General features: G+C 47.5%; 3 protein-coding genes across 6 annotated transcripts; 2 read left to right on the forward strand and 1 right to left on the reverse strand.

The window, feature by feature from the left end:
* Positions 1–3572: 3572 nt before the first annotated feature.
* OPRL1 (opioid related nociceptin receptor 1) lies at positions 3573–13906 on the forward strand. Its single transcript, XM_009093095.4, has 3 exons — positions 3573–3799; positions 12439–12794; positions 13125–13906. The coding sequence occupies exons 1-3, from the start codon at positions 3573–3575 to the stop codon at positions 13646–13648; spliced, it is 1107 nt and encodes a 368-aa protein (XP_009091343.1). The 3' UTR covers positions 13649–13906.
* An 11573-nt stretch (positions 13907–25479) lies between these two features.
* Positions 25480–27349, reverse strand: NPBWR2 (neuropeptides B and W receptor 2). Its single transcript, XM_018917343.3, has one exon. It carries the CDS (start codon positions 27190–27192, stop codon positions 26194–26196), a length of 999 nt encoding a protein of 332 aa, XP_018772888.1. The 5' UTR covers positions 27193–27349; the 3' UTR covers positions 25480–26193.
* A 29570-nt stretch (positions 27350–56919) lies between these two features.
* LOC108962472 (uncharacterized) lies at positions 56920–63695 on the forward strand. 4 transcript variants are annotated; one of them, XM_050982268.1, is made up of 8 exons: positions 56920–56981; positions 57115–57295; positions 58941–59128; positions 59228–59287; positions 59472–59822; positions 60516–60591; positions 61018–61104; positions 61821–63695. In XM_050982268.1, the coding sequence occupies exons 3-8, from the start codon at positions 58954–58956 to the stop codon at positions 62266–62268; spliced, it is 1197 nt and encodes a 398-aa protein (XP_050838225.1). In that variant the 5' UTR covers positions 56920–56981; positions 57115–57295; positions 58941–58953; the 3' UTR covers positions 62269–63695. The 4 variants fall into 4 exon arrangements, with proteins under 4 accessions (XP_050838225.1, XP_030089577.1, XP_050838226.1 ...); XM_030233717.2 differs by lacking the exon at positions 56920–56981 and having other exon boundaries at positions 56988–57295; XM_050982269.1 differs by lacking the exon at positions 56920–56981 and having other exon boundaries at positions 56988–57295; positions 59475–59822.
* The last annotated feature ends 5882 nt before the right edge of the window (positions 63696–69577 follow it).

Genomic DNA, 69577 nt, shown 5'->3' on the forward strand with positions numbered 1-69577 from the left:
GGTTGTGGTCCAAATTTAGCTAATTAGCCTTTGGCAAGCCATTAATCAGGTGCCCATCATCCCAGGAGTGGCAGTTGCATTTTTGAACCTTTACTTCCCAGAACACTCCACATCCCCCCAGCCTTTCTCCTGCTCATCTCCAGCCCAGGTGCTCATTCCCAGCATGAAAAAATGATTTTACATCTTGAAAAATTAATTCTCTGCTCATGATGGCCTTGATTAAACAGATTGGCAAACTGTGCTAAAGGTGACGAAGCAGCTCTGACATGCAGACATCTTCACCCCCTGAAAGGAAAGGCAAAGAAAAAAAATAATCCCTGTGGGCTGTTGCTATTATGAGATGCAGGTGGCTGAGGGCTGTTTTCTGCAGAATCAGCAAAGGTTCTCCACATTTGGGAACAATGTCTGTAAAGTTAAACTGGTTGAAATGGCAGGAGATGCAATTACTGACACTTGAACTGGATTATCTTGAAAAAATTAAGGATTTTTCATCCACAACTGATGCAGACTGTGCTGGTGCTCCAGGAGTTTGGAGGTAGGAATGGTAAAGGTGTGTGTGGCTGCCCCATTCCTGGAAGGGTTCAGTGCCAGGCTGGATGGGGCTTGGAGCAATCTGCTCTGCTGGAAGGTGTTTTCACTTCCATGGTGATGCCCTGGACTCTCGGCTGTAGAGTCAGCATTTCCTAATGGTGTGTGAGATCTCCCCAAAAACTCCCTGGGCATCCCCTGGAAGAAGGGTGGCTTTTTGTCTTGTTCTTTTCTTGGCTTTTGTTACCTTGCTGTCTGCTGAGAACCTTCAAGCTGAAGAGCTGACCTGTTTTTCAAAGAAATGGGCTGGGATAAATCCTTTCTGGGTAATATTGACAAAATTTAGGTTGTCTTCCTTCCCAGGCTTGGTACCTAGACCCCCAATGCACAGGAGGCTTCTGATGAAGAAGAAATCTGACAATCATGCTCTTGAGATGATTGTCCTCCTCTCACCCCAGGGACCCTGAGCAGGGCACGTGTTAGGATCCCATGAGATATTCTGGAAGGACAGATCTCACCATTATTGAATTATAATTGGAGTGAAATCATGTGAAGCAGCAGGACTGGGACTGAAGGTGCAGCATGACCGTCCTGGGTTTTCTTCCCCATGCAAAGAGGGCAGGGATGAACACAGAGGAACAACTAGAGGGATGGATGAGGGGAATTTTTGGAAGGATACTTGTCCCAGACACATATCTTGGCTGTCAGTAATTCAAAGTGCATTCCTGATCCCTCTTCCAGCAGCCTTTTTGGAACACATCTCTCAGGCCAAAAAGAAAACCACAAGATGAATAGGTGAACCTGCTGTATTTGCTGCTCTGCATGAACATAAAGGGAAGGGCTGAGAGCACTTGTTGGGGTGAGGGCCAGCAGAGAGGAGCAGAGCTGAATTTGCAAACACTCTTCCCATCAGCTCCTGGGCTGTCCAGCTGGGAGCTCTTGCACTGATTTACTGCTGTCCTTGCTTCAGCCTTTGGAAATCAATCCACTGACAATTAAGGTAATGTCTGCTCTAATATTTATTTCACACTCTCATTAATGGACTGACAAAACCCCACTTTTTGAAGCAGTGAGACTGTTCTGTTCTGCAGGAGGTCTGGAACTCTGGGTCATGCTTTTTCCCCTTGTCCCTGTTAAAGCTGAGATCTCTTGTTGAAGCTTTCAAGAAAATTGCCATGCAGCACCACACCTTAGCATTGTGTTCCTGGTGAAGGAGGTGCAGCTTTTGAGCTAAATATCCCCAAATAAGCATTAAAGGAGAGCTGGAGCACCAAGGGGTAGCCCTGGCTGCCTGCTGGTGCCCAGGAGTTCTGTGTTGGACTGGCTGTGGGTAGGGAAGAGAAAAAACATTTGATGCCCAAAAGGTCATGGTTTTTTTCTTCACCTCTTGGGCAAGAGTGCCCTGCATTTGCTCTGATCTGTGTGTGTCACTGCTTGTGTCCCCAACACTGAGAAATTTCCCCAAAATGCTGGGAAATGGCTTCTTTGGGGAAACACTGCAGATGGCCAGTGGCACCAGAGCAGGGGGCTCTGGTACTCAGCAGTCAAAGCACTTTGGGAGTGGGTCCCGAAGTCCTCTGTGCACCCTGGCCTACCTGGGGACTCTGCAGCTCCTGGGAAATGAGTTTATCAGGGTCAGTGTCCCACAGCCAGACTGGGAACTGCAGATACCTGTGGGCTCTGTGTGGATCACCCCACCTGGAGGTAAGGAATTTACCACTGCACCTTCTGAAATCCCTAACTCAGATGAGAAGTGCAGGATGGTTTGGGTTACCAAAATCACCTTTACTTAATGCTGCTAGAAGAATACTAAATAATAACAATTTTCTCCTCGTGGTTCTCGTTCCTCCTTGTATTTTTTTTTGCCAGTTTCTAGGTCAGATTCCCCATTCCGCTGCTCCTGCGCTAGAACAGCGCTCAGGTTGCACAATTGCAGAGGAGGGAGGAATCTGCTTCCCGAATCCCGAGCTCCCCAGCAGCCTTGCCGGATCCTTCCCTTCTCCCCAGCATCTCCTGCTGGGAGCCCATCCCAGGTAGGCTGGGGGTCGGGGGCTGCTCCAGGGTGGCTTTGGGGGGCTTGGGGGATGCTGGGGGATGCTGGTCCCCCCTCGCCGCACGGGGGGTGGGACGGGGAGGCCACCGCAGCTCCCCGGGGCTGGGGGAGGACGCTGCCTGTGTCTCGCAGGTGTGGGCTCGCCTTCCCTTTGCCGCGTTTGGTTATTTATCATTTCTCCCCCCCCTTTCCCTCCTTCCCCCTCCCGCTTTTCTCTTACGCAGTGGGAGCAGCCCGGCAGCCTGGCTCTGCCCAGCCGCCCTCCGTCCTCCCTCCCTCCCTCTGCCTCATCCCTCCCTTTTCCTTAAAAACGTGGGCTCCGGGGTGCAGCCCCCTGCGCTGGCAGCAGCCCTGCCTGGAGAGCAGCCCTTTCCCCTCCTCCACCTGCGGAGCCCCCGGCTTTGCCCGCTGTGCCCCCATCCCCCGGCTCGGGGCGCTGGATGCGGCCGCGGGCAGCGGAGTCAGCTCGGGAGCTGCGCTAGAGGGGACCTGCCGCAGGTGAGCAGCCGCTGGGGCTTTATTGCCAACTTCGGGCTTTTCCTGCAGGTTTTGGGTGGTACGGACCGCTGGGGTCGTGCCGGAGCCCCGCTGGCTCTCGGGCGGCAGTGGAAGGTCTGGGGGCACAAAGGCGCGAGTGGGGGACTCACCGACCCGCAGGGATGGCAGAAGCAGGTGGGGACACGCAGCCCTGGGAGAAGGGATGGATGATGTGTGCAGCCCGCACTCCCCTGCGCCGGCGGTGTGCAGATATGCGTGATCCCTGTGAGCTCGGGATGCGCCAGGCTCGCAGGGTTGCATCCCATTAAAAGGCTCTCGGGGAGGGGGGCTGTGTTCCGTGGCAGTAAATCATCCTTCTCCCTGGTAATAAATCACCCTTTCCCAGCGTTTCTCGTGCACTTGCCTCCCTACAGCCCCTGCCACCCGTTTGATCAGCAGATTTTAAAGCTGCCTCTTGCTGCCCCAGGTCCTTGGCGCAGGTTGCTGCTTCAGGATGGACCCGCTCTTCCCTGCCCATATGTTTGAAGACCCCGACCTGAGGAAGCTGCTGAACGACTCCTCCATGCTCAACCTGAGCTTTCTGCCCAGCAACTGGTTCAACAACAGCACCGGGGACGGTTTCCTGCCGCTCAGCATCAAGATCACCATCGTGGTCGTCTATTCCATCGTGTGCATTGTGGGGCTGGTGGGCAACTGCTCCGTCATGTATGTGATCGTCAGGTAGGACACCGGGGAGGCTCCCGGGACACTGGGAGCAGGGCAGTCCTTCCCTCCCTCGATCCCTGCTGCGGGTAAAGCAGCCAGGTGCTTCCCTGGGCTTAGAGACGTGCTTTAGAGGTAATGATGTGGCATTTGTTTTATTGTTTTGGTTTTATTTGTTTTCTTTTTCCCCTTCCTAGGCTGTGATGAAGGTTTCTGCTAGTTTTCAGCTGCCCTCTGGTGCCTCCTAAAGTTTAACCTAGAGAATGGAACAGAGTGAGCAGATCTGCTCAAAAAATGGGTCTTTTTAAATTTTTTTTTTCTTTTTAGGGATCTGTATGTCCCTGGGGAGGGCAATGTGCTGGGAGCATTCCACTGCCAGGGTGTGCTGGCTCCTTAATGGGACCTCTCCTTCTTGTGCTGTGTCCGGCACCCCAGCTGTGCTTGCAGGTGCTGCTCCATCTGGGAGCTGGCTCTTTCCAAAGCTCAACCTTGTTGCAAAGGAAAGAGCCTGCTGGGAAGCTTCCTTTTACTTTTACAGGAGAAAAAAAATCACAAATGTAAGTCTTCCAACCCTTTGGAGCCTGCAGACTTAAATAAGATGTGAGAGGATGCTGCAGAGTTGAGAGCAACTTGTCTGGCTCCTAGTGCTGAAGTCAGGAGGGTGGGGGGGATCTTTGCAGAGGGACAGCACAGAGCATGCACCACTCCATCTTCCCTGCCCATTGTTGGCATTTAGAGTGTCTCTGTCTGCTTCTGCCATGGTTCAAATGCTTCTGGTTCTGGGAATCCGAAACTTTTTTTGCCCTGTAAATACAGGATAAGTTTGTGCAGCTCTTAGGGCTGTGATTATGTTAAACCCAGCATCCCCCTCTGATCTCTGCACCCTGCATGTTAAGGAGGGAGCTTCCATTTTATCCTCATCTTGGTGCAGATTCCTGGTGCAGGTGGATGCTGCCAGCACAGAAAAGACAGGCTGAATCCTCCAACAGAAGAGGAAAGCATTTAGCAGGTATTCAGACACTGATGAGATTGTCTTGTTCCTGCCAGGAGCCCAACCGCTTCCAGAGCATCCTTCCCCTGAATAACTACAACTTGGCTGGGGGAGATGCTGTAAAATTGGGTGTTTGGTACCAGAGGTTGCTGAAGAGTGGTTGGATCTCTGCTCCAAGGGCAGAGTGATGTGACTGTTCATCAGGCTGCCTGTCTGTGCTCTTTTAGCTGAGGAGTTTATGGCCCAGAGAGGGGATCCCGTTAGCCCCAGGGAGTCTGTAGATGCAGAGAGGAGGTTAGCAGCACTCTGGTGCCATGTCTGGACAGCTCGTGTTCCTGCTCAGTGTAGGAGCAATTGTTGGAGTAGTTTGTGGGTGTGTGTAAGTGTGTGAGTAGTGAGGCTCTGGAGCTGGAAGCCCTTGTCTGATGATGGTGATGTGGCTGCATGGGAATGGCAGCAGAGGAAGGGAGTCCTTACCCCAGGCATGAGCCTTGATGTGTGTAAGGAGAAACATTGGCAGAAATCTTCTCCCTGTCTGCAAAGCTCTGGTGGGATGTGCACAGCAGGATCCTGCTGGCCCTGCCCAAGGCTGGGGCTGGAGCATCACCAGTAATAGGAGTGTCCCAAACTGGGGTCCTGTGCCATGGATAATCATGAAAATACTGGCTTCTGCTCCACTCCTTTTTGACTTTGTTACCTTCCAGTTGGATAAATGGCACTCAGGGATTTAGCACTAGAATTTCCCATGGAAATGTAACTCTTTTTGTGTGTGTCCTCTCATTTTACAGTTTTTAAGCAACTGAAAACTGAAGACAGGTGCCACCCCAGCCTCCACCAGGTTTTTCCATTTTTCTATTTCCCTTTATTCAGAAATGGAAAGTGTTTGCTGGGGAGGTTATAACTGAGCTGGAGCACGTGTAGGAGCTGCTGTTCCCCACCCATGTTCCTTGGGAACTCAGCACTGAGCTGAGACCAACACTGAGTTAGAGCCAAGGCAATGACCCTTGAGTTGATGAGTAACAACTTTGGGTGATCTTTGCTCAGGATTCCTCTCTCCTTGCCCTGTCTGTTCAGGTCAGGAGCAGGGGTGAGGATGAATTGGACTCAATATCAGAGGATGAATTGGACTCAATATCAAACTCTTGACCCTGGCCACACGCACAGATTGGTGAAGAGTTGCCAAATTGTGGCTGTACGAGGAGGATGCTGATGAGCTGCTCAAGCACATGCTTTTCTCCTCAGAACAGAGCTTTGATTCTTCATGCCTTGAGTAGCACCTGGTTTTCAGTAGGTTGGAAGTTGGTTGCTGATAAGTCAACACGGGGGTTAGGGGCTCTTAATGATAAATTAATGGAAAATTTTGTCATAATGATAAATTAATGGAAAAAACCCTCTGTTTATCACTGTAGGTAATGTGCACCCCAATAAGCTTTTTGTCTTATCATTGCTTTGGCAATGATAACCAGGCTTCAACATATTACACAGCCCATAGGAAAATGGTGTACCACCTTCCAGAAAAAGACTGGTAGTGTTAGAGGCAGTAATTGTTTCCCATTTTTGAGGGAGCTGGGAAATAAAAAGACTCTAATACCAGCACTCAAAGAAATTGAAGGCAACAGGAAGCTCATTTTTTGTTCCTCCTGAATGAGTTTTCTGCAGCACCAAGGGAAAAGTTTTAAATCTCCCGGTATTTCACACAGAAGCACAAATTCAAAGCCTCCTCTAGGTTTCCCCCTCTGATGTAGAAGCCAGCCTACATCTCTATTGTATTTGGAATGATTTAACATTTGGAACTATGAATTTATAGAGACAGTCATCATGTGACTGTCAGTCCCTTCCAGTGCTGAGCAGCACTAATTGGGTAAGAGGGAGAAGGGCTCTTGTCAGGAGCAGGATTTCCTGGGCAGTGAAGGGCCTGCAGTGGGAACCTGCCTCCTCTGTGCCTTTGTTCTGCTGCCTCATCCTGGAGCTCCTTGCCAGCAGAGACGAGGCCTCCCCTCCCTCCTCCTTCTGCTGTTTGCTCTCTTCTGCATATATTTCCTGTTCTGCTTCCTAATGAACGTGAAACAAGGAGCTGAACAGAGGGTTTGGGGAAAACCAGGCTGCTGAGATCCCTCCTAGCTATTAGCTGAAGTCTGCTTGCCAAAGATCTTTGTATTTATGAAGGAAAGCAAAGGGAAAAGAGGGAGTATTTTTGTATTTTTGGCCCTGGGGATGGGGCTGACCCAGGTGTTCTTATGGGAGCGTGACAGAGGCCCCAGATCTCTGCCAGCCGTTGGTGACCCAGGGAAGGGACAAGGTGCAGTTCCTTGTCCCTAGCTCCACCATGCTGCTGTGATGCTCAGCAGTGGGGATCTGGAGGACTCCATTCCTCCAGTTCAAACCCCCCTGGGAATGCTGCCTCATTTCTGGGGCACTCCTCATTCCTATGGCAGCTCTCTGTTGGGAGCCTGGCAAAATGCTGGGGGTGCTCAGCCCTCTCTATGGCAGAACACCTTTCATAGCACTTGAAGCAACGTTTTGGGCTGTTTAGGGCTGTCAGGCCCCTGCGTTTTCGTCTGCTGCCTCCAGGTGAAGCTTTAGGAGGAAAAATGTGATGGGGAGGTGCCTGAACCATGAGCCTGCCTGGGGATGCTGTGCCAGCTGTTGCTCTGCTTGAAAACTGCCTCAGTCCCTGAGAACAGGGGTGAGGGCAGCTGGCTGTGATGAGACAGGGGAGATTAAGTTAATTATGACATTTCAGAGATGCTGATTTGTTAATAGAAAGATTTCTCTGGGAAAAGCCTGGACCAGCTGTGTGTCTCAGAGCTGAAATGAAGTGAGTGCTTCATGCAGGGGGGACCCAGCAGACACAAGTGGGGCCATCTGAGACCTTTGTGGTCTCCAGATCTGCCTCTTGGTTTTTCCTTGAAAACCAAAATAAATAGACATCAATTATTGCAGTTTATGGAGAGATGAAACCCAAACCAAGGGCTCTTTGCCCTGGAGAGTGAATGGAGCTGGGTGAGGAGGGTGAGGTGAGCAGCAGGGCATCCTGCTGGGATAATGGCTGCAAAGGACAGGTCTGCAGCTCCCTGATTTCTGGGTCCCCATGAGCCCAGGGGAGCTGGGCTCAGCTCCATGACCCATAGTAGCCACACCTGGCCCCTGCTAACACAGGTCCTGTAGCTCCAGTGTGTGTTGAAGGGCTCCTTGTTTCACCAGGCTGGGCTGGGCTGGGTGAAAGGGTGTTGCCCATGTGCAGCAGTAACTCTCTGATGTTTAACATGGGACTTGGTTCCCAGTGTTTTTCAGAGACTGGGCAATTCCAGAAGCATTCTGGCTGTCAGCAAAGGCAGATCTGGCCCAAGAGCAGGGATAAGAATGTTATCCTCCTGCTGCAGGGTGGGTGCTGGTGAATGCCCTCCTTAGAGCAGAGCACCATTCCTGATGGCCAAGCACCTGCTCAGGGACATGGGATCATCCCTGAGAGCCCCTGGCTGAGCTGCTGAAGCCTTTGCAGCAGCAGCCACAGACCTCCTCCCTTGGCATGGCAGCACATCCACAGTGGTCCCCAGAGAGCACCTGCAGGGCAGGGCAGGGCTGGTTTGTCAGAGCTGTCCCCCAGACACGGAGGTGAGACTCAAGGACAAGAAGATCATCTGTCCCAGGGTGTGTGCTTGTCCTGGCTGGCTGCAGATTCCCTTACTAGCCCCTGCTAGTCAGTTCCTGTCTTGCTGGGTAATTTATGGGCTTTTAGGTGCTGTGCTGGTGGCTGCCTTTGCTGTAGTGTCTGGCCTCAGAGTCCAGACTGATTTAAATTTGTCCTTCTCAAACTCTGTGTGGTTTTTTCAGGGCCTGCTGAAGCATTAAGAATAAATCATCTTGCACTGGTCAGAAGTCCCAGGCTGAGGGGGCTCTGGGAGGGTGAGCAGAGCAGCAGGGATGCAGAGAGCACAGTGTGGGTGGACAGCTGAGGGGACACAAATCATGACAGAACGTGCCAGATCAAATATCAGCAACCTGAGGGCTGGGAGCAGAGATGGGAGAGAACTGGGGCTGATTTCCACCATCACAGGGTGGGAGCAGCTGGGTAAAAATCCTCTTTGAGCCTCTTCTGCTCTGTTTTGCTTCCTGGAGCATGTCCAGGCATGGGGGCAAAGGGTGGCACTGCTGCCAGGGTGTGAGGTGGGGATGGAGGAGCTGCTCAAGGTGAACATCACTGTCTGCATCCTAATTAGCTGGAGCTACACATATCAAAATCAGGAGGCTCCAAGAGGCAGAGAGCTCCTGCAAACAATGCTCAGCCTTTCTCAGGGCTGCAGGCTTTGCTCTGGTCCCTCTTCCCCCCGTGTCTGCAGCTCCCTTTTGGGTTGTGGGTTTGCTGCAGTCCTTAGCCCCAGCCCTTGCCCTGCAGCCTTGCTGTGGCTGGGTGGAAAAGGGGAAGATGAGAAAACAACAGGTCTGCAGCTCACCCCGAGGCTCAGCCAGAGGCAGAATCTGTTCTTGTGAGGAGCAGCTCCTGAAAGCCCCGAGGGTGTGTCTGCCTACCCTTAATGACCCTCCCTTATCTCCTCTCCCAGCCCGTGTATTCCCCTTGCCAGAGGGTCCAGGTAGCACAAAGGAGAGGGGAGATAAGCGCTGAGCTGATATCCAGGTGTTCTTGGCATCCCAGGGAACAGGAGAGCAGAGCAAAGCAATTACTGTCGTGACAAAGGGGGGGCTGGATGCAGAGCTGAGCACCACCCTGTGGGAGATGCTCCATTAGGAAATTACCTCTGTGGCAGAGTGCAAGAAAGTGGCCCAGCAGGGAGCTAATGTCCTCCATGGAATCCACAGGTTTATCTGCAGCAGATTTGTGCTGTGGGGGTGGAGGCTGAGGTGCCTCCTAAAGCCCGAGAGTTTAATTTTTCCTTTTTTTTTTGTGCAGATTAAGAGAAAGAACACTCTCAGCTCTGGAGGAAAAGAAAGAGAGGTTAATCCACAGAGAAGTGATTGATTGATTTTTGTGTGTACTGAACATTCTGGAAATGTTTGGGAACATTGCTTGGTTGGGACAATGGCTGTTGGCTCTCAGCATGTAGAGAAAGTGGTGTTGAAGTAATTAATTAGGTGAAAATTAATTTCACCCCCTTGCAAGAGTGCAAAATCAGCTTTAAATTTTATTGGAAGGTGGGTTGGAGGAAGTGGTGGGACAGCCACCTCGGTGTGTCAGGGGAAGGTGGCTCTGCCATCACCTCCAGGAGGGGATAAGGAAGGAGGCAGAGGACAGGGATCTGTGCCCTGAGGGATTTTGCAGGGCCAGGCAGAGCATGGACTCTGAATTCATGCTGAGAAGTGTCTGGGAGGAGTGGGACCAGTGGGGCTGGAGGGGCGTGGGAAGGAGCTGAGGATTTGCTCTGCACACTCTGAGCTCAGGGCTGGCTGACATGCCCCAAACTTCTCACTGCTGGGGACACAGGAGTGTGCAGGGAGGCAGCTTTGTCCCCCATGGATGCTGGATGGGGCTTGGAGGTGGGTGAATTGCTGCTTGTTTCTCCCACTGGTCAATGACAAAAATTAAAACAGGAACAACCTTTAATTTTTACTGTTTACAGTAAAGTTGCTCACTGTTGCTCAAAATTGTTATTCCCTTAAGTTAGAATGCCAGTAAAGAGGGTTAGAGGCGTGTTGATGAATTGCCTCTGGCTCCAGCCCTCCTGGAAGGCTGGACTGCAGCAAACTTGACCTTTGGGAAGCTTGAGCCAGCCCAGCCAGGTCTGTGGTGTTCAGGGGAAACTGCAGCTCCCAGGAGACCTTTGCTACCAAATCTTGGGTGACTGCATCATTTCTAAAGCCTGAGCTGACAATGCTTATTTTTGTGAGAGCTGAGAAAACAGTGATTTCACTTCTTCATTTTAATCCCCCTCTGCTGACCTGGAGGGGAAAGTGGGTCCACTCACAGACCCATCTCACCCCCTGTGCTTTGCCACATTTATGCCAAGTGCAAGAATTCAGGGGAAGAAAACCTTGGCCACCCTGAGATGCTCCTCTGGAGTCCAGGGCACTGGAGGCTGCTGTAATTCTCCTTAGGAAATCCCAGAGCTTAAACCCCTGGCAGCTGCCTGGTTATGTTGGATTTGCAAAGTGCTTTGGCTCATTCATCCATCCCATCACAAAAGGAACTGCACCAGTATTTTCCTTCTACTGCTTTTGGTGATGTAAGTTTGCCTGAGCTGGCTTTCTAAGAACTTGTGATTGATTTCTGGGACAGGAAAAGCCTCACTCAGGCTTGTGTGGGGACCTCAAAGGATTTCCAACAATTTTCCATCAGTGCTCACCTCCAAAAGCTTCCCTTGGCTTTCAGGGTCAAAAATAGGATCATTTGGTTTTGCTTTCTGAAGCTGCTTTCAGACTTCTGATACAAGCTCAGCTTAGAGCTCCAAGGCAGGTAAAAAATAGACTTTACAGTCTGGATTGTGGCTCCCCTGTCTGCTTCCCTTGCAAACCTGGCCAGGTCACCATGTGTCCCAGCAGAGCTCAGAATACACCAGTGGTAATGTTCTGCCAAGCATTCAAATCATTTATCAAGAGCTGGAGAAGCTCAGGGGAGGGCACAGCCCAGAGAAGGGAAGTTAGGGGTTTGCTGTTCTGGATCAAATTTGCAAAAAGAGCTTTTTAAGTCAAATCAGACCCTGTAATATCTTAACACGTATCAGGCTGAAAATAGTGCAGCAGTTTATGGGTAGAAGTGTTACCCTCAAATGAACTTGCACTCTGTTAATAACATCATTGTCTGCCATTTTTGGCCATGTTTCTGCTAAGGCCATTAGCAGAGTAAATGATGGATGAGCTGTAGTTTTAAAATTATACCTATTTGAGCTCTTATTCTGCCCATGAGATGAATATCCTGGAGCTGAAATGTGAGATTCAGTCACAGAGTCACTGTTGAGCTTCCATTTCTGCAGACACTGCACGTCTCCCCGGATAGGTGATCACAGCTGGCTCTGCATCATTTCCCAAGTGTGAAAAGGAGATGGTTGCCATTAGAGCAAGGTGACTCTTCCTTCAGGGCAGGCAGTTTGTGTGGTAAAAGTAATATTGAAATGACAAAAAAATCTCTAGGGTTTGACTTGTGACTTTAGTCCTTTCTCTAGAAAGATCCATTGTGATATTCTGATTTCTGATTCAAACCCAGTTCCTCACCAGTTTTTGGCTGGCCAGGGCTGGCCATTTTGCCTGCTCTGATTTGACAGCTCACATTAGCCATGCTCTCTGGCTATGAGCCCATATCAAATGGCTGATCAACTTGCCCCTGCACCTTTCAAATCAGCTTATTGGCTAAAGCTCTCACCAATACTTCTGACAATGAAGCCATCGGTAATGAAATCCTCAGTTGGCCTTATTGAAGTAATTTTTCAAGAAACACCATCTGACAGCCTCAGGCTTTCATGGTGCTCACTGGCAGTCTGGGGGAATGATTCTCCTGCCCATGGAACTGACTGTGGAGGGACCATTTGTGGTGTTGTAGGAGATGGGCTGAGCTGTGTGTTGAGTGGGAGGCTGAAAGGTGAGGATGGCCAATCTCATCACATAAGAAAATATAGCATCTCCTTTCAAAATCAGCAGAATCTGCTTCGGTAAAGTTCAGAGTCTGACCCATCATGGTCAGTGGGAGCTCTAACCATTGCTCATTCCTGCCTTTCAGATTCACCAAGATGAAGACAGCCACCAACATTTACATCTTTAACCTCGCCCTGGCTGACACCCTGTGCCTGATGACCTTGCCCTTCCAGGGAACAGACACATTCCTGGGCTTCTGGCCCTTTGGCAATGTCCTGTGCAAGATTGCCATCTCCATTGACTACTACAACATGTTCACCAGCACCTTCACGCTGACCATGATGAGCGTGGACCGCTACATTGCCATCTGCCACCCCATCAAAGCCCTGGACATCCGCACGCCCCACAAGGCCAAGGTGGTCAATGTTTGCATCTGGGCACTGGCTTCTGTCTTTGGCATCCCAGCCATGGTGATGGGATCTGCAGAGAACGAGAACAACGGTCAGTAAAACTGCACCCAGCGGGAGGGACACGAGAGCCCAGGGAGAGGGGGGCCAGTTTCATCACTGGGGTGAGCTCTGTGCTGTAAAATCATCTTAACCCTGCCCCTGCCTCTCTGCATCACTGCTGCTGCTTTTCTAGTGTCAAACATGGAATTGTTATGTGAGGAATTGAACATCAGAGTTGTTATGTTAAGTTGGGAAAGCCTCTAAGATCATCAAGTCTACCCATTAACCTAACTAACCAAACTAATCTGAATGTGCAGTTGTTTTTCTGCTTGATCTGCGTTTGTTGATCTTCCTTCCTTTTTTGTTTCTTTAACTCTTGCAGAGATCGATTGTCTAATTAAGCTCCCTTCTCCCGTGGACTACTGGGATCCAGTGTTTGGCATCTGTGTCTTTCTCTTCTCCTTTATGATCCCTGTGTTGATCATCACCATTTGCTACAGCCTCATGATCAGGCGGCTCAAGAACGTCCGTGTCCTCTCGGGCTCCAAGGAGAAGGACCGCAACCTGCGGCGCATCACCCGCATGGTGCTGGTGGTGGTGGCAGTCTTCATCGTTTGCTGGACTCCCATCCAGATCTTCGTGCTGGTGCAGTGCTTGGGTGCCAAGGCAGAGAGCGAGCTGGAGCTGGCCATCTCCTGCTTCTGCACCGCGCTGGGATACGCCAACAGCAGCCTGAACCCCGTGCTCTACGCCTTCCTGGATGAGAACTTCAAGGCGTGCTTCAAGAAGTTCTGCTTCCCCACCGCCTTCAGGACCGAGCTCCAGATGTCCAACAGGATGTGCAGCATCGCCAAGGATGTGGCCTACGCCTGCAAGAACTCAGAGGGGACTAACAATCCGGCCTGACTAGGCATGGAAATCCCCATGGTGGCTGTCGCCCAGCAGAGTCCGACCACCCCCACGTCAGAACTGACTCAGATAACGGCCCTTTAGCAGGACCCCAAAACTGAGAGGTGAGAAACCAAGGAAACAATTGTGGGGGTTGGGAGACCAGGATTCTGCAAGAGCAAGCAGAGAAAGTGAGCCCGTTTGATGCATTTTTAATTCCAGTGCATCCTGCACTAAGGAATGTGTTTGAAATCAGTCCGCTGATTCCTGCAAAACCCTGGGAGTTTGCAACATTATTGAGAGTTTGGGAATTAAGGATTTAAAATAGGCATCGCTCCTGGGGCTTACACTTCTGCTGCTGCTGCTGGGAGACAGACAGAATGTGAACTCTTGCATTGCTTTTTTCCTCCCTGGGTGGAGATGTTAACAGCTCGCCTGGCTCACCAGGCGCTTGTGTGCGGGTTTGCCTCCTGTGCCATCGCTCTGAAATCAGACTTTGCTGCAGCCAAAGTGGGCAGGAGCCATCAGACAAAACCCAAGATCATCTCCAGGATGAGTCATCGCACAGGGAAGGATGCAGGGAGGGAGAGGAGGGAGCTGACGGGAAGAGGAATTCAAACTGCCTTGGAAGGACAGCACCAGCTCCTGCAGATGGGATCTGCAGTGAACCCCCCCGTCAGAGGGGAGCAGGGTGGGGAGAAGGGACTGTCAGAACTGATGGTGTAGCTCTGAAGAGGAGGAAAAAAAAAAGACTAATGAAATGAACACAATTTCTCATTTACATGCTGCTACTACTGTTTTTTTTTTTTAAACTGTATTTCCAGTGTAACAATGGACAGAATGTGTCTGTATATACATGTCTGTAGTGGAATAGGTGCAGATACATGGTAGGATTTCACCTTACCAAGCATGCCTTGGGCATCTTCCTCAGTGAGAGGAGGAAGGAATGAAGTGGCCTATAGACACATGTATTTATATATAGGAAAAGCCATTTTGGAGAAGTCAGAATGGCAGCTCTTCCAGAAGACATGGACATTCCTGGTGGGAGGAGGCAGCCTAAAACAGTCCCACCCACTCCACATGGGATAGGTGGGGTACAAACCATACAAAACCTGGGGTTCTGTGGTTTGTTTTATGTTTTTAACTGAAATGAGACCCACAATGCTGAAAGCATGTGGGAAGTGCTGCCTGGGTATCACCCCTCCTGCCAACCATGGACTGATTTTTCTCTCCCAAAGTAGGCCAGAGCTTTGTGGAAAATGAAATGTCCTGTCATTTCACTTGATAACAAAAGCTTCCCCAAAGAGTTTCACCACTGGAGTGCCCTCTGTGCTGGGGAGAGCAGCAGGCTGGGGTTGTTCCTGCAGCACAACAGCCCCAGGAAATCTGGGCAGTGGTGGCCAGTGGTGCTGATGGGGGAGCAAAGCACCAACCTCCACCTGGAGATGGGAGGTCAATTCCAACATGAGAACCAGCAGTGTCACCTGGACTGTACAGATTCCAATGTGAATATATTTCTTGTGCTCTGATCTATGAGATTCTGTATTTTTAATGTATTGATCTGCAAATATTTTAATGCTGTCATGTTCTTTCTATATGCTGTACAAAGGAACTGGATGTTATATTTCTATGTAGAGTGTTTCTCTCATGGTTGGGCTTAAAATATAGATGCAATTCCAGTGTCCCACGTGTAGGACCCAGATCCCTTGTAAACTGCTCAAGCTGGGAGGATTTTGATGCTGATTAACATTTGATTGGGAATCTGGATGTGTACCAGAGCAAACTTTGCACTTTGCTCTTCCCCACACCAATCTGGAGGGAGGAGGAAATCTGGGCACTTTAAGCACTTTGCAGTGGATGTTAATCCCCTAGCCCTCACCAGGAAATCCCATATAAACCCCAGGCATGTGAAGAACAGCTCCTTGAGAATTGTGCTGCTGGCAGGCTGCATCCATGCCATTGGAAAACTGGGTTAGGTGGGATGTTTGTGGGTGGTAACAGCACTGGGCAGTGAGACACCTTGGGTCTGCTCAGCCCCCAGCTGTGGGATGGTCTGATGGGGTCTGGGAGTGGTTGGGGCTGAAGCTGGGAACTGACTGACAGGCTGTTCTTACCTTTAGGGAGCAGGAGAACATTCATTAGTGGCTGGCCAAGGAAAAACCACACTCCCTTTGTCGTTCTTGGCTGGGTTTTTAAATAGATTTATGTCCTCTGGAAAAAAAATACCAGTGTTTGGCATTTTTTAAATATGGATTTTGTTATAATGACTATGCTGCAACAATCTTACCTAATCAAGTACTTAATAAATGTGTGTTTACCAAGCTTTTGGGTATTTCCACAGCCCTTGCAGTGAATGTGTTTAGGCATTCTGTTCAATGCTCAGTGAAGTTTATTATGAGAAGAGCAGCAAACACCTGAAAGCAAAACTGTTGTACTGTGCCTCAGGAGTTACAGGCTCATGGTCAGCTGGATGGCTTTAGTGCTGGCTCTGTAATTCCCTCTGGAAGTGGTTGTGTTGGTGTGATTTTTACAACTGCCGCAGTGTAAATGACATTTAGGTGGCTACTTGTGTGCTTTAATAAAGGAAAATTAAACCCCATGTGGTTTGGATGATAATCTGGAAGAGTTCACTGGGTGGATTTGGAACGTCTCAGCCCATCCCTTTGAAGTGAGATCAGTGGGAACTTCTGTTACACAGACAGCTTGGTCTGTAGTGAACACAGGAACAGAAGATGTGAAAATTGGGTCCCGGTTCTTGCAAAGGGCAGCTGTGATGGGTTGCAGGCAGCTGTTAGAGGCGAAGTCTGCTGAAGGATGAAAACAGCTCTTCCCACCTCCTCTCCCCACAATTCCCAGGAGTTATGGGGTTAGGTGTGACCTGGGAGAACAATAAATTGCAGATCTGTTCTGAAAATGAAGCCAAGGCCATATTCTATAGGAAAGATGGATCAGACAGTGAGATGTGCAATAAGAAAAGTGCTTTCTCTCTGCAGAGATCAATATTCCTACCCAAGCAGGTAAATATCAGGAGAGGTTTTTTTATTAGCAGTGGTGGTTTTCTTCTTAAAAAAGAAGTAAATTGGTGAGAAAAAGAATGGAAATCCTTGTTTTTCTTCTAGTTCAGTTAATTATAATTATCCAGGGGTGAGTTCTTACAGCAAAACCATAAACCAAAGTGCTTTATTCAGGATTTTGGGATTTATTAACATAGCAAATATTCTCTCTGCTGCTGGTGGCTGAAATCAAGTGCTGGAAAAGGCTGAGGAATGGATGAGCTGGGGACTGAGCTCTGCCCCAAGCAGCTCCTTGGCTCTTGGTAAATCTGGGCAGAGATCTGGCTTTGCAAGAACCAGATCTCCCTTTCTCTCCCTCAGCCAACAACACTCACTCCTCCATCAATTACCACTTCTAACAGCAAAAATAAGGAGCAGAATTTGCACTTTCACTGAGGTTTGGATGGACAACACCCTCAGGCACGTGGTGGGGTTCTAGGTGTTGTTCCCTGCAGGGTCAGGAGTTCCTCTCTGATCCCTGTGGGTCCCTTCCAGCTCTGAATGTTCTATGGTTTATGGTTTTATCCCTTCCAGCTCTGGATGTTCTGTGGTTTATGGTTTTATGCCTTAGGAAGAGCTGAGCTGGGGTTACCCTTTACTGAGCTGCAGGTCAGAGGGGGGTTGTTTGCTTTGGGTGAGTATTCAGCTGAAATCCCTCTCCCCAAGCCCACAGCCATAGCAGCCACAAAACCTTTCCCCTGCTCCAAATGCCTCTGGCCCCCAGGGCTGGAGACAACTTCAGCAGGTGGGAGAAACCCAACTGCAGAAAGAACAAAGATGTGTGGGGCCCTTGTGGTGCCTCTGCTCCAGAGCTTGACTTGCCCTGAGGAAGACCCTGCCTGAGGCTGAGCAGTTGCCATGTCTGTTTTCACAAGTTTTTTATGAGAAGTTAGACTGTAAATCTGTCTTTTTTTTTTAAATTATCTTTTCCTTTTTTTCTCTCTAGGGAGGTTTGTTAACTATTTAAAGAGCTGTCACTGGGCTCCAGTATCCCTCTGGATACTCTGGAATATCATTGCAGGGTACAACAATGTGTGTCCAGAGAAGGGTGCCTCTCACCCTGCAATGCTTTATAGGGAAGGCTGATACTCTCCATAGTTAGAGCTCCTTTTTTTAAATGAAAAGGATCTCCAGCAGCAGCTGGTGTGGGTGCAGCCTTTGATATCTGCTCAAAAGAGAGACTCAGACTGGCAGCAAAGCAGGCTCTGCCAGAAAAACTCCAGCTTGCTTTCCCACTCATTTTGCTGTGCTTCCCCTCAGCTATTTTTGTGGATATTTATGCAAAAGCAAATTTCTCCTTCCTTCAACAGGAGAATCTCCTTCGGACACATCCCAGGCTGCAGCCCTGAGTGTGCAGTCGTGGCAGCAGATCTCACCACTGTGACTTTGCAGAATTTTTGGTTATTCCCACCCCAGATCTTCACCCGCCAACCCCTGCCCAGGGCAGTCTGAAGGACCAGATTTTGCCCACCAGCCTTCTCCTCTGCTGAGGAGAACCACGGAGCTGAGATGGGAGGGATGGAGGGTAGAATCCAGCAGCAACAGGTGTAGGAGGGAAAGTTGTCCCACCTCTGTGGTGAGGACTGCTTGTGAGTTGGGGAGGCTGAAGAAAGGAGAGAAGGGGACAAAGGGAACCTGTTGGAGCAAGTCTAGAGGAGGCCACAAAAATCACAAAAAGGGCTGGAGCATCTCAACTACAGAGACAGGCTGAGAGAGCAGGGGGTGTTCAGCCAGGAGAAGGCTCTGGGGAGACCTCAGAGCCTCTTCCATGCCTAAAGGGGCTCCAGAGGGCTGGAGAGGGGCTTTGGACAAGGGGAAATGGCTTCAACCTGCTAGAAGCCAGGTTAGATTGGATGTTGGGAAGAAATTCTTCCCTGTGAGGGTGGTGAGGCCCTGGCACAGATTGCTCAGAGAAGCTGCTCCATCCCTGGAAATGTTCAAGGCCAGGTTGAAAAAACCTGGTCTAGTGGAAGGTGTCCCTGCCCATGGCAGGGGCTGGAATGAAACATCCTTTAAGATTCTGTCCCAGCCAAACCAATCTATGATTCTGTGATTCTAGGAAATGGAAGGTGGGAAGAGCAGCCCATAATCCAAAAGTCCTGGTGCTGCATGGGGAACAGAGATGGACTATAAGAAAGTAGAGCATGTGCTGTGTGATGCTGATGGATGTTTGGCACGGGAGTTTTTGGACCCCTTCTTGTCATGTCTGAGCTGCTGCCTGCCTATTTTGAGTGGCCCACAGGGGCTGCATGCACTTGCCCTACTGCCTATTTAGACTGGGGATTCATGACAACCTTGCTCAAAATGTGGCAGCAGAAGTACCAAGGTCACAGTTCCTTTTGAAAGGGGGAGTTTTAGGGATTTTCCAAGCAAAGGGATTGCTGTTAGATTGGGTGCTGTTCAAAGAGGCCCATGGCTCACAAACTCCCTTTGTTCCTGCTTTCAGCACTCTGAGGCCTGGATAGATTTCGTGGCAGAATGAAATAATCAATAAATAGAGCCACATGGTTTTGTATCTTGGCAACAATGATGCTGCTGAACCATGTAAACTGACTTTGCTCTCTCTCCCTCAGTGCAGAGATCCCTTCTGGCTGCAGGGAAGGAGTGATGCCAGCTCTCCACAGTGCTGGGGGACACTGACAGCCCCTTCTCCCATCTCAGGGTCTCTGCTTCAGCAGCCCCTGAACTGTCCTTGGGTTAGAAAGTGCACGACAACATCCTACCCCAGCTGGGATCCCCTTCACTCCCACAACACCTCCCATGCTCGGATTCACAGAATCTCACAGTCCCAGAATGGTTTGGGTTGGAAGGGACCCCAAAGATCATCTAGTTCCAACCCCTTGGCATAAGCAGGATTCTTGGGAATTTGGTCTTCCTGTGCCTGAACTGCTGGAAGGGCCCCTGAGAGGAAATCATATCCTGTCCAACCAGCCCACTCTCACAGCAAAAGGGGTTTTTCCTCCAGTCTGTTATTTCTGGGGGAGGATGTAGCCCCAGTGCTGATGGAGTCTGCTGCTGCCAGCAGTGGTCAGGGAGAGCATGGCTGCTTCCCTCCCCTCTGGGCCTGAAGCCAGGCAGGAAAGGCTGGAGCCTGGAGCAGCACCAGCACTGCCAAATAGCACATTTTCAGTGTAGTGAAATGAGGAATGATCCTTCAAGAAACCAAGCAGGAAACTTGATTTTTCCAAGGAAACCACTGAAAGAATCAGCATCTTCCCATAGACTGGTTTTGGCTGCATTAGATCACCATTTTCCTGGCCACAAAGAGGAGCCTGAGCTGGCTCTGTCCATTCAATAAACATCAGTTTCTCTGTGTGTTTCCAGCCTGGCATGTGCAGTGAATGCTCCAAGAACAGCTCATGTCATGCTGATTTCATTCAGTGACGAGGAATAAAAACAGAAGCTCTGTAGTCAACATGAAATTAAGATTAATGGCTGTTCAGGTTGATTTCCTCTGTGTGAAACAAGCCCCATATTGCGACTTGGCTATTTAATGTTTGCTCAGTGTTAGGCATTAATAGCAACTTCTCCACATGCACAGGTCATTTGCTCACATATTTTGGAGTTTCCCTCATCTCAGCCTTGCACTGCTCTTGTGCGTTTAACCCCAGAGGAAATCATAGAATCACAGGATGGATTGTGCTGGAAGGGACCTTAAATGTCATCTACCCAACCTTCATGACATTAACATTTCTGGAGATAATCACCTGCCTCCAGGGACCCAGCACAAAGGGGCAGAAAATGAGCCCAGCCCCTGGTGCTGGTGTTTATCCCTGTCCCTGCATTCCAGAGGTGACTGGGAGGTGGCAGTGGAAAGCCAACCAGGGCTCTCCCTGTGGTTTGCTTTGGCATCTGCACCGGGGTTTTATTTACATGTGCTTGGCTGGAAAACTGCTTCATCTTCTGGTGAGTGTCAGCAATGCCACCGAGCCCTTCTGCCTGGGGCTATCCCCCAGGAACTGTGGAGGATGTGCTCAAGACCAGGCTGGATGAGGCTCTGAGTATCCTGGTTAGTGGAAGGTGACCCTGCCCACAGCAGGGCGTTGAAACTGGATGATCTTTAACGTCCTTTCCAACCCAAACCAATCTGTGATTCTGTGATCCTGTGATTCTGTGAGTCTGTCAGTCTGTCAGTCTGTGAATCTGTCAGTCTGTGAATCTGTCAGTCTGTGATTCCACAATTCTGTGATTCCACAATTCTGTGATTCTGTGATGGCATGATTCTGGAGTCTGTGAGTCTATGATTCCATGATTCCATGATTCCATGATTCTGTGATTCTGTGAGCTGTTGGCTCTGCCTTGCCCCATCCATCATGAAATGGTGGCCATCAGCCTCACATCCCAGCTCCTTCAGTGGATGAAGGAGCTCAGCTGGGTGTGGCCATGGCATGAAGGATCCTGCTGAACCCATCACAGGGATGAGGGAAATTTAATTACATCTGTAGGATTTCCATCAATGCTGAGCAGCAGCAAGCTGGGTCTCAGGGGAGATTTTTCATTGTGTTGAAATCTGACTTTGTTAATTACCAGTCTCTGATCTCATTTGAGGGTTAAGTTTATGAAACAGAATCCTTATTTCTCTGATTTCCTTATTCAGCTGGTTTATTGAGTCGTGTGCAGGAGATGGTTTTGGACTTCAGAACCTCCCAAGGTGTCTCACACTTCTGGCATGAGCTGTGCAGGAGAAGCATTGGAGCAAGGGGAGGTGATGGAGATGGTGAAAGACAGAGAAAGAAAACATCTTGGGGAAACTGAACATGAGGACAAAGGTCTTGCTGCCAAATTATAGCTCCTTTTACCCCCAAAGGGAGCTCCCCCTTCCCACATGGGAAGCACCCAGAGCCCCCACCCCAGGCAGCCAGGGAACATTGTGGTGGGGGGCTTTAGCAGAGGGACTCCAGCCTTTGGTGCACCCCAGGCTGTTCACTTCCTCATGGGGAAAGCTTCCCATCCTCTGTTTACCCAGGAAGCACCAGACTTGGCTGTAGACAGTCAGTAGAGTGCCTGGTCTTTATCTACACATCAAATTTACTTTCTTTTTTAAAGAGAAAATAGCCACTGAACAGCCCTTGAAGCTTGGGGCTAGTGTCTAATTCCACTTGAAGAGCTTTGTTAGATAATTGCAGTATTTTTCTGAGAGAAAATAGAACAATCAAGGCTTGTAATTAAAAGCCATTCAGGCAGCTTTGATCCTTCTCTCTGCATCTTCACTTACCAAAAACAAATGCCAACGAGGACTCATGGCAATATTTACAGTCACTATTTTTGGCCTTTGCCTCTAAATTAGCTCCTCTTCCTCGCTTCCAGTCAAAAGGAGGAGGATGGAGGGAAATAAGGCTTGTGGCTTTTCAACAGGTGATTCTTTGGAAAGATTTTTTTGGAGGATCCCTGATATCATAGAATAATTAAGTTTAGAGAAGCTCAACGAGTCCAACTATCACACACTTAGCACACCACCACATTCACCACTAAACTAAATGAAATGTCACACACAGAGGTTTTTTGAACACTTTGGGGATGGTGACTCCACCACTGTCCTGGGAAGCCTTTTCCAGGGCTTGATCACCCTTTTGGTGAAAAAATATTTCCAAATACCAAATCAAACCTCCTCTGGCACAACTTGAGGCCCTTTCCTCTCATCCTGTCATTCCATGATGACAAGCCTGGAGCTCCTCTGGAGGCCTCAGAGCTGCCATAGAACAAATTTTTCACCCCAAAACAGCCTCCAGGCACAACCTCAGCTGCAGTGGGGGTGTGGATGGGACAAGACCCACACACTCCGCCCTGGGCATGAACAAGGAGCTGCCAGGGCCGTGTCCCACAGCCCACAGGGGATCCTCATGACTCACTGTGAGTGGGAATCCAGCCTGGGAAGTCCCCTCTCCTTCAGCAGCAGGCGGGAATGTCAAACCTTGATGTCCTGAGACCCTGTGAAAGCACCAGACTGGGCTTGTTTCTCCCAAAATTGGCAGTAAAGCCAGTGGTTCACCATTTCCTTGGGTTTATGGTGGGACCATCAGCAGCCAGGGGCTCCCTGCAGTCCCAAGGAAACAAGGTGATTGCTACAGGGGTCAGGTTGTACAGAGAAGGGACAAATTCTCTTTCTTGGCTTGATTTGAACACAATCTTCTGGATACCCTTCTGCTTGTCATCTTTTACAGTCAAAGTTTTTGCTTATCCACTTTTAATTTTTATTTTCATATTTTTCTCACATCAAGATGCTTCTGAGAGCCAGGCTTTCAACTCTCAGTGGGGTATTATTTCTTTTCTCACCCAAAAATCGTGACCAGCCTTAGGGAGGCAGTGTGAGGCTGTGTGAGACCCAGGGGATTAGAGCTTCCCGAGAGAACAAGCTGCAGCACGGCTCGGATGAGGACAATTGATCCAAACAGCCAATATTGCTGTAGAACGAGGACTTTAAAAGCATCAACTGCTTCCGATCCCCCGCCCTAGCTCAGATGCCTGCGTTGAAAGCCTGCGGTGGGAATATGAGCCCTAATTCCCGTTCCAGAGCAGGAAATGGCTCCCAGGGAGGATGGAGCAGAGTCCTCCAGGGCTGTGTCCTCACGGGTGTGACAAAAGGAAGGCGATTCCTCCCCGCAGCAGGAACCTGCTGCTGCAGGGGGCAGGAGCAGCAGAGATGCTTCAGCTCCTGCCGTGTCCAGGGAGCTGCGTGGCTGCACTGCACCTTTGAACACATTAACTCAGCACACACTGTCCCCGAAGGACATCCCCCCGGCTTTGAGGCTGAGCTGACTTTGTGCATGGCTGGGAAGGGGTTAGGAGGAGGAAGGAGCCCTGGGGTTCCTAATTCAGCCTCCTGCGACCCGGCAGACTTCACACGGGATGCTTGCATTAGGAGGGGATTTATGCTAATAAAGGGGGAATCGCTAATGGGGTTTATTTCCCAGCTTCCAGTCTTCACCATGCAGCTGATGTGGGCTGGTGTGACAAGCCAGCCCCAGCAGTGGGAGGAAATCCAAAGGAACGAGCTGGCATGCGGGGTTTCCCTGGGGAGATCTGCTGCTAGGAGTGGGCAAGCGTCTCCCTGGAGGTGTTTTCTGCTCTCCCAGAAGGAGCCGAAGCAGCCTGGCTCCGGATGCTGTGCTCCGAGGGTCTGCCCAGGCACGGAAAGGCCGAATTTTCTGGCTCCCCGCAGGAGCAGAGTGCCAGGCTGTGTGTGAGGCTGGAGATGCTGCGATGGGGGAAATGCAGCGATGCTGAGCTGAAAGCAGCGAGTGCCGCTTAGCGCCGCCGGGCTGAACCGCACCGGCCGCCCGGGGCTCCGCGGGAGCTGCGGCCTCTCCTGGGCACGGGAGGAGACCTGGCCAACGCAAATCCTTCTCCCCTGCGAGCCTGGCACCCACACGAGGGGCCAAGGCTCGCGTTGGGTGTTTGGCATGGAGAAAATCGTAGATGAAGCAGGATGCTGCCATAGGGAGATGGTGAGATGGGGCTGCTCAGAAAGGGAAAGGGTAGGGGATACAAGAAACGTCTGGAAGTGCCCGTGGAGGATTCAGAGAAGAGTGAACCAGACTCTCCTCAGGGATGTCCAGTGACAGGAGACACGAAACTGGACCATGGAAAATTCCATTAAATCACAGGAAGGAAATTCACTGTTACAGTGGTGAAGTACAGGAACAGGTTGTCCACTGTGGCATCTCCATCCTTGGAGACATTCAAACCCAAGTGGACACAGTGCTGGGAAATTTAACCCTGCTTGAACCATGCTGTGATTCTGTGACTGTCATGTCTTGTGATTTAATGGAAAAAACTCCAGCAATATCATTGTCATGTCTGAAGTGGTTAGCTCACACTGAAAAGGTCCTTTCCATCTAAAAAAATGTAGTAGTTTTTCTACTTAATAAAATATATTGCCTTTCCTAGACCCCCAATGCCAATGAACTGCGATGTTTCAGCTGATTGGGCAGCTTGTGTGAAAGGTGACATAATCTGAGTCAGTTTTCTCACTCAGAGAGGTTTTTCCACCTGGGAAACCCATTGCCAGCAGGTGGCAACCATGCTAAAGCAAAACTCCTGAAGAAGATTTGCCGGGAAGAATGTGCTCTCCTTCATTGTTCTACCACATCTAGCACCTTTAAATATAGAGAAAGCAACAGATTGATCTTGTATCCACACATCTGCGTTTGGTTATCTATAATGAAATTGCCATCCCGAGGAATTGAGGGTTGTCAGTTTTGGTGTTGGGGTGCTCAGGGCACTGAATTGCCCCAAGCAGTCTTACCTGGGGTCTCCACACACACCCACCCATGGCTCTGAGAGCCCTTTTAAGCTGAGAACTGCAGTCTCCTCTCCTTTTGTGTTCCCTGTCCTGCACTTTCCTGGGGGAATTTGGACAGGTAAGAGCCAAGCTTGGTGCCTGGGGTCGGGAGAAAGCTTGAAAGAAACATTTTAGCTAAGACAGCTTCCCTAAAACCAGTAACATAAAAACTTCACAGGGCTAAAGAGTGTGAGAATGAATTTTCCAAGCTTTCTGTGTGGTGTTTCTGATCTCCAGACTCCCCCAGTCAAGTCCTGGTTTTGTTCAAGCATTTTGACTATTTATCTGTGAAAGAAGACTTTATATCTGCAGTGCTCACTAGAGTTTTTCTTATGGCTTACAAAACACCTTAATTTTGTTACAAACCTACCATGTTTTATTTTATAATGGGCAAAATACAATATATATAGCAAAGATATGGCACAAGTAGCATAAATTTTCTCTTGTGAAAAAAGGACCAGTCTCTTTATTCCTCCATGAGGTTTATTTCATTACTCACTTTTAAATAAATATGTATTTGACACTTAACAGGAACAACTAATTCAAAATTATTTCTAACACAAATTCTCACATTTGTTATAATATTTGTATGTTGTGCTGTTTAGTACTATTTTTGAGACTCAAATCTTCCTTTTGGTCTAAATTTAACAAGACAGAAAAGAGGCAATTTGTGGTGGGGTGGAAGATGGACATCCTTCAAAATCAAAAGAAAGCCATAACACACAGGAACATACATGAACATTAAGAATAGTTTCTTTTCTCTTCCAAATACTCATCCTTTGTTTTACTGATGTTTCATTGAAAGTGCTCATTAGCTCTCCTCCATTAAACAATCCTCCCTAATAACTCAGTGATAAAGAACTGAGCTTTGCACTCCTCTGGAACTGGTCTCCAGCCTGTCCGTGCTGTACAGCAGATGGCAATAAAGGACCACTCTGTGGCAGAAGTACACCCCTGAAAAGGAAATGTTCTGTCCTCAATAATTCAGAGGGTGAAATTAAAAATCAGGGTCTAGAAATGCAACTCTGAGAAGTTGGTAGGAGCAAAGAGGGAAAATACTAGAGTTGCAAGTGGCAGGACACTGTTGCTGATGAGGGTTACAAACAGACCACACATTACATGTAAACCAAAGAAAGGACCTTGTGCATTCTTTGGCCACTCCTCCAGTCTGCAAAGCTGTCCCTGAAAAGCCCTGGAAGGGCAGGGACCTGCCAGCCCCAACCCCCTGTTCAAGAAGTTCTGCATTCCAGCAACTTCCGGAAACTCTTCCGAAAACTGTCATCCAGGAAAGCGTACAAGAAAGGATTCAAGCATGAATTGGCATAGCTTAGGCTGGTGATGAAGTAGGATATCCCAATGACCATGGAGGTCTGGGGTAAGTCAGTGGTCAAAGCCACGACAGTGGCCAGGTGGAAGGGAGTCCAACACAGGAGGAACACAGCCAGGACTATGAAGACCATAATGGTGACTTTCTTCTTGGCTTTGTCCAGGGCTCGGGCATTGGAGTTCAAGTGCATGTTCCTCAGCTTGTAGAGCATCATGGTGTAGAGGATGCAGATGGTGGATACTGGAATGGCAAAGCCAAGGATGAGAGTGTAGATCCTGCTGGCTTTGAACCAAAACCTCTCAGGCTTGGGGAAATTGAGACCACAGCTCTTGATCTCCAGGTCGTCGGTGTAGACATTGGCAAAGATGATGAAAGGGAGGACTATGATGGTGACCAGGATCCAGATGCACAGGCTGATGATCCTGGCTGCTCGGTACGTGCGGTGGGGCATCCTCTTGGACCTGACAGTAGCCAGTACCACCAGGTACCTGTCTATGCTCATCACTGTCAGGAAATAAATGCTGGAGAAGATATTGTAGTGGTCTATGGACAAGATGACCTTGCAGAGGATTTCTCCGAAGGGCCAGTAGCGGAGGAGGTGCTCTGCAATATTGATGGGCAAGACAAGGGTGAACAAGTCATCAGCGATAGCGAGGTTCAGGATGAACATGTTGGTCACAGTCTTCATCTTGGGGGCCTTGAGGATCACATAGATGACAGCAGTGTTGCCTGTGAGCCCCACAGCACAGATCACAGAGTAGATCACAGGCAGAACAACATAAAAATCAGCTGCCTGCTCTTGGAGGGTGAAGTTTAACCTCATGCTGTTTTCCAGGTAGCAGCTGTTGCCTGCATTGCTGCAGGAGCTGTTCAGATCATCCCAAAAGGAGATGTTTCCCATGCCTATTGATCACAGAGCACCCTCAGATACCACTGAAAGCCTCTCTAGCCCAGAAGTAAGAGGTTTTTTTGTTTGGTTGGCTTTTTTCCCCTCCTGTGAAAAGCAGCTGCTACTTCATTTAGATGCAGCTTATTTTCAAAGGTGAGTTGTGAGGCTTCATGGACCACCTAACTTACCTCTCCCCTCTGTTGGAGAAGTTAGATTTTGAAGTGGTGAGGGGAGAAGAAATGTTTGGAAGACATAAGGCTCCATGTACCAAGAAAACAAGAGAATAACGACTTTCTAAATAAGTCAAGGAACTCTTTCTGAGAGCAGTCTAGTGAGCTTTGGCTTTTCTTTGCTGGGGGAGTTGAGCGGCTCCCGTTCCGCTGTCTGCAGTGAGAGTTCTTCTGGTCCTGGCAGGAACAAGGAGGCAGAAGGGGGGATTTCGTGCCTGGCTGGCTGTTCACAGCCCTTGGAGGACCGGAGGGATGGCTGCTGTTTCTTTGTCACAGCTCTTGCTGGAGCAGAAGTGTTCCAGTGGTTAATTAGTGCCTGCCTTTGTGTCCCAGTTCAGGCTCTTCACGGACCAGGATTTCACAAACAATGAAGAAGTTTCTGACACTGCTACTCCCCACTCCCAGGGTCCCCTAGCAAAAGAAGGAAGGGGGAAATAGTTCAGGGAGTATTTCTGAAATTAATGGTTAAAAGGGATTACCCTGCAATCAAAGTATACCTTTAAGCAAGGGTGGATCATGAACTTATTCACTCTGAAAACCATCCTCAGTACAAAAAACTGGCAGCATCCCAAATTTGGCACAGACAGACTAACCTGTAAATCTCAGAAGTTCAGGATTAATCATGGAAGAGGGACAAAAGTACCCTGAAAGCAAATCCACTTTAGAGACACAGCAAGAATCATCCCACCTGTAGCAGTTACCACATCCATCACTATTGCCTGACCCCTACTTCCAAGAATTCCTCCACAGGGAATGAACAAACAACCGACCCCTACCCCCCCACCGTGAAGATCAAAGGTTTGGCAACCGGTCCCAGGCTCTGCAAAGAGAAGTGCCTCACTTCTGCCTTTTGTTGTTGCACAGCAATAAAGTGAGTGGGACTGCCCGCGTTGGGGATGGGGAGTGAAGTGTCCCTTACCTGGGAAGCGGCTCCTCTGCCTCCTCCAGCACCTGCTGCTCTCACTGGTGAGCCTCTTCCCTCTAATCCGAGTTGGAGGAGGGTCTCTGGGTTGCTGACGTATGGGGATTTGCAATCAGATCAACACGATGCTTCTGTGTGTGCGCGTTGAGTGTCTGACCAATTAGCACTTGCTCAGATCAGGGAAGGGGGGAAACAAGGGTTTTCTCTCGGCAGGGTTATTGAAATAGTAAATACAGTGGATGTTTCCTTCAGGAATGAGGGAGATGTTGAGGGACACATGCAGCACCCAGGACTGGCTGAGTGAGGGATAAAACGGTGGGAAGCAGGGGGTTAAACTGCTTCAGTAGGGAACAGTGGCTGGTTTTAACAAAGGATGTAGGAGGAGGGTGAGCAACATTACAACGTGCAAAATAAACAAATAAACAGATGTACCTTGCCAGATCTGTGCAGTTTTCGGCTGCTCTGAGGGAGTTTGGCTGGTTTCTCCAGCTGGGTCTCTGATCCGGCTTTGGAAATTCAGTGAAATCCTTCAGATGTGCATCAGGAGGTGCAGTCCCGTGAAGCTTGTCAGAATTGCACCCCAGGTTATAGAGCAACAATGTAAGATCACTTTACCAGCATGTCCCTGAAGAAAAAAAAAAAAAAAGAAGAAGGAAATCAAGAGTCTTTTGATTCTCCATTAATTTTTTAAATGTTGCCTGACCTTTGTTTCAAGACAAGGCAAAGGAAAACACAGGAATCCATCACTGCCATGCCTGGCTGAGTGCATTTAACCAGGAGGGCCAGCTCATAGAGCTGAGCAAATAGCCAAGAACTGTGCTCGACTTTGCTCCTCTTCTTTGGATGTTTTTATATTCTTCTGGCAAGATTATTGTGCACCAGTAGCTGGGTGGGAGTAAAACATTTCATTGCACTTCTTAAAGCCATGGCTATAACCGACTTTTCAGCAGGTGGGATTTTTTTTTATGCCCAATGTACAACTCTTCAAGATATTTTCTGTACCTTGGCCAAAATCTAACTAGACACTGGGTTTAAGGAAAATGAAACAGGAATTATATTGTCCAATTATATTGCATAGGAATGATATGGATGATAGTTCTTCAGATAGAACAGCCCTGGAGCTTTCTTCTTGCCTGTTTTGGGAAAGCTGGTGTGGTTTATAAGGAGGTGTAAATGAAGCAAGGCTTTGGTAGGTCTGCAGGGGGAATGCAGTTTCCAGGAATTGCTGTTGTCTTTTTTCAGAGAAAAACATACAGGAAGGCAGAAAAATTCCAGAGAATGTGATGTTACATTTGCTGATTGTAATGATTCCCTAGGACAAAAGGGTTTTAAAGTATTTTTTATCCACAGTCCTTTGAGGCGGTCTGTTTTTCAGCATAAAGTATATCTCTGGTCTCTGGGATAGCTTAAAAGCTGTTCTTTCTCTTCCCAAACTATATTACCTTGGAATTGGCATCCTGCTGCCATGGACAGGGGCTGTGTGCCTGGCTGCTGTGTGTTTTAGGGGCTGTGGTGAGGGGCTGGGAGCAGAGGGGGCTGCAGGAGCTGTGGTGCTGACGATGCTCCCTTGTGCTTTACCCTCTGTCTTGTGCCTTACTCCTCATTATCTGTAGTGAACATGCTCTCCGTGCCTTGGTTAGGATGTGCTTGATTAAAATAACCTGTCAGAGATGAGATGGAGACTAATTAAAGCTCATTGCCTGGTGTGGGTAGAGGGGCTTTTGCTTATATGCCCCAAACAAATTACTGGCACCTGCTTTCAGAGCTCCTTGCCTGGTTCTCCAATAAAACTTGTTTGCTTTGGGGAGAACAATTGCCAACAGATCTGAATTCATGTAGGAAATTGCTTTGCACTAGGAACTGTTCTACCATGAGAGAAAATATTTCCTCTGTGTGTCTCTGGGCCCAACCAGGGCCAAAGGCTGTGCACAGGGGAAACAGATCCACGTATATTGGTGTGATGGGGAGTGCTTGGAGAGAATGTTTAACTCTTCTTGTCTTCTCTAGCTGGGCATCCCTTGATTATAAATGTTACAGCGGCATAAAGCCCTGAAAATCAAGCACTGGTTTGAAGATGCTGCTACAAAGGGCATGAGCTGCTTGGACCTACTTTTGTGCCAACAGCTCCATCATCAGCACAGTGCAGCACGGACAAAGATTTTATTGCTGGCAAATCCGTGCCATGGAGATGGACTTTGCCTCTTGAAGCCCACGTTCACACTGTGCAGCTTGGGTCAGCTTTGCAAACAAAGAAAAGGCAGCGTTTTAGGGAAGGGGAAATCCCTGCCAATCCTAAATCAGTGCTGCTTTATTGCCTTCTTAAAGCTGATGTGCTGCTGGCTGCAGACAAAAGCCATCTGTCATTTTGGAGTTATGGAGAACCTGTTTTGCTGGGCTCCTGCTGCTGTCAAGGAGTCAAGTTCATCTCAAGGACACAGATATACAATCAATACTCTGTTTACCAAAACAAAATGTTCTCGGCTAGCTGTCTTGCAGTCACTGGTTATTAAGGTGATTTATTTGAATGAAGTGTTCAGGCTTTTAAAAGCATTGCTGGTTAATAATAGAATCAGGGAGTAGTTTGGGTTGGAAGGGACCTTTAAAGGTCATCTAGTCCAATCCCCCTGCAATGAACAAGGACATCATCAACCAGATCAGACTGATCAGAACTCAACCATCCCACCTGACCTCAAATGCTCCCAGGGTTGGGGCATCTACCACCTCTCTGGGTAACCTGTGGTAGTGCCTCACCATCCTCACGGTAAAATAACTCCTTTCTTACATCTAATTTAAACCCACCCTCCTTCTGTTTAAAGCCATTCCCCCTTGTCCTACCACAACAGAACTTGCTGTCCTAAGAAATGTCCAGAACTGATTACATCAAATGGGCTGTAATTGCTTCTGGCAAGGTAAAGGTGCCTGGTCAGGGTACTTGTAGGATAAGATTCACCCACAAGCTGGGATGTCCTTCTGCTTCCCCCCAAAACCTTCCCAGCGTTGTTGAGCCAGGCTGGCTTAGGCAGGTGATGGTGCTGACTTAGGGAACCAGGAAAGAGCGGCAGGTGATGAGGGGTGACCGCAGGGCAAATGTCTCCATCGATAGACTGGTGAATTGTGGGCAAAGAAAGTGCTTTTGAACGGTGATAATTGTCATGGATCCAGGGGCCCACCCCAAAGCTGCAGGGAAGGCAAAGGGGTACAGGAAGTGATTTAAGGAAAATGGGAGTCCATTAAGGGCCTGTTTTTGTCAGGGAAAGCACATATCAATAACTGCCCCGTCTGCCTCTGCAGGGGAGCAATCGACACAAACAGTGCAGCAATTTCCTCAGCCCAGCTGTGATGGGGAATAAAAGCTGTAGCCCTGGGAACTGGTGGGTGGGTGGCTGGAGCTGTTTGCTCCCTGCCAGCCAGGAAAGAGGTTAGGAGGCTCCTGAAATGGGTTAGCCCTCATCCCCAGCATTTCTTGGAGTCCCTGGACCTTCTACCACACCTTCCCCAGCCCCATGGTGCTGGCTGGGGCCACCCAGAGGTGCCACCAGCCGTGGAGGGCGAGGAGCATTGCAGGGCTGCCAGCAGGAGCTGTGCTGGCAGATTTGTTAATTAAGGGAGCTCTGGTAGAGTACTCGTGACAGTGGGAGCAAGGACACAGTGCCAGTCTTGCTGCAATTAATACATAACTGTGAGAATTTGAGTGCAGAGGGAACGCTGCTTTAAACACCCTCATTTCCACTCCCACTTCCCGCTGGTCTTGCTTCAAGCAGCCTTTCTCCAGAGAGAAATTAAAATCTGCTTCCATTCCAGGATGCTTTTATTCTCCAGCATTTATTCCTGCTTTTCTTCATCGCTGAAAGTGAGGCTGTGCTTTGGTTGGTTTGCTGCCCTGAGCCAGCTCAGCCTGTTGAAAGCAGAGCCCTTTGGAAGAGGGAGGTTTCTGGAAGTGGACTCTTCCCTTTTCCAGTGCTGCTCATCCCCTTTGTGGGGTGTGAGGGGCTTAGGGCAGTGGCCTGGGCTTCCCTTGTGTCAGTGCTGCCACAAGGAGTGGGCAAAAACTGTCCCATGGCTCTGACTGTGCCAGAGATGCTGCTGCCTCATCCTCCTGAACTCTGGAAGCAGGAGAAGCTAATCTGCTGCATCAATCAAGGGTTGATTAGTCCTCTGGACTTGGAGCTTTTGTGCTTCCCTATCTCAGAGTTCTTCCATCAGCCCATGTGAGTGACAGCCTTTGTGTAATTTGCCTGTGGGACCTGTGAGGAAAAAGCCTTAGAAAGAGCCATGGTGCTGCAGTACTCTGGGGCACAGCTGATTGCTTCCTTTTGGAGTTCCCTTGACCACGGATTTGTTAACAGGGTTCTGTTTCCTGCTGGTTGCCTTTATCAGATGTGCACAGAGTGTGTGCAAGGAGGTTCCTCAGCACAGCTGAAGATAAGGACATAAGGAGGAATCCTAGTTTGAAAGGATGAGGGCAAAACCAAAATAAAAGGATGTTTTTTGCCCAAAGTTAGTGTCAGTCAGCAGGTGGGAATTAGCTCTTCTCTGGATCCCTGTCCTTCCAGTGCTGCTGGCAGAGGAGGGTGTCCTGCAATGCTGTGATCCATCAGCATTCCTGGCAGGAATATAAGTGATTTAGTTGCCATTAAGCTGGTTGTAACACAGCTGCTAAGAGCCCTTGGTATCTGCCATGTCCAAGTGAGATGAGTTGTCACTGACTTTTGTAATGCCATCTGAACTTTCACTTGTGAAAAGTCACTCTGTCATTGCTTGACCTGCTTGGAGAAGATGTGAGTCTTTACAAATAGCAGCACTGCAACAGGGCTATAATGCATCCTTGGAAAAACAGCTGGGAGCCCTTCAGGGATCTCACTGGGGAGCAGGCTCTGTGCAATATATTCCAGTATCTCCAAGCAACAGCTTAATGTGTTGCCTTGTCTGCTTAAGTAGCAGAGCTCCTTTGGCCTAAAAGCCTCATCACCTGAGGGTTATGGAGTGCAAATTGCTGCTGAATGAATTTGCTGCTTTGTTCACTCTAGTTTCCCCTCCCTTTTGTGTTATGACAGTGAAATGACTCATCTTCACCTTAATATCATGTTTCAGAGAAATGGTCTAATATTTTGTACAATGTTCAATGTAAAAAACCCCAAACCAACAAAACAGAAGAAATCTGTTTCCTGGAACAACAATTTCCAGTGCAATTACACAAAGCCAGCACCTTTCTCCGCGCTCTTTTGGCCAACAGACATGGTGGAGTAAAAGTTTACAATGCCATCAACTATTGTAAGGAAAAGAGGGAAAAGCAGAAGGCCTGGTCTGAGCTTAGTGAAACTTGATTCTGGCTTTGGACTACAATAATTTATTACAGCTCTGTTTTACAATTAATGCCAGCCTGATCTACTTAAATAGGACATCATAATTCTTGTGGCCATGTATGTGGTCATGAAAATTCAGTGCTAAGAGCATGGGCCATGTTGGTTATGTCAGTGTGATGGAGAAAAATGAAAGTCGGATAACTAAGGTGAATTGAGTAGGAAATTGTGTGCTATAAGACTCATAAAAATAATTTAAAATGCAAAAGATAAAAGGAAAAGGGAAGGGATTCCTGCAAGATGAGGTTTATGGCTGGTGCTCTCTGCTCATCTGCACTCCATGCTCATGGCCTTAGTGAGGATATTTGAGCAAGTGAGGGAGGGACTGGATTCAGTGTGGGCCCCAAAAACAGCCAAAAGAACAGTGACAGCAGGAACACCTGGCTCTTCTCTCTTTAGAATCCAATTTGAGCCCCAAAGCAAAGCCCCAGATTTAATTCCCTGGGGATTGAAGCTGTGAGATCTGACTGGGGCTTTCACAGCATGCTGGGTAAATAAAGCCCCCATCAGAAATCCAAATATTGATCCAAATTATAGATAACCACTCCAAAAAGAAGTTTTGGATGCTTGTGGAGGAGAAGCAGAAAAAGCAAAGAAATAAAGGTACACCTCTGTGTTTTCCACAAGGAATAATTTCTGAAGTGCAGAACTCACCAGGCCATGCAAGGGGAAATCATCCCCCTGACAAGAGGAATGATTACAGACAAGTGCTGACTGTGTGGGAGAAGGTGTTTTGTGTTGGAGGGCTGAGTTATCACTGAAGTTTTTCACTTCTAATACTTGGTAATATCAGTGTCATTTTGTCAGTAAGGAGCACACTCAGTGTCTGAGATCTCCATCTCCACCTGCTTCACAACTCCACTTGAAGGCAGATGAAAATTATTTCCTTGTAAATGACCTGTTTTCAACAAATTCTGCAAACCCTTACTGAGGCTCCTTGCCATGAAGTTGATTTTCTATTTATTTTTTCCATTTTTTTTTTTCATAAGAAGAATTTCTTATGAAAATTTCTTTCTTCTTGCAAATGTTAAGTCAATTTTTCCCTGCCTGGGATGTCAGGAGGTGCACATCCTGTACAGAAACACTCCCCAACTGCATCAATAACCTTTTTGTACTGCTCAGTGAGTCCTAAAAACTGCAGAGCAGTTTTGTGTCTCTGCAGGTTACTTGGCAATCAATTCTCCATCTCTGATAAATCCTAATTTACAGGGAGGATGTGACGAACTCCCTCCTCTGCAATCAGGAGTTGGCAGTGCCCATTCTTCTGTGGATTTATGGGTTCAGCAGAATTATATCATAGGAACAGAGGTGTTCTGCAGCATTCTTGCTTGGTTTTCTCCTCATTTTGTGGGGCAGACAGCAGCCTTCTACAGCCCAAAAAAGGGCAGGGAATTTTCTGGCTTGGGAAGAAAAGCATCCTTGAGAGAGGCAGAATATGGCGCTGCTACCCATGGCTGGTGTTCTCACCTCTGTTGGCAGATTTCCCTCCCTTGCTGCCCTGGGGTACCTAAATAATGGGTGGTGTAGTGATGTTGTCCATATTGAAATCAGTCAAAGAGTTTGTGGACTTATTTCCAGCATGAAAACAAACCCTGTTTTGCTGGTTGCATGAGGGGAAAGAATGATTTCAGGCAGAGAGAGGCAAGAAAGAGGTGAGAGACCAGTGAATTTTTTCCATGTGGCTGCAGGGAGGGAGAGCAATTGTGGTGTGTACATCTGTTGTTAATGTAAAAGCAACAAAAGCAACCCAAAGAGTGACTGAGCATCACTTTAGCTGCACCTCTGTCAGTAAGGGCTGGATCCCTTCTGCTCCTTGCCCTGCCTCAGGCACCTGTGTGGGGCTGGTTGTCCCTATCATTTACCTTTCGATTGCACAGCGGTTTCTCAGAAAACAGTTGGCTCTTCAGACTCTCCTGGGCATTCAAGTGAGTCCAGGAGATGTGGGGGTGAGCTGATAAGTGGGTTTGGATGGACTTGGCTCTTAGGTGTTGCTATGTTTCCTGATGCTCGTCACCAAAGCAATCCCTGGCACGCTGCTTTTGTGGAAGGCAAAACAGCTCAAGAGAAAAATGTGCTTGAAATTACCTGTTCTGGGGAAATGCAATGAATTTTCTGCTAGGAACAGCATGCAAGCAAAGATGGAGCCTGAATTAGGGATCTGCCCTTGTGGGGGTCCCTTACACTGACACAAAGCTCTCTGTGCCTCTGCAGAGGGTTGTCACCCTACAGAAACACGTCACTTCAGGAATCTCCTGGCAGGGCAGGGAGGGGGATTTGACATCCCAGCTGTGTGGCTGGGAAAAACGTCGAGGCAAATTCTCCTTTTCTGGCCAGGAAAGCCAGGGTGTGTGCCTGCTGTGTTCCACTAGTAGGAAATCAATTGCTGAGGGATTTTGCTGGGAGATTTGTGCTTTATGAAATTCATGCCAGGGGCAGAGGACTGGGGAGCTGGAAACGATAGCACTGTCTTCTTCCCCTCTGCTGCTTTAATTGTTTGTAATGATTTAATAAGCAGCACTATTCTTCCCTGCAGCAAACACAGACATGTGACATTTTATTACCTTTATTTCCCTGTTTGGAATTTCTTTGCTGTATTTCCTTCTTTGAAGGCTTGGTCCAAAACTTGGAGAAGCTGGTGTGAGAACTGGACTTTGTGCTGTCAACATTCTGAGTGTTGAGCCAGCACCAAATCTGTGCAACTCCATGGGAAGGAAATAATAAAACAAATGACATGATTTAAACAAGGAAATGCTCTTGGCTTTGGCATTTTATGTGCACAAATGCACACCAGGAGAGGAAGAGCAAATCAGGTACAGGCTCCCAGTACTTGCAGAAGAATGAATGGAAATAACTTCCTGTTTAGGCTGGAAATTAGGAGAAAATTTGTACCCCATCAGAAGGGTGTTGAACTGGAGCAGCTGCCCAGTGACAACAGACAGGTGGAGAAGTGAAACCCGAAGTTAAAGGCTTTTAATGTGGAGTTTTTGGGATGTTGGGGTCTTTAGAAGCAGATCTTGTGAGTTCCATGGGCAATGCAGGCGGGTTCCCAGGGGAGCATCCCTGTCCCAGGGATGTGCCAGGGACCTGCTGCCCTGGTCCCACAGAGTGATTTGGGTTGTACCTGATGGCTCAGCAGAGCTTGGGGAAATGCCTCCATGTTTTTTGGCATTTGGGTCAAATCGAGTTTCTCCTCGGAGGGATGGAGTCTTGAGCTCTCACAGGTTTTCCTTGAACATTTCTTTAATTGGTCCCCCACCCCAAAAAACCCCAGCAGATCCCCTGCTCCTGCCACTCCGTGTCTCCCACAGCTGTGATCCTCAGAGCTTTCCCCTTACACTAAAAGAACTGGAAATTGGCTGGGTTTTGCTGCCTCTTGGCAACAAAATTGTCTCCTATTGTGCAGCTCAGGGGGAAAGAAACCTCTTCCTCCCTTCAGTCTGCTGCAACAAAGCATTTTCTTCCTCTTTGTAAAGGACTAGGAAGAAACACTTCTTTTTAAGCTGAGGGAGCCCAATTCAATTCCCTTATCATTTTGAGCAAAATAACCAAGTTATTTAATGTTGAAAGTCACTCCAAAATTTTGAAGAGATCTTTTTAGAAAATATTTCTCTTGGTGACTGATTACAAGTGGGTGTGGGAAGAAACTCTTTGCCTTGAACCACTCAAAGCAGTAATTTCTTCCCAAAGAGTAGATGTAATTACATTTTCTGGGTGAAAAAAAAAAAAAAAAAGTAGTAGTGGACCAAAGGAACTTCAAGCTGATCTCTATTTGCTGCCAATGAATGAATTAAATGCACAGGGTTCCTATCAGCTCTGCCAGCCAAAACATTGCTTTTGGGTTATTGGGGGTTTTGTCAGAAATCTTTGTAGCATGAATAGTTCATGGACTTATCTCTGCTGGCCTCAGCCATTCCTGCTGTCCATCATATCTTGCTATTATAAGGCAGCTCTTTTCATTATGTTGTCTTTTAATTCAGATATCTGAGCCTTTTTCTACTTCTAGTCCCAGATTTCAGTAGGACAAACATTTTCTTATCTCTGAGTGTATTCAGTGCTGGCCACACAAGTGAAGGCAAGGAGCTGGCAGGTGATAATTTATGAAACTTTCTATAATGGGAAAAACTTAGCATTCAGTTTCCATCTCCTTAGAAATCTCTATTTCTTTTCTTGTCTCTTGTGCTCTTTGTGGCTGGTCTGAATTTAGCACTTGGAAATGCAATTATATGGATCCCAATTCTTTTGAGAGAGAATAATCTTGTACACAAAACCAAATAAATTTAACTTTTCAATATTAGAGCAGTTTGACATCCAGGCTTGGGGACCTGGCAGTGGTTAGTGCCTGGCCAGGCTCAGAACAGAGTTCGTCTGATGTAGGTGAAATTTCATTCATTGGAGACAAAGTAAAATTGCCTCTTATTTGCTCAGCACTAAAAATCCATCTGAAGCTGATTGCCAAGATTTGCTGCAGAGTGATGGGATTAACCCCTGCTATGGCACCATGAAATGAGAGACTGGGAGAGAAATATTTAAAAATGGCATTTCCAACCATGTGCAGGCCCTGATGTTCTGCTGTTGGCTTGGTGCTCTCAAAGGGGCTGATTTTGAGGTTTTAGAGGCACAAACCTGGACACAAACCTCAGGCAGAAATTGCATCTCTGGAGTCTGCAAGTGCCTTTATCTCCCTTCATGGTCCTCAGAACTGAAATCCTGCAAGGACTGAGTGATTCTGAGGCTTTGGGAAGGCCCAATAGTGACAGATTTTGCTGAGATTTGAGTCAGAAGATGGAAGCGGCAGCAGGAGGTGCTGTAATCTTCATCCTTGTGCTCTCCTGCATGCTGAGGCAGTGTGAAGGAGGCAGGGATTCCATAAAGCACCCTCTGTAGCTCCTGAGGGAAAAAAAAACAAGTGTCAAGTTCTTTAATTTCTTAGAGTTTCAAGCATGTGTTGTGTGGTTGTGCTGCACCTCAGGACCAGGCTCTGCCTCTCTCTGCTCCAGCTGGTGCTTCCAATCTGTCCTCTGTGGTTTTTATTTGCAAACCACCTCTCTGACCAGCTTCCACTTTGCTTTAAAAATTCAGCACCACTTTTGTGGCTGAACAGGTCCCAGAGCTGGGGAGAAGGATTTGAGATGCAATTTGCATCACAGAGTTGTTACAGCGGGGAAAATGTCGCATCCCTCCTGTGCCTGGAGCTGCTAATCTTGTTCTGAACATTGAAAACCTCTTCAGCTGCTCTCATTATACCTAAATTTGATTACTGCTTTGATTTCACACCTCTTTCATGCAGGCTTTTCCTCTCTCCTTGGCTGGAAGAGAAATTTTGTCGAGCCTTGGGACAGTTCCTATCATCTATCCCTGCTCCTAATGCTGCTTTTAATTATCTTGGGAACCTGAGCATGAGGGAAACTGGGAGGAGTTTAGTGAAAGGAAAAGTAAGGCACAGAGGCCACAGTGTAAAAAATGCAGAGTCTGGGTTACCAGTCTGCAGTGTTGTGGGGATCTGGGCCATGCAAACTGATGGTTTTCTCTGTGAATGGCTGATTGCTTATGTATCTCCTCCTGAAATTCCTGTGCACCAGGGCTGGTGCTGGAACTGCAGCCACACAAACTCCCCATGGAGCTGTGTGGGACCCAGTGGGAATCATTTATTTGCTGCTTTTGATGAAAAGTTGTGACATGAACCTCAGTGTCAGGGAGGTGACACATTAATGCTGCTGCTGTCAGACAGTACCCACACACAGTGTCTGGAGACAGCTCAGGAGAAGATAAAGAAAAACTAGGATTAAATCCCATGTGCTACTGAACTCTATCAGAAACTGCTTGGAGTGAAGTCTGTGAAGTGATTGGGGAGAGCTGGATTAAAGGGACAGCTCTAAGAAGTGTGTGGTACGTCAGTGGTGTCCTAATACTGATCTTTGCACAGAGATGAAAAAGTATCAGTTTGCATGGCCTGAATGTCTAGGTCTGGAAATTGTGTGTTTCACAAGCTGTGCTGAGCTCATCTGGCTCTGAAATATCATCTTTGCCCCTTAGCCAGGAAGGTCTGGCTAAGCATCAGAGTTCTGAACAGATTAATAAAAATCAGTCATAACCCAGAAGCAAACCTTGGCAATACACATCTGTGGCAGGTGAGGAGACCAAAAGCTTTCATTATTGTTCTTGGAGAATAAATTCAGTAATAAAAAATCCTCTCTCTTGGCATTAAAATGCTTTAGTTTCAGCTCTGCCCCACACTATCAATGTCAAGTGTTTCTCTGGGTAGTTGGGGGTAGGTTCTCCCCTGTAGCTCTCTGCAGGTTGGTGCTAATTAAAGATGTTCTCTCAGGTTCAGATGTTTTGGTGCCCGAGCAGGGAGTGCAGAACAGGGATTACCAGTGCTGACATTTGCTGTGCTAGAAAGTCCAAGGGACAAATTTGTGCAAATTAACATGTTTAACTAGGAGGACCAATTCATGTTGTGCTTGCACCAGAGTCTGGGGACAGAGGGCTTTCCAAAGGAAATCTTGGTCCATGCAGGGCTGAGGCCCCTGAGCTGGGGCTCCCTCCAGGCTGGTCCAGCCCCTCAGGGTGCCCAGGAACAGGGGTTGCCTACAGCCCAGTGCACCCTCATTAGCCCTGGGGTTCCCCAGGGAAGAGCCATGGCTGAGGCTCTGCAGGACCAGGCAGGCTCAGCCCTGCTACAACATGGGATCCCATGGGACAGGGCACGCTGGGATTGGTCCCTACAGCTACCAAGTGTGTCCAGAGAAACTGCAAGGAGAGGGTGACCTCTGTCAGTGGGACCCCTGTGTGCACAGATACCCCCACTCCTGGGGTGGCTGTGCCAGCTCCCCCAGGGACCTCCAGCCCTGGGAACCTGGAGCAAGTGGAAACCACAACTTTGTAAATGCTGCCCGTGCCTGTAGCAAATGGAGCAAGTGGAAACCACAACTTTGTAAATGCTGCCCGTGCCCATAGCAAATGCAAAGAGAACTGGTGTGAGAAAAAGAAAAATTATTTATGGAAGAACAGCAACAAGAATACAGAACACTTTAACATTTTAAGAATATTTGTAACAACAACAATCCGTAGAACATATGTACATTTTGTAGCAACAACTATCCGTAGAACGTATGTAGATTTTGTAACAACTATCCGTAGAACAACGTAGAACGTATGTACATTTTGTAACAACTATCAGTAGAACAATGTAGAACTTTTGTAACAACTATCCGTAGAACAACGTAGAACGTATGTAGATTTTGTAACAACTATCCGTAGAACAACGTAGAACGTAGAACGTATGTACATTTTGTAACAACAACTATCCGTAGAACCTATGTACCTAAGAACTTATCTAGCAAAAATATATGAAATGTCTTTGCCGAAGTCTAAATCCTATATCCTGAAGACTACAACAAACTCTAAAACCTATGTATAAAAGGGTAGCATCTTTGTCTGGGATGACCATAACTCCTGGCAGAAATGCAAGCACCATGGTCACTCCAGTCAGGCACAGAAGGCTCTTCAATGGGTCTGGGATGAGGCTTGTGTGGCCCAAAGTGAAGTCAAGACAGGCTTGGCTACCAGACTCCAGGGCAGAGACAAGCCAGCCTGGCAGCAAGGGACCACATGCCTGTCCTGCTGCTGGCATTGGTCTTCATTCAAAAATCATGGCCTTTTCCTCATCTTTTTCATCGATGTCCATGTCCTCTATGTAGTCTTCCATTTCCACCTCCATCTCTTCTTCTTCATCCACATCCACTTCCATATCTTCTTCTTCATTCACGTCCACCTCCATCTCTTCCTCTCCAGTCTCTTCTTCCTCCATTTCTATGTCCTCTGGAGGAGTCTTGATATCCACCTCCATCTCTTCCTCTCCAGTCTCTTCTTCCTCCATTTCTATGTCCTCTGGAGGAGTCTTGATATCCACCTCCATCTCTTCCTCTCCAGTCTCTTCTTCCTCCATTTCTATGTCCTCTGGAGGAGTCTTGATATCCACCTCCATCTCCTCCTCTCCAGTCTCCTCTTCCTCCATTTCTATGTCCTCTGGAGGAGTCTTGATATCCACCTCCATCTCCTCCTCTCCAGTCTCCTCTTCCTCCATTTCTATGTCCTCTGGAGGAGTCTTGATATCCACCTCCATCTCTTCCTCTCCAGTCTCCTCTTCCTCCATTTCTATGTCCTCTGGAGGAGTCTTGATATCCACCTCCATCTCTTCCTCCCCATTGGTGACAATCTGCAGGGGTGGCAAAACCTCAGAGTGGGGTCCCTGTCCCACACCATCCCCTCAGAGCTCCAGCCCACCCGGGCAGTTGGGGGTGTCCACCTCCATGGAACCGCACCATACCTTCATAAAGATAAACATGAGAATCCTGTAGAAATATATGAAAAAATCCATGCTGTAGGGAGCTTTCAGGACTGATGGGGGTAGAAGGGGGCAGGTGACAAGAAGAGTGGCTGGGGTAGGCAGGAGCACAGCGAAGGGTGGGCTGACACAAGGGCCAGTGGCTCTGTTGTGGTCTTTGCTGGGTGCTGGCAGTTGCAGCTGGAACATGGAATGTGACATCACAGGTCCCAGGAGTCCAGGGTCAACCTGAAGTGGACAGTGGGGATTCCTGAATGGTTAGGCTTGGAAGAGACCCTGAAGATCATTGTGTTCCAAGCTGGGCAATCTTCCCCCAGACCTTGGGAGCCCCAAGGATGGGGCACCCACAGCCTCTGTGCACAGCCTGGGCCAGTGCCTCACCACCCTCAGTGTAAAACAGCAGCTTCCTTAGATCCAGCTTCAATCAGCCTCCTGCAGTTGAAAGCCATCCCCCTTGTCCTGTCACCAGAGGCCCTGTTGAACACTCTGTCCCCTTCTTTCCTGTGGGACCTTTCCAGTCTTGCACAGCCACAGTAAGGCCTCCCCAGTGTCTCCTCTTTCCAGGCTGAGCATCCCCAGCCCCACTTGGACAGCAGTCAGTCAGATCAGGAGGGGTCAAGGCTGAAGGGTAGCAAATAGCATCAGGAACTGACAGATGGAAGATTTAGGCCCCATTATTTAGCCTCTAAATTGTACAAAATAAATAACAGTGGAGGGGAAGATGGTGGGACACTGACTCTGTTCTAACTGGTGGTTTTTTTTTTTTTTTTTTCTTCTTTTCTGTCATGCTGACCCAGGTTTTTCTGTTTGAAAGGAAGCTTGGCACAATGTCCACTGTCTTCTCCATTTGTGAAACACCAAGCAGAGTCTGGGCAGGCTGATGATGCAGAGCAAATCTGCAAATATACTGGTGATCCTGAGCCTGGGGATGCAGCTAAACCCAGCCAAAAGTAATTTCTGGAAAGTCGAGCCTGGTTTACATTTTCTTGAGTTTGGCTATGCCAACTTAACCAGTCATTTATAAAAAAGAAAATAAAAACCTCAAACCAAAACAGACAAAAACCCAAATAAACAAACCCACGCAAACCAATCAAACAGATAAAAAACCCCAAATAAAACCAAAGGGAAGTTAGTATAGTTGAATTAGTATAGAATGAGTTAGTATAGTTGTGAGGATATCACAGCAGGCAAATGGCTGCTTCCCACAGGTTCACCATAAAAAGCCACATATAACAGCTGCTCCAAAATATACCCAACAGGAGAACTATAAAAAGTGATACATGGCAACTTTGGGGCAGCTCCACATTAAGGTGAAGGATGAGCAGTGGTACAGATCCAGCATTCCCCACCCTCCAGGCTGCTGTTTGCTCCTGATGAAAGACCCTTGCAGGACTGTGGGCCCTCTCTGTGCAATGTAAATCATCCCCACAGCTCTCAGCTGAGCTGCTGGCATTTCCAGAACTAGATCCAGGATCAATCCTACTGCCTGCTGAGCATCTGTGGAAGATCCTGAGCATCTTCATGCCTAGAACCACAAAACAGCTCAGGCTCTCCCTGGACTGGATTTTCAGGGGAGGCTTCCATATCCCTGTGAGATCTGTTCATCCCTTAACACGTCTGACTTTATGTGATGCATTTGGGTTCCTTCCTTGCTCCTGTGTGCCAGTGAGAACCATCCATGTGAATGGAGGATGCTGTGAACAGGAACATTTATTCCTGGATTGCCATTTTGCTTCACCGTCACTCAGCTGAACATGGTCCTTATCTAAGAAGGACTTACAAGAAATGTGTAGGAATTTTGGCTCTGAGAGGAGCAGAAAGCACATTTTCTACACCACATTCCCAGCAGATGCAGTTTCCCTGGCAGAGCAGTGATTGCCATTCATGTGCCTGGGAAAAAGGTGGAGACCCATTCAGAGATCACAGGTTCATCTGCCCATTGGCCTTGTGTACCTCATTTCACAGGTCCAGTTTCAAGGGCCATTAAAAGAGGCACATGTTTGCCTTGCTACCCAGAAGTGCTGTAATTATTTCCAGGAGAAAACCAAAAATTGACTGTCCTCTGGTGAGGTAGAAATCCCACCACAATTGTGACTCTCTGAGCAAAGACAGCCTGTGCTTTTTGGGGCTGTAACAGCTGAGAGTGTGGCAGAGCAGTTTTTATATTATTTTTAGAGTCCTGAAAACATTGTTCCCCAAACAATCTTTCTCTCCTGTCTTCTGTCATAAACTGTGGAACAGAGAAAATGGGAAGGAGCAGAGGTTTGTTCAAATTGGCTGGGGTTTTTTTTAAGTCTTAAAATAGTGCCAGCTTGATGCATGATACTTTAGAATTGGATTAGTAGCACCTATTTCATCCCACTAGAGAGGTGGGATTTAAGACTTCCAACAACATAAACACTGGATGTGCAAGAACTCAGTTTTCCACCCCTCACAGAAGTATCTTGCCGCACTATTTTAAGCAGCCTCAGCCAGATATATTAAAATACTGCTCCAAACAACAACAGAATGAAAATGTTCCACCAAATGGGGAAAAATAAGAAAAGTGGGTGGCAGCCCTTTCTGAAGGGCTTGTGTTGATTTTGCAAAGTCAGATGCAAACAAGGTTTGCCATATTTCTTTCCTAGAAAAATGTAGATATTTAATAGAAATCTATCTCTGAGGCTGCTAAGTTGGGTATGATTTTAGATCTGGGAGGAGCAAAACAGGTTCCAGAGAAGCTGTGGTGGTGTCACCCTTGGAAGTGTTCAAGGCCAGGTTGGATGGGGCTTGGAGCAACCTGGTCTAGTGGAAGGTGTCCTGAGTATGGTGAGTCCATGAAAATAAACTTTTGGTTTTCCTGAGATGCTGCCTTTGCAAGGGGAGCTCACAAATACCCCATGTAGTTTGACATGCCCTGAGCAGAACCCAGCTTTGCTTTCTCACAGGTGATGAGGGATTTTCACTTGTATTTTATGGGGGATTTTCACAGGGCAGTGCAAGAGCAGCGGAATGTGTTTGACAGGCAGAGAGGGCCAGTGTGGCAGCAGCTTAATTCAATGGAGCTTTTCCTTCTGTGATCCTGTATAACCTGAGGCACTCTGGGGCTCTTGAACCCGGCAGCTGGGCAAGTTAATCATTGTAACAAGTGATAAATTAACTGCTCCACTCTCCTTAGCATGGGTGTGATGAGCATTTAGTAAACTCGTGAGCACTTGCCAAGATGGGAGCTTGTTCTTTGCCAGAGAGGAGGGAGAAAATATTGCTTGGAGTAAATAAAGCAACTCTGCTTCCCCAGGAAGAGGAAAAGAAGCAATTAAATATGTGAGTGCTGCATGGAATAATTTGCACAAGGATATATCTTGTCTGCTATGCAGGAATGTTCCCAATAAACCATGCTTCTCCTGACCTTTATTTTTCTGGATTTCTACCACATGATACAACAGACTCTTAAAAAACCAAAACACCTTGTGGGGAGGCATTTTTTCCTCTCTTCAGAGTGCCTCTTTCTTTTGTTCTCTCCAGAGCTCTCACTTCATTTCTGCTGTTGTTTGGAGCACCTGCTTTCCTCTTTCCTGATCCCCTGGGCTTGTTTTGGCTCTGGGAGTCATGGACACTATTAATTGTGAGGTTTTTTCCCTCTATCTGCTTCTGTTTCTTCAAGTGATTTACCTTCATTTACCTGTTGGAGTGATGGATTTTTCTCACCATTTTATTACTTAGCTTTTTCTTCATTCTCTAAAACCAACTTCTCACTCGCCTTGTGGCTGTTAGATGCCATTATTAGGAGCAGTAATTCTTTCTCTACTGCTTGTCTGAGCTTTCACAGAGAGCTGAGAGCTCTTTGGGGTTAAACTTGACTCACTTCAGTGCCTTCCTTGATGCTGCCTGTGTACTTGGACTCTTGAAGGGAATAAAGTCTCATTGTGGAGATTACAGCTGTGAAATGATGGCTCTTTTGAAGAAGACAAGAATGCTGTTGTCAATATTTTCAAGGATAATCTGAGCACCTTGTTTTGGGGAGAAACAGGGTCAGATCAGTACAGAGGTGGCTGTTGCAGGTACCCAGGTTTGGAGGGAAAGGTGCAGCTCCTGGGGGTGTGTTTGTGGGGGGCTGTAAGGTTTGTGAGGGGTCTCTGGAGCAGTGGGAACGCCCCCTGGGAGATGCACATCAGGAAATGGGTGCACAAAGGGCCTAAAGTGTGACCAGCTTTGGTGAACGTTTCCATAGGAAAAAATATTTTTACTGGGATTTTGGACAATTTGAGGCTCCTTCTCATGTCCTTTGCCTGATAAACATTCCCCCTTTGCAAGAGTGTGGGGAATCCTGAGCTCACATAATGAAAATCCCTGATAATTATGTTTTTTTTTTTTCTATTTTTCAATGTTATCATCCCAGCAGGAGTCAGACTAAGAGAATATGTGTGACCTGGCTGTCTTTAACTTCGTGACAGGAACATGCCATGGGGAAGCTGGTGAGGGGAGCATCACTGCTCTGTCCTTAATTTTCCTGCACAACTGAGGATGATTTAAGAACCGAGGCACAACCAAGACCTTTCCTCCTCCTGTGCTCATCAAGCAATCAGTGCCTCATCACACCTCAGCTTCAAACACCTCGTTTGCATCTGGCTGACCTTGACTCCCCTCCCTGGGTGGGAAGATGAAGAGGTGGAAGTGTAAAAGATTGGGATTTTATGGGTGAGCTGTGAAATAGTGGCTGGTGCAGGCTGGTTTTGTGGAAACATCGTGTGCTGTGCCATGGAGGATGAGAGTAAATGGATTAAACAGGAGATTAAAAGGGCAAGGCACCTGGTTAGCTACTGTTGAAGAAAATGTTGAAAAAAAAATACATGTAACAAATATGTCAGAGATGGTCATTAATTGCACTGCAGGGTCAGAGCTCCTTTAGTAATTGGCCATGTAGTGAATACTAGAAATGATTTAAAAAGCTCTTAACGGCTGAGGGCTTTTACTGAATGGTTGGGAGAAACAAAGGAATACTGTTTCTGGCAGAACTTTTATTATAATTTAAGCATGATCCTCTTTCTGACATAACAGCTGCTTTGAATAAACTGAAATATCTTCTCCATTAGCTCTGGCAGGAGCTGGATAAAGCTTTCATTCAGGTAAACTTGAATCCAACATATGTCTGTAGAATAATAAATTTAATGGGAGCCATTAAACCTATTGTATGAGTAAGGATTGTGCTTAGGGCAAGAAGAAAGAGTAATTAGGAGTGGACAAACCATGAATTATTGTGGGGAAATTATAATTTATGCTGGTTTAGGGGGAATATTCAACTAAACTAAGATAAAAGTCTATGTTCATTGCAGGCTAAGCTTTATAACAGAATTCTACTAGAGCAAATTTAGTAGTCCTGGGCTCCTGACAGACCTTTAGATACAAGTTTACCTCTGGTTTGAGAAAACTCGGGCCTTGTGCAGCATTTTCTGGCTTTGGTCTTGACCCTTGAGCTATAAATGCTCCTGTAAAATTAATGCCAAAGTTATAGCTTCTACAAATTTCTAAGAGTTTCAATGGAGAAAGGTCCACCTGGACTTTGGGGACAGTTTCTCAGAGCAGAACATTTCAAGTGCTGGTAAACTGCATTCAAACTCCCTTTTATTGGGGCATAAATTTCACACCCTGGTCTATCAGTCTGACACATTCTTCCAGAAGAGGCAAACTTTACAAGCCACTTTAAAAATAATTTCACTGACAGGTTTGCAGCTCTGAGAACGTTAATAAACTGAAATGGCTTTTCGCCCTGCAGTAGCTACTAAGTAATTATGATTGTCTGTAGGCAGACTAATGAAACCAGCTGTTAACAACCTAATGAAAATTTTAACCAGCCCTCTGCTCCACAGACACATCCCTTTTCTGTCCCTGATCATCCTGCATCCAGTGCTTCCTAGAGAAGTTTAGTGTTGCTTGATGGTCAGGTAAAAACTGCTTTATTTTGGAGGAAGGGTGCTGCTCTTCTCTGAGGTGGAGCTTCACCTGGGCTGCTGCCAAGCTGGGCTCACAAAGTCCAGTTTCTGCAGGAGCTGGGGAGCATGGAGAGCTTTGATAGCACAGCATGGCAAAGCTGGAGTGGAGGGATCCTGGTTCAGTGTGCCCCTCAGTGGCAGACAGCATTAGTTATTGGTAAATCTTTAGTTCAAAGATAAGGTGCTGTTGTTTTGGCTCTAACCTTAGGTTGCTTTCTATGCAGTTTTCCCTGGCACTTAAGATACTGTTTTACTCTTGCTTTCAATAGTCTGTCATTCCAGATGACCTTTAAAGGTCCCTTCCAACCCAAACCATTCTATAATTCTTTGGATACATGATGAATAGCAACATGTATTTTACCCTTATTATGGATGATTTTACATCATGTCTGGCCTTTTGGGGCTCTTTCTTCTCCAGGTCCTTGTGACTACACTCACTCCTATATGCTCTTAATTTTTTTTATTGCTTACCAGTGAGCATTTTCAGTTCTGCCTCCCATGTTTAGAGCAAGTTTTCTGTGACTCACTGCACCAGACACCAAGTCAGTCCAAAGAAGAGCATTAGGAAGTATCCAGCTGTATTTCCTCTTCTTCCTTCTGGGTACATGCTGCTGTTTTGAGCACTCTGGCTTTCTGAGCTCCCTCACATGTCTTGATCCTTTTCTGGATAACCAGAGGGATATCAGGATTAAATCCTGTCTCAGCTCTGAGGTCTGGCTTTTGAGGAACCCCAGTCATCCTCTCCTACTCATCTCATCCTGGCCTTGGTGGAAATATTATGCCTTCATGGGATTGTTGTTCAGCTTTGGGGCATTTTGGCACTGCTTTTCAGTGAAAGTTTTTGAGACTGTGAAAGGTTTTCTGGTGTGGGAATGACAATTCTCAATCCTAATGCTTGATGGCGGTTGCAGTTGCCTGAGTTGTGAAACCTCCTGAAAAATATTGTTTGTTCTTTTTTCCTTGACTTTTCCTTGACTGTTTTCATCAAGATTAGGAGGTTTGGGGATGTCTTTTCAAAGTGAATTTCAATGATTCTCCTGTCTGGCATTTCAAAGGGGAGCAGAAGTTTGGGGTTTTTTTTAACCAGCACCTGCTTACAACCAATTAGCTAACTGCCTTTAATTAACCATAATATATTCCAGGAGAGCTGAATAACAAGGGAATAAAATCAAGTGGTGACAACTCTGTGACTGAACCTGGACTTCCCCTTTCCCAGGTGCAGGATTCTGGGCAGCCCTGTAACCCTTTGCTGGCCACTTTGAGCTCTGCCATGCAGTGCCTTGGGTTTCTGGGGAGGGAAAAGCATCCAATCCCTCAGCTCCAGGTTCACACTTGTACAGTCCCCTGCAAATCCAGAGGCCAGTGGATATTTCTGGCTGTGGGATTTGCACACTGGAGCTTTGAATTTGAAAGTTTGGGCAGCCTGGCTGCTCAGGGAGGGATCTCTCTGGCTTGAGGGTCTCTGAGCTCTCTCCTCTGTGTGAGGGGCTTGAATCTGTTCTTTCCTCACCTCCTTATCTGCAGGTTTCTTGGTGGAGGCTTTTGCAGACAGGAGAGCATGGCAGAAATGCTGGAATGAAACAGTTATGTCCAAGGTCTGGGCTTAGGTAGTCGATTCATCCCTTAGATGCTGGGCTTTAAAATTCTTTAAACTCCACATGTCATCTCCTCTTACCAATATGGGACTGAGACAACACTGAGTTTGTGGGCTTTTCCTGTGTTAGCAGAACAAACTCTTGCACTTCTAAACTGCGCACATCAGCACTGACATGAGGCTTCACCCCACTCATTACAGACACGAGGGGGTAGCTGCTTATACTGCTCATCTCTGCCACTGGAAGAGAGGCATTCAGAGAACCGGATGCCCCACAGGATTCTGGTTGTGAGCTTTCCTCAGAAACATGGTGAGATGAGACGTGTAGGACTCATTTCTTCAGAAGGGCAGGAGAAACCTCTGAAGGCCTCCCCTAAAGGGCCTCCTTACCCAGCAGTCTGACACAGATTTGCTTCTGAAGAGCTTTGTAATTTGTCCTTATTATGTTCTATGTGTGATTTAATGAAAGCCTCTTTCTCTACTGTAATTGAGCTCTTAATCTCATCTGAAAAGCAGAGCACAATCCCTTCAGAGATGGTGTTTGAGTAACAGCCTGTTTGTGTTTCCTCTGCTGTGGTGCTGCTCGTGGAACTGCTCACTCCTCATTTAGGAGCAGAAAATAAACAGATTTCTCTGAGTCAAAAATACATCAGTGATGCCACACAGAGTAGGGTTGAATAGAAAACTCTTCCACTGCCCAACTGAGCAAGCAAGATCTTCTCTGCTTCTGCAAAGAATATGAAGGAGTGAGTGTTCCTTAGAGAGCACCTGAGGCCTCATGCAGGTGATGCTCAGCAAATGGCACACTGCCATGGCAGCTGTCAGCAAAACAATTGGCTCTGGGCAGGTAAGGGTTGGCAGGAGATAAGAGTGGAAAGTCAAAACAACAGGATGCTGAAAAACTTGTAAGAGGAATAATGACTTCACTGAAAACCCCTCCATCTTAAAGCTTCAAAAAACATTTTTATAAAAATCCACAAAAATGTCCTGATTTTGATCAGTCTAATCTTCCTAAATAGCATTTTGCAATCAGAATTGGGAGTTGAGGGACACTACAGAGGGCTCAGCAGAGGATTTTTCATTGTGACCTTAGTACATATTTTTTACTGTGCTGTAGTTTGGAAAGAGGCCTCAAGCTCCAGCTGCAGCCTGGGGAGACCCTGGTGATATAAACACTCCCCAAAGCTGCTGTGGGACTGACCCAGAACCAGAATCTGCAGGGAACTGTGTAAAATACTTCCCACTAGAAAACACTTGAGGCTTGATTCCCAGTTCAGACCACAGGCAGTGCCAGTAGTCACCAGTTTGCTCCTGTTCTGTGCAGAGCTGGTGGCCATGAGCAGCAGAGCTGTGGGGTGAACAGGCTGATGGCTTTTTGGGGCACACAGAACCTGCCATCCCTTCTGCCTTGTCCCCACTAGAGAGTGGATTTTCCTAGAGAAATACCTGGAGAGTGGGAAGGATGAAGAGCAAATCATTCCCTGCCAGTGGATGCTGTGCTTGTTGCAAACACATGAGTTCCATCTGGCAGGAGTCCTTGCTGTCAATCCACAGGGATTTCAGGCTGAGATCAGCTCAGCTCTGTCATTTGCCAGGGGATCGAGGATCAGACTTGGCACCACACTTCCAGAGCTGGGGACGAGTGGGTTGAATCACATCCAGAGACAGGATGAGGAATTGGTCGTGTTTTGTCTTGCCATGCACACCAGATATCCTAATTTAAAGCTGTGCTGTCTTCCCATATTCTGCTTCTTCCTCTGAGAAAACCCATCCATTTTGATCCTGTTCCTTCCACCCATCCCTCTAAAGATCTCCATTACTGGAGTAATTGGCGCTATTGGATCAGCCTTTGATGTGATGAGAAGTGGATTTTTATAGTCAACATGCCAATTTAAAGTGCTGCAAATAAAAGATCAATGACTTCTTTCCTGGATAAGAAATTAAGGTAAAATCTTTCCATCTAATGGGCTGAGTGTACAAAGCTAAAGAGGCAGAAGATTTAAATGAGATTGTCTCCTGAGAGGAGTAGATTTGTCAATTTAGCAAATTAGAGAGAATATGCTTTCACCTTTGAAGTAGTCAGGTACCAAAATGATGCCACTTTGAGCAGGCAGGGCTGGGAATTGCTCCCATGGGCTTTGACAGATCTATTGACACAAGAGCCCATTCGCTGGAGCCATCCCTGGAAGCAGGGCCTGGAGAGACAACTGGTCAAGGGCAATGTCTCTGCCTGATTTTACAGAATGTTTGGCAGAACTTTCCCTTCTCTTTGCAGCCCTGTAGAAGGTGTCCTGGGTGACACCATCCTGCCACACGCTGCCTGCCTGGTGGCACTGGGGTGGCTTCGCATGAGGCCCCCGGGCCTGCAAGGGCCCTGCGCCCTCAGCCAGAGCTGTGGCAGGTTAGAGGGAATTTAATGAGTTATTCAGCAGCACCAAAGGCCCTGTGAGAAGTAATTAGTGCTGTGAGGTGAAATCAGAGGGTTTAATGCTTTTTGGCAGAGGATCAGGTGCTGTTGCAGAAACTCCCACCCGGAGTGTGGCGGCCCAAGGCATCAGGAGAGGGATGAGGTCCTGCACTGCTTCTTGTCCAAAATCAGCCCCAAATACATTGCCTCCTAATGCAAATAACTTCTTTTTGGTGTCTTCTGCCAGAAACTGGGCAAAAATTGGGAGGGGGGAACACCAGCCCTGAAATGCTGAGGAAAAAGAGCTCTGTTCCACAGGGATGCTGTGGAGGGGCCTGGAGGCAGTGTGTGCCAACTGGTGAGTCCCTTCTGCAACTGCTAACGTGCTCCTGACTTTATTTAATTAATTAGCAGCAGGGGGAGAATGTGTAATCAGGGTTGTGCTGCTGTAGTAACAGGAAACAAGACGTTCTCTGGGTGCTGGAGCTGCTCTCAGGTACTCATGGCTGTGCTCGCCAAGTGACTCAGAGGAGGAGCAGGAGCAGCTGCTGGCACCCTGCCAGCCCAGCTCTCGGATTTTGCTGTTCCCAGGCACGGACCTCACGTCCCTGCAGCAGCTTTCCATCCAGGAATGGTGTGGAAAAGGGTGGTGAGCCCCCAGGATGTGATGAGACGAATTTTCCACATCAGCCCTTTCTTGCGGTGTTATTTCCTCCCCTAGTGAGATGATGTGCTGGTATCCCTTTCAGTGGGGCTTGTTACTAAGTGAAAAATTAAGGGTTTTTTTTCTGCTTTTTGGCCCTGATTTTGTGGCACTAAAGCCTGTGCTTTAATGAAAAATGTGGTCAGTCCTGCCACTTTCTCAGGAGCTGCTCAGATACTTGAATTTAAGCAGGTTGATATTTCCCAGGTACCTTCAGCTGTAATAATTGCAATGTAAAATACTTTCTCCCTTTTCAGTCTCATGGAAATGATCTATTATTTGATTTCCAGTACCTCCTTAGTTTGGTTAATTCCTGCTAGTCCCCTTGAATGCTAAAAAGAGGCTAATGCTAAATACTTGAAAGAATCAGAAAAAGCTTTGGGGATATTTGAAAGCCATCATGTATTGCTACCCTCCCTTATTAAAGGTTCCTTCCTTTTTTAATTTGGGTGATCTTTTCCATTTTTTTTTCCTCCTAACTGTGCTGCTGCTATCTCACTGCCAAGCTCACAAAAGGACCCCAAGAAATCAGCCAGCCAAGCAGATAAGGAATCAGATATTGTAGAGCACAAAGGTTTAATAAATACAGAGAGCTTGAAAAAAAAAGGGTTTGCAAAATGGTGGGAAGCTGCTGAGGTTAAAAGGAAGGGGATTTGGGGTGGGATTACAAAGGGGAAACCCTTTTCTGAAGAGAAATAAAATACCTTGTGCTCTAAAAATCTTAATTAATTCAGGGCAATTATAGAGAAGGAATAAGAATTTGCATTAAGTAAATGGAAGCCCTTACAGCCAGTGGACTCTGTGCAGAGCCCATTGCAAATCTGAGCCTGGTGCATTTAGGCTCTGATTTTCTAATTGTTTTTTGGTCTCTTTCACATGAGGATAATCAGGGAAGATCTCTGACCCAGAAAGAATTTAACAAAGTGTGGTAGGTAGGACTTGCAGGGTCTAGCTGGCTGCTCACCCTCATGGTGGCTTTGCTCCCCACGTCTGTGTAACTGAGCTTCTTTCTGGCCTGTTAGAAAAGAGCCAGTCTTTAATTAAAACGCAGTTAACTCCAACCTCATTAGCCCGGATCGTATTTCACTGTTCCCTGGAACGCAGGCAGAGGTGGGACTTGTACTCGTTTCATTACAAATGCAAAATGCCACCGGGTGGTCGCTCTCGGGAACAGACAGTGCCTTACACTCCAGCGTTTGTCCTCGTGGAATGCAAAACCATCCCCCAGATCCATCCTAATGGCTCCATCAGCCACCCTGCCAGCCCAGACTGGGCAGGTCTCTGTCCCCCCTTTGCCCTGGCAGCACTGATCCCTCCTGGTGATGCCATCCCCTTCTCCTGGCAGTGTGGGAAGGATGCAGAGCTGGTCTCTGGGAACCACCGGGCTTGAGGGTTCCTGTGTCATGTCGTTGTGGTGATAAAAACTAATGAACCATGTAGCTCTTGTCTCTCAGTTATTGAACTCCGGCTGCTTGCTGGAATTGCTGAAGGATGTGGACCTGCTGGAGCCAGTACAGAGGAGGCTGTGAAGATGCACAAAGGGCTGGAGCGGGTCTGCTCTGGAGACAGGCTGAGAGAGCTGGGACTGTTCAGCTTGGAGAAAAGAAAGCTCCATAGAGATTTGAGCTCCTTCTAATGCCTGAAGGTGCTTGAGGAGACCTGGAGAGGGACTTTGGACAAGGGTCTGGAATGGCAGAACAAGGGGGAATGGCTTCAGCCTGACAGAGGGCAGGTTTAGATGGATATTGGGAAGAAATTCTTTTCTGTAACGGCGGTAAGGCCCTGGTACAGGCTGCTCAGAGAAGCTGTGGCTGCCCCATCCCTGTGGGTTTTTCAGACCAGTTGGACAGGGCTTGGATCAACCTGGAATAGTGGAAGGCATGGGAGATGGAATGAGATGGTCATTAAGTTCCTTACGAACCCAAACCATTCTAAAATTCTATGACTGGGCTGCCGAACCCAGCCAAAAGAAGAGCTGCATTGCTGAGGTTAAGTGAAGAAGGAGATTGAAACCACCTGTGTTTGCACTTGCAATCCCTTCCAACATCAATTAAGATTGTTCTGATAAAGACCCGGGCAGTGCTCAAACAGCTGCTGAAGCTGTTCCCGGCTGTATCTCTGGGTAGGATCACAAAGGAGGCTTTGTTGTTCTTCAGTCTTGGCTGAAATCTAAATCTCAGCAGTGCAGCTCAGAGGGTGACATGTGCTGGCACTGGGGCCACTGTGTGGGACTTGTTCTCAGAAAAATGGGAGATGCAGAGGACAGGTTCCTGAATACAGTAATTCTACCTACACCGGAACTGAGGCATCTGCCCAGGAATTTCATATTCAACGACTGGGAGGGAAATCTAATCAGGGCTTGCTAATTTTCATGAAGTCAAACACCTGGGATTCACTTCAGCCCCACATTTTCCTGGAAAAATTCAATACAAACGTTGTATATTTATACACAGGCACTTGACTTTTTCTGTTGTTTTATGAGACTACAATTTGTCTTCCTCTTGTGGTTCCTGCAATCCTTCCTCTCCTGTGGTTTGCAGTTGAATTACCAACCTCTACCCCAGGAATAGTCATCTGTTATGTTTTGGATATTGTTGTTCTTCAAAGGAAAGCAAACAATGCCAGTTTAAGCCAGCCCTCTTCCCTGGCAGATTTTTTTTGGAGCCGAGTCCTGCCTCAAACCAGAATCCAATCTCCTCTCCATTGTTGTGTAGCTCTATTATTTTTCTCATCATTGCTTTTCCATTTTTTATTACTATGCAGCTCTCAGTCTTGAGCAACGTCATTCAGAACTGCACAGAAGTCACATACTGCTGCTTTTCTATTCATATCTGTTTGTTACCTAATCCCAACCAGCTCTCTAATGAACATCTGCTCTTACCTGGGCTCACAGGTGTATTTTTTAGCTGTAAATATTGCAGATCAGGGATGCAGAATTTTTCTTACTTTGTCAATCTGATCAAGGTCCTTTTCTAATATGTCTAACTGAGCATGTGAATTCTCCCTTTATCCCAACAACCTCCAGTGCTGTTTTTGGCTAAGATAAACCAGACAGTGCTGTTTGGAGTCACTCCCCACCTATTTTTCCAGCTCATCCAGTGACTGGGGTAGGATGGCTGGTTGGGTTGTGCAGACAATGCACTGCACCTTCCCCTGCTGGTGTCCAGGCTGGATCGTGGCAGGTTGGATCCATGGGATCCATCCTTTGCCATGCCATGTGATCCTCCAAGCAGTAGGGATAAAAAGCCCAGTGTTGGGGGCTGAGCAGTGGTGTTTTTGGGAGAACACAGAGATGTGCATGGCCAGCTGGATGTCTGCACTGGTGTGAGCACCAGGCCTGATGTGCTGAGCCCAGTGCCACAAACAGTGCTCACCCTGGCTGGGACACTGAGTCAAGGAGCTTTGCAAGAATTGTGTAGCTTGGAAGAGCTCTCAAAGTTCATGGAGTCCAACCATTTTCCCAGCACTGCCAAGCTCACCACTAAACCATGTCCCCAGGTTCCACATCCACCCCCAGAGATGGTGACCCCAGTGCCCTGGGAAGCCTGTGCCAGTGCTGGACAACCCTTTTGGTGAGGTATTTTCCTAATATCCACTCTAAGCCTGCACTGGTGCAACCTGAGGCTGTTTCCTCTTGTCCTCTACCTGGGAGAAGACACTGTGCACACACACAGAGGGACAGATGGGCAGGGGAATGGGAATTCCTTTTGACTCCTCAAGCAGAAACCCATGCGGATGTCTTTCTTTTTGCACAGCAGGTAAAAACTGAAGCAGTGAGATGTAACCAGGGAGGTGGGGGTAGAGAGATGCTTTGAAAGGGGATAAAACTTGCTGCCAGGTTTTCCTCTGTGAGCAAGTCCAATTTCTTTCTCTCTCTCTTTTTTTTTTTTTTTTCTTTTGGTGCTGTGTTATTCCTCCGTGGGCAGGAGGCTGCAGGCATTTCAATTTTCTTCAAGTCCTTGTTTCAGAAAGGGCCCTAAATATGTTCTCTTCTCAGAGGCAGTAAACAGCAAGTGCACAATGCAGCTTCTCTAAGCCTCTTCTCCTGTCTCAGGGAGAAAGGAATTCTCCAAGCCCTAGAGCCTGACTCACTCGCTGTGTGAGCATGAATTAACCAGGAATGTTCGAGAATTATTCCTGAATAATTCATGAACCTGAATTAATCATGCATTTTCATGAATTATTCATGAATAACTCATGGAAATGCAAGGTTTATTCATGCTCCAAAAAACCCAAGGCTTTTTCTCTTCTCTTCTGCTCTCTCTCCCTGTAAGAAACAGACCTGAAACAAGCTAAGGAAAAAAATAATATATGTATATGGGAAACGAACAGGAATAATAATGCTGAAACAAAACAAGCAGGAAAAAAGAAAGCAAAAGCTCTTTTTTTTTTTTCTTTGCAGTGGGGACAGCAGGTGGGAGCTTTCCAAGCCAGACAAAGGAGACCTGACAAGGACCTGTGGTGAAGGGACAAGCCCAAGGCAAGGAAGTGTCCGATCACCTCCTCTCCTGGAACAGGCAGCAGAGACCTGGAGAGACAGGAGACATCTTGCACGACTCAACACCTGGAGCAGTGCTAACCAGGCAAGGAGCAGCTCTGTTGCTATCAGGATTGTGATCTCTCTTTTTTTTTTTTTTTTTTTTCTCTCTCTGTTTGTGATTTTGTGTAATTTTGTTGCATTCATAAGGGTAAATGAACAACTGGTTTGGGGAAGGAAGATGAGTGTGTTTTCTTTAAATGTTAAAGGAAAACCCCTCCAGAGAGCTGTCTGGGCTGGGGTTGTTTGCTGTCTGGAATGTGGAGCTCTGTTTCTGAGAGGGAGAGGGCTCAGCTATGCATTTATCCAGTTTCTGTTCTGTAGCCTTCCCTGTGTTTGGGAGAGGGCTGGGGGCAGCTGCCTGCTGCAGGGAAGGGGATGTGGGGAGACAGGCACACAGATATTTTGTATGTGGTGCTTACTGATAAAAAAATCAATGCCAGGGTGTGTATCAGTCAGGAGAAAAGGGTTGGAGAAAAGCAGGTGTGAGACTGTGCCAGCAGGGCAGACTGGCAGGTTTGGGGAGAATTATGGTTCCTGCAGGGAGCTTTGCTGCAGCTGATGGTGGCTGAGGTAGGGATGGAGAAAGTTCTCCACAGTGAACTTGAACCTTCCAAGTGGGAGGAATCAAATCCAGGAAGGACTTTAATGGGGGTGTAGAGATAAAACAAGAAACTGGAATAAACTGGGTCCTAGCTGCCTATTCTGTCCCAGCTCCCTCCCATCTTTGGACACCATGGCCATTCTTCGCCTGGTGCCCAGCACATGGGCTCAGCACTGTCCCCAGCACCCTTCTGCCAAATCCTGCTGCCAAGCAGAGCAGGCAGGACTGGGGTGATGCTGCCAGGGCCCTTAGGAGCTAGAAAGAAACTGCTCCTGAGCTCAGCAGCCCTCTGCTCCTCAGCTGCTCCTCTGGCACGGGAGATTTTGGAAATCCTCACCAGCCTGGCTCTCCAGTTTCTCCAGTGATTGAAGTCTGCAGCTCCAGGGGCAGAAAGAGAAAGCTCAGTGGGCAGAGCCCTGGGCCAGGACTTCGGATCCAGCTCCTTGCAGCTTTGTTGCCTGACTGCCTTAGACATATCTATCACTGCCCTGTGCCTCAGTTTCCCCATGGGTGAAATGAAGGGAATTTTCTGTTCTCTTATCAAAGCATTTTGATGTTTACTGGGGGAAATATTTGTGCAGGCAAAGGAACGATAATTTCCTGGAATACCCCTGGGTCTTTCTGAGTCTCTTCTCTGCACTGCCTTGATATCACATAGACACAGCCCTGCACTGGAGCAAAGTGCTGTAGATCCAGTGAAGTTCTTTGAGCTGTGATGGTTCACAGGGGCAGAGGAACCAGTCTGTGTCTGCTCAGTGCCTTGTTCAGCATCTGCTCAAAGTGTCAGCTGTGAGGGCTGCCTGATGCCAGGTGAGACCTGGCATGGCTGTCACTGCAGAGGACACTTGGCATGTGGTGCTGTGCTCACCAGACCCAAGACAGTCTCCCAGCAAAGGGCTTTAGGATGAGGCAAGCTCAGAGGGGTGAGAATGGGAACAGAGAAATAACTGGCAGAGAAAATGCAGTGCCAAATATTTTATATCTGCAGGTTGTGCTGCCCTGGGTAAAGCACAGCTTGTGAACACTCCCACCCCCAGGAGAGCCCAAACCCCTGTGGTGACATTCCCATCCTGTCCCTCTGCTCCAGGTGGGCAGCCCTGATGTCAGCCAAGCTCTATGTGCTCATCAGCTGGCCCGACGGCAGCCGGGTCATCAGCATGGAGAACATCAAGGAGCCCCGCAAGCCTTTCCACCTCTACTCCGTGGGGGAGCAGGTCCTGGCCCGCTGCCCTGGCTTCAGTGGGCTCTACTGGGGAGTGGTGGAAGGCATCAGTGGTAAGTGACACCCCCCTGGCCTGGGTTTGCAATTTGGGGCTGCTCAGGAGCAACCTTCCACGAAGGAGTTTAGTGCTCCAAGATCTTCTCTTGCTACAGAGCATAAAGGTATTTTGGAGAAGAAGCTGCTGGAAGATCGACAGCTCCTGGAGAAGTTAAGTGAGTAAGGGCTTTTAAACATTGCACCTTTCTATTTCCATGGGGTTTTTCAGGTGGGAGGATGGTGAGCATGTTGTAGTCCCATCATAAATTTCACATCACTACAATCAGTGTACCAGAGCACTGAGTGGGAGTGGAAGTTTGCTGCCCCATTGCACATCCTGAGTATCTCCCTTCCTTTCAGAAGAAGAACCAGCTGTCCACAGCATGATGCCGTCCCCACCAAAAAAATCCAGGAAAACCTTTCCAAAATGGACCCCAGGGAATGCATCTAGGAAACCCCCCAGTGACAGGACCTGTCCTGCAAAGCCAGTGCTGAGGGTGGCTGAGGCCAGCCTGCCCCATGATGCCAGCAGCTCCTCCATCCTCAAGGACAGGCATGTCCTGGGAAGCATGGCAGGGAGCCCCCGCTCACTGGCAGCTCCCCCCCACCCAGCCAGTGCCTTCACACCTCCTTCCACCTTCATCACCATGGCCATGCCAGGGCCAGGGACTTCCCAGAGTGAAGAGGACAGGGCTGGTCCAGCTGCCAGAGGTAACCTTGAGTTCTGGCTCTGCTGCCTGGTCCTGAGTCACAGGGTGGGATGGGGACTTGCAGAGCAGCCAGAAAACCTCTGCTTTGCTCTGGGGCTGTATGGGCTTTGTCTCAGGGCTGCAGAGGTTAGAGATGGCATTTCCTGGTCTTTTCCACCTGGGAGATCTATTCCAGGAGGGCTGTCTAAGGGGAGATGCTGTGTATGGTCTCTGCTCTGTCTCCTGGGCTGGCAGTTCTCTCCCCCCTAACCAAAAGACAATCTGAATGAATGACTGCCTGAATAACTGAAATTCCCAAAAGCTCTGTGTCTCCATTAGTCAAACCTTCTAGATTTGCTTATTTCCCTATTTTTCCACCCACTTCTACACCCATTAAATGCACTTATGTAAATATGCTACTGTCTTATTTGCCTGCTGACTAACAGCAGCATCTGGAGACAAGCTGGCTCTGCTTGCCTTGCCCCCACCATATCATTTGCACTGGGAACAGAAGCCCTTGAGATGCCACCTTTTTCTAACAACAAATCCCCATTGATCAGTCCTGGAGAGCCTGTCTGGATCACTGTTATGCAAATGGAATAACGTGTTGCCATGCAATCTAGCAGGGGTGCTTAGATAATCTGTTCTGGAGACAGAGGGGTTCAGGACCTTTTCAACAGCTGATTCTTCAGTTTGTCTCCCACCCCTGCTGCAGATTATGTTGCCCTTCCAATGAAGAGGAAGTCAGATGGCATCTTGTCCCCGTGCCAGCAGCAGATCTGTCTGAGCAGGTAACACCTGAAAGCACAGTAAGGAGCTTGAATGTTTCACACCACACATATTGATTTCTGCCCGCTCTGTCTTCATTCTCTGCCAGTGCTTGCTTTGAGTAGATGCTCATGGAGGTTAAATCCAAAGCACAGAAGATTATAAGAGTTTGTGTGGGCACATACAGCAGAGAAATGAGCCTGTGCTCTGAAGTCCTGATTCCATGGTGGGTCAGTGGGAGGTCCCCATATCTGTGTGCCAGGGGATGCACAAGAGTTTGTTCACATGAAGAACCCCTCATGTTCCTTCTCAGTCTAATTTATTCTTGTTGCAAATGAAACCAGAATTGACTTTGCTTTGAGTTTCAGATAATTCTCCTCAGGAATGAATTTGAAGATGAGCACAAAGCTGTTTGCAGCAGTGCTGTTTAACTTGCTTGTTTCTTCCAGCCGTGAGGAGCGAAAGATTGATGCTTTGCAAGAGATGGATGGCTTTGAGAGGGCTCACAAAAATTTCAGTCCTGGTGGGGTGGAAAGGTAATTAGCAAAAGAAGGCAATGTGTTCTCCTCCTCACTAGAAGAGTGAGCAGTGAGATCACAGATAGGTGACAACGTGGGGCAATTTTAAACTTCAAAGTTGCTGAGTCTCTTTACAATTGAGCCAGGTGTTTCTGATTGTAGGGCTTGGGTTTAGAGATGCAAGAAGGCTCTAAAACAGTGCAGAAACTACACAGCTCTTGCCTATAACAATCAAAACATGGTTGTGTATTCCTTGTTTTATTGCTCATTACTTTGATGGCCAGTATCCAGTGATAAAGTGATGCTAGGGACAGTTTTCTTGCAAAGAAATGGGTGCAAAAAAAAATTCAAGTTATGGTTCTTGTATTGTCATTTCCCACAAGTCTCTTGTTTAATACCACAAATATGTCTGTCTTGGGACCTGCAAGACAAGCTTTATGTCTTTCCTTACAACTGAGAAGAAAATTGAGCATTGAAGTCTCCATGTATGCATGCCAAGGGGGAGTTGAGGGTTAAACTGAACATTCCTGAGTGCTGAAAAGTCCAGACCATGTCATTTGTCTCTCCTCCCTTATTCCTCACCCAGGATTAAATGGAAGGGTTGATGCTCTGTCAGAGGACTTGTCCTGCCCTGTTGGCAGAAGGCATTTAATCACTGCTTGGGTGGAGGAGTGACATCCACAGTGAGGACATGGTATCTTCTTGCCTTTACACAATCAACTTTAATTTTTCAGGGTGGAGAAGATGGAACAGCTGGAAAGGATGGTGTTGGACCTCCAACAGGACGTCCTCTCTCTGAAGAAGAAGGTGCAGAGGCTGGAATCCCTGTCCTTCCAGGAGGAGCCCCACCGACAGCCGTGTGAAGTGGTGGAGCTCTTCAATGGCTACACCAAGGAGCAGCTCAAAGAGACCATCAGGTTTGACCAGAAAATCAGCACAGCCTGCAAGACTCTGCTCTACAAACTCTTCACCTCTGACTACATCCAGAGCCACTCCATCACGGGGCGCAGGGGCAATACCTTCCGCGAGGCGAAGCCCATGATGGACGAACGCTGCATCAAAATCATCAGGGTGCTGCTGAAGCAGAAGTTTGGGGATCACCTCAGTGACACTGTGATCACAGAGAAGATCCAGAATGTGCAGAAAGCCCTGAGGCAGAAGTTTAAGACAGAATGTCTCTGAGGTGGAGGGGATTTTGTGTCTCCTCCTACCATTCCTGTGTCCCTGAGCAGCCCTCCCAGGAGAGATGAGCTGAGCAGCTGCTGCTCAGTAGATTTCCCCCAGGGAGCCAGCCCAAGTAAACCATGTGCTGAACACAGCTCAAACACTGCCAAACCTCTGCCTCCATCAACTGAGCAGGAATTGGGCCCAGCTTGGCTTGGTATTTGCACTCTACAAGTTCCCATCCAGTCTGTGTGCAAACCTCACTGTGAGTGCATGGGATCACCTCTGTGACTCTGATGATGTGCTCAAAGGCTTCAGGGCTCCATTTGAGTCCAAGAATGGGTCAGGAAGGTGGCCCTGTTCCACACTGCAGACATGTTGGCCTTGGGATAGGAAATCCAGCTGCAGGCAGTCTGTGACACCCAATGCAGCTTCTCTCTGTCTGCCTCTGGTTGCTCGTTCTGCCTGTGGGACAATATTTACATTTTCCTCACAGTGAATGTTTTATTTCTAGCACTAACAGAAAAGGCAGACTCATTAAAATGACATCTTAAAACATTCAGAAAAAGATAACTTGTTTTGTTTTTCTGTTTATTTTAATGTAGCTGTATGGAGGAATTGTCTTCCCTAACAAAAGCCTGCTGAACAAGAGAAAGGGTCACCCATGGAAGTTACATTAATTTTCTTTTCAAGATCAGATTATTTCCATACAAGAGAAATCCCTTACATTTTTATGATGCAAGAATGAGGGATGGAGGACAAAATATGGCCCAACTTTGCTTTGAAGGTATACATATTGTGGACACTGTCACTATTATTTAAATACAGTATTTTTATCCTAGATAAGAAATGATAAGTACAATCAGTCCCCTTGCTGGGGGACTACAGAGAAGGTCTAGAAAGACATCTTTTCCTAAGTAATTCAGAGCTGGAGTGTGGGTGGGTTAAAATTGTTCTAAGTGTTAAAAGAATGAGATGCTGACACCAGTCCAGCACTTAACAGAAGTGCTGCAAAATACCAAACATTCCCTTTTACAGAGGCTTCTCAGACAAGGAATTGGTTTTTCTCAGCTTAATTTTTAAATTATTCAGGAGAAAAAATGCCAGTGGGTTTGCATTAATCAAAACATTTGGTTTAATTTATATGTTTTGTTGTGTTTTCAAGTATTTAATTTCTTCACAGTTACATGAGAAACAATAATGCAAAATAAACATATTGGAGAAAAAAGGAGCTGTTTTGAAAGGGGAAACACAAAAAAAGGAAAGGTGTTATTCTCAGAATTTTCCTCCCCCTTCAGCCTTTTTTTGAGCTCATCCATTAAAGCAGGGTTAATGCTGTGCTGTATTTTGGTTTTGGAGGAAGATAGGCTTGCCAATGTTTCTGGTTCTATTTTCATCAGGTATTTCTAACAGTCATGTTAAATTGCAGAGATAACAACTAAAGACATTCCTTCTGTTTTCCCAGTGCAAATGCTTTTCCTAACTATGGTGCAAACACATTGTTGATGATTTCTCCCTTCTAGGGACCTTGGCCTGAGCAGCATCTGGAGCAGATCTGCTGTGGTCACTTAGAGCCCAGAGTGCAGCCAGTCCTGGAAAATCCACTAAAACTGAGCAGAACTGCCCCAAAACCTCCTCAGTGCAGAAACACACCTTGAAATACACCAGCCCTGCCAGAAACCTGGGACCTTAGGCTGGAATCACTGCTCAGGGAAATGCCCCAAGTGATGTTTTTTATGTTAACTTGTCAGAGAGAAGATTGAGGAGGCACAACCAGCCTTATCCTGCAGAACCTTAAAGCTCACCCTCTTCCACCCCCTGCCATGGGCAGGGACACCTTCCACTATCCCAGACTGCTCCAAGCTCTGCCCAGCCTTGCCTTGGACACTTCCAGGGATGGGGCAGCCACACCTTCTCTGGGCAGCCTGTGCCAGGGCCTCTCTCAATCTTTCCTCCCCGATGTTCGTGACATCCCTCACCAAGCTGCAGCCTGGAAAGCCAGCTCATGAATGTTATTTATTAAAATAAGTGCTGCTGCTGTCCTCCCCTGCTGAGCCCCCTGTGAGGAGCTGCAGATCATTACTGTGAGCAGAGGGAGAGAAAAGAGCCAGGGAATGGACCTGCTGCGGGGTGCCACAGCTCCCGAAACGTGTGGCTCTAATCAGCTCCTCTAGAAACAGATGAGTTGGGTGACCTTTCTGCTTGAAAAACCCTTCGGTGGCTGCCTCAGAGGTGACTTCCCAGCCTAACACACTTGCTGGTGTTCAGGAGTGCTCCTGGTAAGTGGGCTGATGGATGCTCTGCATCTCCGTGGGCAGCACAGCCGCCAGTGCTAATGAGCCAGTGCTCAAATGGGCCCTTCTCGGCTGTAAAAGTTGTCCTCAGATACTCTCAAAGGCTTTGATATGGCAGAGAGGGTTGAAGAATGGCAATGCAGGCGGCTTTTCATCAAATTTCATTTTTGAAAGTATTTGTGAGCCAGAGGAAGCGTTTGCAGGCTAATTGGGAGCACGGGCAGCTGCCGGCGATCAAACGTCAGCGCCAGGACGCTGGTGCTCTCAGCCCCCTGAACTCTCCAGCTCTGGCTAATCAGCTTTGAGAGGGAGGACCACACAGCTCTGGCATGTGGCATTCCCCAGGGATGCAGGGGTCAGGGCAGATAGAGGAGGAGGAGGAAGGTTTGTGCCAGAACCCCTTCACTTGGGGATGTTCAAAGCCTGTGTCTCTCTTTAAGCATTGAAGGGCAGCTCCATTGAATGGAATTAACTTCCCACTTTAAATGAATTACCTGGAAAAAGTGGACAGCACTTGCTGTTGAGATTAATTACTCTGCTGTGTCTGCAGCATCTTGTTAAAAATGGTGCTCCTGCTCAGCTTCTGGGTGAGGTGGGTGCAGGAAGGTGTGGGCAGCGAAAATGAGGGTAAAAACTCAGGGGAGGTCTCCAAGGAGGTTTTGGCATTTGGTTCAAAAGCAAGAGAAATGGTGCCTGTCAACACTTGCAGAAGCAGGACTGGAATGGAGCATCCAGACCTCTCCCCCTCCAGGAGGAGCTGGAGCAGCAGGGCTGACCTCAGGTTGGATTCAACACGGACCTTAATGAGCTGTGGGGCTCTCTGAGGGCCCTTGGTCCCCAGGACCCCAAAACTGCAGTGGGGCCCTGCCACACCCCTCACCACCTGGGTACACCTCTGTTGTTTCCTTAGGAACATGCTGAAAGCTGCATGCTGCTCACTGGCAGCAATACACAGGTTTTCAGGGAAAGATGGGAACCTTTCCAGCCTGCTCTGTAGCAACCTTTACATTTTCAGCTGGGCCAAGGTGAGGCTTCTGAAATTTCATAAAAATCATAGAATTGTTTGAGTTGGAAGGGACCACTAAAAGTCTTCTAGTTTCAACCCCCTGCAACAAGCAGGGACATCAGGTTGTTTAAAGCTCCATCCAACCTGACTGTGTCTGTTTCCAGGGATGGCTCATCAACAGCTTTTCTGGACAACCTGTCCCAGTGTTTAAAAAAAAAAATAAAAAATCCTGTTGTAGAGGTGCTGCTGGTAGCATGATTTTTTGTGGGAAAAAATCCCCAGCCCAAACAAGAAGGAGATTCTTTGGTGTTTAACCCCATTTATTTAAAATTAATTTCCTTGACCCTGCCAGGGGGGGTTCCACGTTCAGCACAGGCAGATTTTAATTTTCCTATTACGTGGTCTGTAGGAAGCACTCACTGCTGAGTCTCTCAATGCCTGCACTGTGTGCATCCCCCAGAAACCAAAACACATTCACTTAATGACATGCAGACTGTGAGTATCAGATAAAGGAATGATGCTAAAATGGAGCTGAATCCCTCCCTGGGTTTTAATCTAGGCTTACAAAGCCTGGCTGCTTTTCCATGAACCCCAGACAGCCATCCCTGAGCCTGCCTGGTGTTCCAATCTGGTTGGATGCACTTGGAAAAATCCTCTGCTCAGGAGGAGTGGTGCAGTGGGTGGTGGAAGTGTCTTTGGTTTGACATCCTCCATCAGGCAGCTGCAGGAACAGGGAGATCTCAGCTGGGGAATAAAAGAAATACCAGAAGGACCAGCCTTGGCCTGTGTGAGCTTGGAGCTGTGTGTCACTTCCTACTGTCTCCCACACACAAATACTCTGTGTCACAGGAAGATTTTTTTGTTGTTGTCCTGCTAAGTCTTTGTTTTGTTTGGTTTCAAAAAGCTAGTAAATATAAAACAACACACATACATAGAGTGTGGTCCAAAGCTATATCTGGAATATTTTTATAAAAGTAAGTTTTGATATAATTTTACTTTCTTCTTGAAATCGTATCGGGTTTTGGTTTTGGTTTTTGGGGTTTTTTTTTTTGGTTTTTTTTTTTTTTTTTTTGAGAGTGCATTCCCATACCTGAGAAGTGAGCAAATAAATTAGATTTTGTACTTAAAGCAGTCGTTTATGTCTCTGCCTCAGTCATATATTCATTACACTTCACTTTAACCAGTATTTCTCTGTCTGCAGTACATGATTACATTGTTCCAACTACTCATATCTCTCCATCTCCCTCACCTTTTCAGTGCTGAATGGGACTGGGGAGATCATTATTAAAACACAGAAAACAAAGAAATAAAATTAACCAGAGCACCAGTTCTCTGTATGCTGAATACACTGAGGAAATAAAAGGACCTTCCACTTCTAATGAAATCTGGACGTGAATTGCCTCATAAAAGCTTGGATGAATTATATTCAGAGCCAAAAAGAGAGAAGGGAGAGAGCCCTCCACCAGCAGGACGCTCTCCCTGCCTTGGTGTGCAGCCCAACAGAAGAGAGGAGAGTTCTGGAATCAGGTGAGATGTTCTGCTCAGAGGATGAGCCTCAGGCCTGGATGAAGCACTTGAGTCACAGGGCCACAGGCTGTTCAAGTCCCTCCCAGTGAAATATTAGTGCTGCTGAAGTTGCTGGAGCTCTTCCTGCTGCCTCCTGAGGTCTCAGCCCTCCCTTTGGTTCTTGCCCAAGTCGCTGGATGGTGGAGGAAGGACCCTGCAGATGTTATGAGTTTGTTGTTAAAATGTTTGGGGAATGGGGAGTTACTTGTTGTGGGGGAAGGGAAAAGGGGGAGTTATCTGCTGTGGGGGAAGGGAAGGAGTCCAGGACTTGGTGGGGGCAGAGGGTGGACAATTCCGAGAGTGATTGGGCCGGAGCACCAACCAATCACTCGATGCCCTGGAGAAATGATTGGTCCAAAATGAACATCGATAAGGACCAATCAAAGTGCCCAAATTCCACCAATCGGTGCACGGATCCAAAACCCACCAATCCTGGACCAGGGATGCCTATAAAAAAGGGGGGGGGTGGTTTCTGTTCAGTTCACTTCTTTTTCTGTTGTGGTTAGTTCTGTTCAGTTCGGTTCTTTTGTTCCTCCTTTGAGCTGTTGTGTGGGGATCTGGGGTTATCCCGGATCCTCAGTTCTCCCCGGCTTGTGTTTTAATAAATGAGAGCCTTTTTCTATCCCTGAAATTTGGCCTCGTTCACTTTTTATAACACAGAGGTGTGGTGACTTCTCAGCCCTGTTCTTGCCCCACTCTGATCTCCCAGGGTCCCAGGAAGGTTTTAGGATATGGACATGGCTTCTCAGCTTTGTCTGTGTGCTGGAAGATGAAGGTGGTGAGGGACATGCCCCAGGTGTCCTCTTGTCACCAGCAATTCCTGCTGTCCAGGATGCTGCTGCTCCCAGGAGATGCAGTCTGGTGCTGTGCTCACCCTCAAGGATACGTTTGGTGGTGTGAGCTTTTCTTTTGGCACACAGATTCAGCTGAAGCCAAGGGGACTGTTCCTAACTGAGTAATGGAGAGGTTAACAGCCCAGAAGGCCAGGCCTGCACGGTGCTCATTGATTGTTTCTCTCAAATATAAGCAGAGCAGCCCAGAGTGTCCGGCATCTGAGGAGAGAGGAGACTGCAGAACTGATGTACTCCTGCTAATGAATAATCGTTAAACTCCAAAGCAGTTTATTATTGTTGCCATTAATTCTGGTTTTACTGTGCCTGGAGACAAGGAAGGTGGAGAAAGATGAGTTCATGACCTACATATTGCAGCCTAGATTTTATCCTGGTAATATGAGAAAATCGATCATTTCTTAAGTGAGAGGACTGATAAAATCATTGACTTCTGAGGAGCAACATCATTGCTTTTATGTGTTCAACAAGCTCACTGGGATGGTGCTGGAGAAGGGTCAAATCCCTCTTCTGGACATCCTAAGGTCAGGAGTTAGTTTGCCCTCAGTTTCCCAGAGGGAGAAGGGAAGCAGGAAACACCATCAGCATTCACACCTTCACTTTTATTAGGGTTTCTCCTCCATGCAAACTGTGAGGTTTTAGTTACCCTGAACTCAGAATAAATTGCCAAAAATCAAGGAAAGCTGTAGGAAGATCCCTCCAGCCGCAACAGGGATGGACCCAAGACGGGGGTTTAATGTTAAGGTGTTTTGGATCACAAAAAAAATACCATCATGATTTGAGAACCCTGCCCTTCTTCACACTCCCCAAATGTCTCCAGCACATTCCTGAACAAGGGGACTCCTTCCTCTCCTGGAAACTAAAAAGTGAAAGACACAAACCACCCACAAAAAATATCTGTCATTTGTGCAGACCAAAGGGGAGGTGCAAACTGCTCTCTGCCTTTTGATCAGTGTATTTCCGAGTCTCTCGAGCTGAACCAGGAAGAAGTTGGGTTTGCTTTCTGCAGAAGTGCTGCCTTTCCATGTGGAGATGTTTCCGCATTTCTTGGCTCAGAATGGAAGGAGCAAATATGAATGTGTTCATGACTCTTCCCATGAGATCTTTAGGGTGAAAAATGGAATCACTCACTTCAATGGGTTGTCTTGGTAGAGGAATTTTACACTTTACTATAGTCTAGTCATTATTTCAATAATTCCTATTTATATAATACCCAGTGCTGGTTTAGTCAATGCTCTGAGAAGGGGCTAGGGATGCTTATTTGTGGGAGGCAAAGTAATTCCTGAGAAAGCCAGGAGCAGACCTACTTTCTGGTGAATAATTTGAAAGTTGGAACTGTCATCCCCATATTTTTCCTATAAATGCTGCAGACTCTGACCCACCTTTTTGTGCTTGCACAGCTTGGAAAGGGCTGTGTTTACCAGGTCGCTTGAGAGCCACCAATACAAACCAGGGAAATGTGGGCATTTCCAAAGAACTGAGAGAGGGCTGGGACCCAGCAGCACTCTTCTTTGGGAAAAATAACCCACTAACCCTGCCTGCCCTGGCAAAACTGTGTCATAAATCTGGACTAATCTTTGGTGACAAATGGCCTGGAAAGTGGGAAAGGAGAG

The sequence above is a fragment of the Serinus canaria genome, chromosome 20 (genome assembly GCF_022539315.1).
Source record: "Serinus canaria isolate serCan28SL12 chromosome 20, serCan2020, whole genome shotgun sequence".
NCBI classification, from domain to species: Eukaryota; Metazoa; Chordata; class Aves; order Passeriformes; family Fringillidae; genus Serinus; species Serinus canaria.

Excerpts from the sequence above, each read along its gene's own strand:
- OPRL1 (XM_009093095.4), top strand. The coding sequence starts at position 3,573 with ATGGACCCGCTCTTCCCTGCCCATATGTTTGAAGACCCCGACCTGAGG. Across the intron at positions 3,800-12,438 it reads GTCATGTATGTGATCGTCAG|ATTCACCAAGATGAAGACAG; the intron begins GTAGGACACCGG and ends CCTGCCTTTCAG. Across the intron at positions 12,795-13,124 it reads TGCAGAGAACGAGAACAACG|AGATCGATTGTCTAATTAAG; the intron begins GTCAGTAAAACT and ends TAACTCTTGCAG.
- LOC108962472 (XM_050982268.1), top strand. The coding sequence starts at position 58,954 with ATGTCAGCCAAGCTCTATGTGCTCATCAGCTGGCCCGACGGCAGCCGG. Across the intron at positions 59,288-59,471 it reads ACAGCTCCTGGAGAAGTTAA|AAGAAGAACCAGCTGTCCAC; the intron begins GTGAGTAAGGGC and ends CCTTCCTTTCAG. Across the intron at positions 61,105-61,820 it reads AGTCCTGGTGGGGTGGAAAG|GGTGGAGAAGATGGAACAGC; the intron begins GTAATTAGCAAA and ends TTAATTTTTCAG.
- NPBWR2 (XM_018917343.3), bottom strand. The coding sequence starts at position 27,192 with ATGGGAAACATCTCCTTTTGGGATGATCTGAACAGCTCCTGCAGCAAT.